Genomic DNA, 71,852 nt, shown 5'->3' with positions numbered 1-71,852 from the left:
GTTCAAGACCGTTCAGATTACGTGTCTAAACGCCCAATCACATGGTCAGATCGCTTACGCACGTCAGGTCGTACTTGTTATATGCTTAGGTCGAGCCCAGGTCGTGCTTGTTCAGGTCGAGCCCAGGTCAGCTCGTTATATGCTCAGGTCGAGCCTAAGTCGTACTCGTTTAGGTTGAACCCAGGTCGTGCTCGTTATGTGCTCAGGTCGAGCCCAGGTCGTGCTTGTTCAGGTCGAGCCCAAGTCATGCTCGTTATGTGCTCAGGTCGAGCCCAGGTCGTGCTCGTTTAGGTCGAGCCCAAGTCGTGCTCGTTATGTGTTCAGGTCAGCTCGTTTTGATATTGAGCTCGTTTTGCTTAGATTGAGCTGTTGCTTCAGATTGAGCTCGTTTTGTTCATTCAGGTCATTTTGACCTCTCAGATGAGGCTCATTTGCTCTCAAGTTGAGCTCGTTTTGCTTTTCAAGTTGAGCTCGTTTTATTTTCAGGTCGAGCTCCTAATAGATTTCAGGTCGTTTTCCTAACAGATTTCAGATTTCAGATCGAGTTCCTAACAGATCGCAATTAGCTCCTAGCTCTCAGCACTTGATCGCGCCAGATTTCAGTTCGAGCTCTTCAGTTCGAGACTGCAGCCATTCAAATCAAATACTGAGTTTCCGGAGCGCGATTACGTACTTCAAAAATGGGGGGCTTTTGTTATGTCTCAAAAGTCACGCTTTCAGTCTAATAAATGTGCTGTCAAGCCCATATCTCCTCAAAGATATTCAACAAATTATTTTTTTAAAGATGAATGGACGTGAGCCCTCCATGTGTCAAGGCAACTTGCAAAACACTATTACATTGAGTGCAAGGGTGTATAAATGGGCACTCCTCTTACCGAAGAAGGAGGGGGGGCTGAGATTTGAGCTTTATTTCATTTCTCTTCTGTAAACACTGTATTTCTTCATTTTGTATGCCTTACGGCAAAATCATAGAAATAGTCAAAGATCAATAAAATAACAGTGGATGTAGGAGTCGCTTGTTGAGCATCCGAACCACTATAAAAACCCCCTCTTGTCAATCTTTTATTTATATTTTCTGCAAAATATTAATCTCAACTCCATATTCAAATCTCATGGATCCATCATGTGTGTCTCCTAATCACGTCAGCGTTTCCCATGTGCGAGTCGTTAGCTTCCAAAATCAAGCGTCAACAGTTTTTATGCCCCAAAAGTCAAGCTTATGTCAGCCTAATAATGTGCTGCCAAGCTATATCTCCTCAAAGATATTCACCACCAACTTTATCTCATTTCAAATAGAGAATGGACGAGAGCCTTTCATGGTCAAGGCAACTTGCAAAACACTCATTACATTGAGCGCAAAGGTGTATAAATGGGCATCTCTTCCCGAAGCAGGAGGCGGGAGCTGAGATTTGAGCTTTATTTCATTCTCTCTCTGTTAAAACACTATATTCTTCATCTTTGTATGCCTTACGGGCAAAATCATAGAAATAGTAGAGATCAATAAAATAACAGTGGATGTAGGAGTGTGTGAGTATCTGAACCACTATAAAAACCCCCTCTTGCCCATACTTTTATTTATATTTTCTGCAAAATATATAATCTTAGCTCCATATCAAATATCATGGATTCATCACGTGTGTCTTCTGAGTCAGCTCAGCGTTTCCCACGTGCAAGTCGTTGGCGTCAAAATCAAGCGTCAATAGTTTGAACAGAATAATGATGAAGACAACGAGAGTTATCTGTATATGGTCCATGATGATGAAGAGGATGATGAGGATGAGATACTGTGTGCTCCTACCGGGTCTGTGACTGCTAACATGGGTCTATTATTGAACGTTCACTTCTTTGAGTCCGAGGACAAAGATGAAGGGTCTTCTGGCGTTCTTGCTCTGTCAGAGCATGTGCAACCCACTATACGACCTGGGAAGGAACAGGTGGTTCGGAGGTTAATTAATCAGCAGAGATTCTCATGTGAGACTCCGAGATGCCTGGGCTCAGGTTAAGGCAAGCTTTCTTAAGCACAGTTCTCGAGGCAATCATTGGGTGGGCACCTTACATTAGACCAACGGGGGATTCTCCTTTCTGCTAGTAGATTGCTCCGGGCTATAGTTGATGTTTTTAATTCACATAAACCTTGGTTGAGCCTTGCACCTTGCAATGGAAGGAGTCAAATGGTGACTCAAGGCATGTGGGAACGCGATTCCATGTTCTCTAGCTCCCGTATTTCACAAAAGATTTGGCGAAGAAATGCCAAGAGAATCCTGGAAAGAGCATAGAGACAGTGTTTGATTGGTGGAGATGGGGATGATGGGGGCGGTGAGCTCCTGCAGATGTCCGATTCACAGTTAACTGATATTGCAAGGTTTTGCATTGTTTCCCCAACGTAGACATGTCTTATGAGGTGCAGGATGGTGATAATGTAAGGGCTGGGGAAGAAATTACATTGCAAGTCACCCTGAGCGGGATGTGGAGGGGAGGACGAGATGGGACCTATTGATTTTCCAAGTATCCGAAAGCCAAAGAGGAAAGCTGGTGGCTTGTTGTTGGTGACACCAAGACTAACCAGTTGCTTGCCAGTAAGAGGGGGCACTCCAAAGAAAGTCAAGGGTCAAACTTGATTTGCTGCTCTGCAGATGGTGGGAAGAAATGTATACTCTCTATTTTTTGTCCGATTCATTTAGGCATGACAAACGATGTCGTTTCACCGTTGATGTCAAAAAAGTTGGCCACACATGCAAAATAAGAGGTGTACGGCCGTCTTTGTTTCCTATTCAAAACTTATCATATCAATCCCATCAAAAAAATATTATGTTTCAATATTTTCAAAATTCAATCTCTTCTATTCAATCCAAAATATTTAGATTTTTTAACCTCTAGGTTTGTAATTAACTAAACATTCCCAACAATAAAAGTTTATGAATTGACAAAAAACTCCACATCCACTCATAATTGTGATAACCGGCCACCACCATAGGAAGGTGGTCGAAATCTACCGTAATGACATATGACGACTGGATGTGCCAATCGGCGCGATCTGGCCTTTTTCGACTAGATCTTTGGTTGTAGATCTGTCTTTTCCAACTAGATTTGGCCGTCAACGACAGCCATATCTTGGCAGACATGGGGATAGCTTGTAAATAATAGGAAGACAGGGATGAAATACTCTTGAAAATATAGCTACTATTTGGTTAATTTGGTAAAAAATTTGTACATGTCAAGCAAAGGCAAACATGGGGCACTTCAAGAAGCAGCCAATAAAACATTGGAGGCAAAACTTAGGGGAAACGAAAACAAAATGAATTTTTTTCTTTTGGGGTAAAGGTAATTTTTAAATGGAACAAAAGGATTTTTTTTTTTTTTTAATAGATGAATGAAAGAATAAACGCTAAGAAAGGGGTTCCCTTAAACATCTAATTCGTTGGACCACATCCAGCAAAACAAATCACCACACAAATCATCAAAGAGAAGCAATGATATAAATTCCATAACAAAACCTAGCCCTCTGGGATTGTTAACAAAAAGAAGACCAGCAAATGAAAACAGATAACGTCTCGTGAAAACAAAAAAAAAAAAAAAAAAAAATGTTGATGTTGGTTATGTTAAAATTCGAAATTTAGGGTAATGAATTTTTTTTTTTTTTTATAAATTTTGGGAGGGAAATTTTTGGGAAAGTGATGTGGCAAAAGGTGACATGGCAGATGAAATGACACTACCATGTCGACTGCCATGTCAAAGGTAAAAAATGCTGTAAAAATATGTATAAATGTAGTATTCCTCTTTTTTAAATTAGGTCCAAGGGAAGAAACAAAATCTAGATAAAAACCTTGATACATGTTTTTTTTATATTGTTATAATGTTAATGTAAAAAAATCAGTCGTTCGACTTAAGCATTAATCATTTATTAAAATATCTTTTAAATTGTAAAAGTTTTTTTTTTCTATGTCACGGGACGTCCGGGATAGCTTGCATGCGCCTCAACTAATCTTCAAGACTTTGGAATATACGGTCGGGTAAGAGCTATAGTGGCCATCCTATTAGGGGTCGAGATGAATCGAACTCAGGACATCTTGAGTAAATAGCCTAAGAGTTCTAGTTGGCTACTCGACCACCCAATGGTGGTAATTGCTTATAAGTTTATATCATTAGATTTAATTAGTGGAACATCATTTGAGGATGAAAATTAATGCGTACAATCAGAGTGCGTTTGGTTAGGAATGTTTTATTGCTGAAAAGGTAAGATTACCATCGAGATAAATTGGCTTGAAGATTACAGGGGAATGTTATATCAATATGTTTGGTTAGATTAGTGGGTATAAACAATTAAGATGTTTGGTTGGGAAGAATAAAAAATTATCGACAATAGCTTTCACTGAATTGCCTTTCATTTTTAATATTATTATAATTATATTATTATTATTATTATTATTTAAATAAATTCTTTAACCCCTAATTTGAAAATTTAGCTAAAACACCTCCAACAACAAAGTTTAAATTTTAAGAAAATACCACCAAGACCACATGGCCCCGGCGTCAGTCACGAAACGGTGCACAATTAGCGAGATTAGGTTGGCTGTGTGCTGTTTGGCTATTTTCGACCAAATTGAAGGTCGAAAACAGCTAGATACTGTGGATCTGGCCGAAAGTAGCCAAAACCACAACGATCGCTGTTTCCAACCAAATCCACACTGTCTTGCTGTTTTCAGCCAGATTGAGGCCGAAAATAGCATATTCATGGATCTTATCAGAAACAGCCACAAACAGTCGATCTATTCTGGGTGTTTCTGGCCAAATTCACGACGATCTTGGTTTTTGGCTTTAATCTAGCTAGAAAAGCCAGATGATGCACGATCAACCAGATCCCGCTGGTCGTGGATCAATCTGGGACTATTGCTGGTGGCCAGCGGTGGTGGCTAGCGGCCAGCGTGTGGTCTTTGGTAGTTGGGGATATTTTGTTAAATTTTATATTTTTTGTGACTGGGATACTTTAGTTAAATTCTAAAATGTAAGGGGTAGGGTGATTGTTATTTGATAGACATTGAGAGCAATTGTGTCGAAATGGTATTAATTAAGAGCAAATTGTATAAAATTAAGATTACCTCGATAATCTTTAAATACCACCCTTGAAGAGGTAATCTGATTACCCTATTATTAACCCACAGTACTCACTATTGGTATTGAAAGATTACCGAATTTTTATTACTTGACAACCCAACAAGGGAATATCCGGAATTAAAGATAGATTATGAGAGTGTATTTTCCAGAGCTCTAACTAAACACACCCTCAGAGTGAGGATATTTTACACCCAAACTTTGGGGTGGCAATTCATAAACTCTTGTAAATATTAGGTTATAGATATTATTGGCTAGTTAAAATTTCTATGAGATCAGATTAAATTAATAAAAATCTCTTACCATTAAATATAAAAATAGATTATAAGAGGATGATAGAAAGTTTTTCATCGACTATAAAATTGTAAATTCGATGATTGGTGATGGTTTTACAAACAAAAATAGAAATTGGTTTTATTTAAAAATTTAGATGATTTTTGTGTATTAATCAGATCTTTAAGGAATTATTGTCATTTGACCCTTTCTTTATCGAGGTCACTTCCATCAAAGATTATTATAAACAGGTGCGATTAGTTCCGGAAATGTTAATATATGAGGGTGCGTTTGGTGCAGAGAATGTGTACTTATAAAGATAAATTACTAGGGAATCTTTAGAGAAAGTATTTGGTTGGTTGAATAAATTGATGGGTTGTTATAATAATATGTTTGGTTGGAAGGATAAATGATGATATGTGTATGTAAAATACTAAATTGCCCTCCTTTTTAAATAAATAAAAACATTATTTATTATCATTCTTCTTTTATTTTTAAATTTTTAGTTTAACCCCCTTTATTTGAAATTTTGCTAAAACACCTCAACATATAAAACTTTAATTGTAGCAAATCACCCCCACCACCCCCAAGCCATTGCCGGCAGAGCCACACCCGTCGACAGTCGCCGTATGGCCACGACCAGCTAGATAAGGCCTAATCCTGCCATAGATCTAACGGCCATAGATTGTGGCGTGAAATGGCAGCCATTTCACGGCTAGATCTATGGCGTTTCAAGGCCACATCTATGGCTTTCAGGCCACCACTGCGGCCAGATCTGTGTCGTTTCCGACCATGGATCAAATCCATGGTTCGAAAAGTTTCTTACCGACATACAATCGGCAAGATCCCACTGGTCTTCCCTCAATATGATGACTTTCCCCGGCAGCCAGCAGTGGTGGCTAACGGCAGGCGATGGTCTTGGGTGGCAAGGGGTATTGTTAACTTTTAAACTTTTGTGGCTCGGGTGTTTTAGCTATATTTTCAAATGCAGGGGGTCTGAGAATTGTTATTTGGAAGATATATAAGGGCAAATGTATCTAAAATGATGAAGATTAAAGGCACAAATAGGGTCAAAATTAAGTACCTGGTAATCTTATTTAACATCCCTTGGAAAGGCATCTGATTACCCCCAATATTACCAACAGTAAATACTATTTGCAATAATAGATTACACTAGGCTCCATTTGTTTCATTTTTGGGAATACTCTATTAGTACTCTAAAAAAAGTTTAAACAGTAAAATGTCATTATTTCCAAAATATATTCTATATTTTTCAATTTTTTAAACCTCTAAATTTGTTAATTTAACTACAACACCCCCAAATATTTTTTTTAGAAATGCAAAAAACACTCCGGCCAGCCCTCGGCGGTCGTGGCCGGTGTCTGATTTAATGGGTGGATTGGGGGGTGTTTTTGTTAACTTTTATATTTTATTATAGGGGTGTTAGTAAATAAAAACAAAATAAGGGATATGTTTGTTAATTTCAAATCCTACATCGTAATACCCGCCCAATTTAATTTTTTTCAAAAGATTATTCTAAAAACTATCAGAATAATGAAAACAAATGGAGCCGTAATATTTTATTACTTGACAACCAAATGAGGGAATCCTCAAAATTAAACAAAAATTACAGGATTAACTTACATGACCCCGAACCAAACGCAATGTGAATGTTATATTAATAGAAAGATAGATTAGTTGAAAGTTATAGGAATGTTTAGAGAAATGTGTTTGGTTATGTCATAATAATTTGTGGGTATGTATTTGATATATTTTGGTTAGGAAGAAATAAATTGGTGGATATGTATATATATTACTAAATTGTTCTCTTTAATTATTAATATATATTTTTTATTATTTTTTATCATTTCTTTTAAACCCATACATTTGAGATTTGCTAAACACACTTAGCCACATAAAAGTTTAATTTTCTATGAAATCAACCCCCACCCCATCCCAAGCCTGTTGGTCTCCGGCACCACTGTATGTGCAGCGACTAGCCGTAAGGCACAGACGAACGGTGGTGGCCAGATTCAGTCACCAGTCTTGGATAATTTTTTTCAAGTTCAAGGGTATTATGTCCTAAAATTTTGTAATAAGGATAGAATAATCGTGAATATTTTTGTAAATGGTTTCAAAACAAGGCATTATTGTCCAAAATTTAATAGTTAAGGATAAAATTATAACAAAGTTAAGATTACCAAGTAATCTTAAAATACTTAAGAAAATGGTAGTATCAGATCAATCTATAAAACCAATAGTAATTACAATGATTTTGAAAGATTACAAAAAATCTATATACTTGAAACACGAACGTGATAATTAAGTAAATTAAGATAATATTACCTCACTAATGGGGGATAATCCCAAATCAAATGCCTCACTATTCATAAATTCTCACCTATAGGAAAAAAAAAAAAAGACTAATAACAAAAAAAGTTTATAATTGACAAAAAACACCCACCCAACCATATATTGTCGGAGTTGGCCACCATCGCTGGAAGGTGGTCGAAATCTATCGAAATGGTGCACGGCCGACTGAATGTGGCCGGTCTGTGCCGATCTGGCCTTTTCTGGGGGAACTGGCCACATCCGGTCGTCAATGACGACCATATCCTTTGGCTTAGATTTGGCTGTTTTCGGCCAGATCCATGGTGGACCTGGCCAAAAAGGCTAAATCAGCGAACTACCAGCCAAATCTAACCGATCGTTTTCCATTCCGCAACTTTTCGCCACCATCCGTGTGGTGGTGGCTAGTTGTCGATATTTAATGGGTGGGTGGGGGTGTTTTTGTTATTTAAAAACTTTTATTGTAGGGGGTGTTTAGCTAAACTAACAAATAAAGGGGTTAAAAAACTATCTAAATATTCAGAAAGTTTTTCAAAACTTTACGGAACACATTTTCAAACTCAAATCCTATTTTCGTTAAAAAAACCCAACTCACTTTTTCAAAAATACTATTCTAAATGCTCAACAAACAGACCTATACTCTGGATAATTATGGTAATCTAGGTGCACAGAAAAGATGAAAACTCGATAATGTAATATACAAGATTTAGCAAATTGTTAGCAATATTGTATTGTTACTGTCTCTGAGATAAACAATGTTAAAGAGTCAAAAGAAAAAACATATACTCTGACAAAGAAAAAAAAGTTCACACTTGACCTTGTCTAAGCTTAGAAAATCATTACAATCCACCGCACTACTCACCTTTACATTCTCAATCTGGTGAGAAAATACCAAAGAACATATTTTGTCACAATCATAGCATTTCCCAAACCCTTGCTCTGCAATTCAGCGGTAAAGTTTTTCGTGGTTGCAAATATACACTCAGGGGCGATTGGATAGGGTTAACATTAGATAATTGGGGTAAATTTTTTAAATTGAGCAGATGACGATATTTGGTTGGTTTGTAAAAAATTATTCTTGGAATTTTTTATGACAAACAGTGGCATTTGGGTGTAAAAGTCAGGATATAATACTTTGGGGGGGGGGGGGCAAGTAATTATTTTGTTTCCCATAATGCCCTAAATAGTTGAGATTTGGTCCAAATTAGCTTATATTTGTTAAGATTTACAAAACACACCTTCACTATGCAGACCCTTTTGTCCTAATTTTAATTTTTGGACAACATTACCCTGTTATTATAATTATTACAAAAATGTCATTGTACCAGAAAAGCCACCACCGCCACCATCGTGGACCGCTACCAGAGGCTACCAAAAGTCGCTATAAGTGCGTACGACCGATCGGATATAGCCAACCATGCGCGGTGAGAAATTGGGGATGGAAAGCATGGGGTTATTGGAGAGGGCTCTTGATGAGTTGAATGGGGGGCTTGATGGTTGAATGGTATAGTTATAAAAATTGGTGAGTAGTTATATTGATATTTTTGTTAGAAGAATAAATTGGTAGATATTTAATATAGATTACTAATTATTCTCCTTTTAAATATTAATATAATATTATTTTTTGAAATTCTTTAAACTCATACATTTAAGATTTTGCTAAAACACTCTAACCATAAAAAGTTTAATTTCTAAGAAAAATACCCTCACCCATCCAAATCATGGTGGCTGCCGGCCACCATTGTCAGTTGCAACGACAGTGGGCGGAACGACAAATGACCAATAGTGACGTCAGATCTGGCCACCAGTCTTGGATAATTTTTTTCAAGTTCAAGGGTATTATGTCCTAAAAAAATTGTATATAAGGATAAAATAATCCCTGAATATTTTTGTAAATTATCTCAAAACAAGGCATTATGTCTAAAATTTTTAATATTAAAGGTAAAATTCAACAAAATTAAGATTACCAAACAATCTTAAAATACTTAAGAAATTATAGTATTCAGATTAACTGTATAACTAATAATAATTATAATTAGTTTATAAGATTATCAAAATTATATTATTTGACATTAAACGTGATAATCTAAATAATATAAGATAATATTACTACACTAACGGATAACCAACCAAATGACTCTTATACTTAGAAATTTTCACCTATCAGAAAAAAATAATAATAATAACCAAAACACGTCTTGTTTGCTTCTCAGACTTGGTAAAACGGGTCCAAACCCACGGGTCGACCTTAAACCCAAAAAAAATATAAGGTGCAGCCCACTGAAATGGACTCGTTTAGGTTCGATCTGTATCTGGACCATCCCATTTTCTCAGCAGGTGAGACAGGTGGCGGTCGCCAGCACCGTATTTTAAAAAAAAAAAAAAAAAAAAAAAAATAAATAAATAAAACAAAATCCTAAACGAAACAAACAAAACGCAATCCCTAAAAGAATCTTACAAAACATCTATAAATTTTCCTCAGATCTCGCCTTCTCTGTTCAACAAACAAACCATGCCCTGCTAGCCGTTGTTCCCCAATTCCGCTGTCGTTCCCCAATTCCGCTGTCGTTCCTCAGTTCAGCCAAAGTTGGGGTTTTGCTGTGGTTGTTCTTTCCTGTCGAGGTAAGTTTAATTCAATCTAAACCTCTTCTCTCTCGACCATCGACTGCGACGTTCGACACGTTCCACCAATACCATCTCAGATCTCTCTCCATCTGGCAATAGATCATCTCTTCTCTCTTCTCTCTTCGATCGACCCTTCCTCATTGTCCGTCGCCGCCGGCGTCGCTTGTTAGGTAAGACTCTGTCAAGGTAAATATGTATTGTTGTGTGTTCATTAGTTTCCCTTGAGTAGATTGAGAGCACACAAAAATTGATGTGATTCAGCCATAATGGTTTACACCCATTTCAATAAAACCTAATTCCCCATTCTCAATCCCAAATCTCCTTCTACGCAACGCCCTCAACACTCTGAAATCCAGGTTTTTTATTTGATCGAAGATAAAATTTGTTAGATTTGAGTTTGAGAGATTGTAGGATGGTTAGTGGTGTACATTCTAATTCGTACTTGGCAAATTGTGGCTACTGTTTATTTTCTCGTGATTGAATATGCTGCTTGGAATTTGATATGTCAGATAGTTTGCACAGGTATTTTGGGTTAGAACATGAACTTTAGGACAGAGAAGTTCTCTCTAGTGAGAATAAAAACACGCGTAACATAGACATAAAACGCCGCGTTTTATGATCTCCAAGTCGGTTTCCCTCGCAGGAAATCCAGAAGGAGAGAGGAACTGAATTGAATCTGACACAGCTCGACGCATCGCGATTAAGAGTGGTGTCTTCCGGTAGCGGCACCACGCGAACCGAGATTTTGGTTATATCGGTCGCTACTGCGTGGCGCGTGACTTCTGCGACTAAAACATTAGAGAGTACACGAAGCGCCGTACCATCGACGGCTTCCGCGAGAATCAGAACCTAACTGACGCCAACTCGATATTGTCGGCGTATCTGGAGGGGAAGAGTCAGTTGGCCGTTGCGCAAACGACAGTCTGTTGTGTACTCTCTGTACGCCCCCAAAGTTAAGAATCATGGAACTCAATCTCTACTATCTAGGTTTTACAACTTTATGGTAACTTGTTATTGTTTAGTTTATTAATTGTATGAACAGCGGAAAATTTTGAATTGGTTTCGCTTGAAAATTTAAACACTGTGTTTGATACAGTATTGGGCCTTCCAATTATGTTGGGTGTTTGAACCATAATAAAAAGGAGAACTGAGATGAGTTGTGGATAGGAAACCTTTAACTGTAAAATTTGTGATTGAATGTAAAATTGGAACAATCCTGAGCTGTAGCATAGAATTAGATGTGGGATATGGGAAGATGGGATTTTAAATTTTCACAACTATGATAAATAATATTGACATTCTAGAATGGGCATTGAGAAATTATTGTTGGAAGTGAAAGAATAAAGATTTTAAGTTGTTGCTTAATTGTGCATTGAGTACACTACAAGAGGGAATGCGTGGAAATGGAATATTAACTGCGAATCTTTGGTTCCTAGAATGGCAGAAAGTTTTTCCATTGCAGGAGGTCCGGAATCTTAGAGGGGGCTGACCAGGGTATTAATTAGATGCAGGAATGAAATTTCTTGTTTCCCCCTTTAGAATGGTGATAACATAGCTTGTGGATGATGTATCATGAATTTCTCTTTGATTTCTCAAGTCCTATCCTGGATAAAGGTTAAAAATTGTAAGGAGAAGAAATCATAGAATTGTTGGCATATTAAGTTCATCTCTGTATTTAGTTCTTCCTTTTGTACTTTCATTTCCCTTGTAGCGCTTTGTTGCTTTCTAAGAGTCGTTTTGAGGCTATAATGTAATAGAATTACCACCAAACTGCTGTAGTAGAGTATGATGTGATGAATTACTTAAAGAAAATTGTGAATTGTCTGTGTGCAGTGAAAATGGGTTGCTTGTGTGTCTTAATTCCTTCCAAGGTGAAGGCAATAAAGTTGTATTTGGGGAGATGGTATTACTGATGATAGTATCGGGGCCTTATAGCTTCACTGTGTCATATTGTTATCTTGACGAAATTAGTGCTTCGACCTGGCAATTGAATAAGGCGAGTTCTTTCTGATTGCTGTGTTAAAGAGAGAGAGAGATTTGACAATAGGGGATTTTGGCTCAATATTATCCATTCAGTAAAATATCGACAAGGTTAGGTTGTTGGACTGCTGATATCTCACTCAGATTCAGACATTTGTTTGTTGGATTGGGGTCAAGCTTAGATTCGATAAGCAGGCATTAAAAGATAAAGGTCCGGAACTGGGGGTCTCAGTTTGCAGTGCCGAAGAAAAGATAAAGATATGCGGAACTCTATACAAACATATCACAGAATAGTAAATTTAAAATGATTACTCAGTAATATTGTCGTAAATAAGAAAAAAATATTTAAAATGCAGACACTGAAATACAATCTGTATCTGGATTCATATAGGCAAGCGACGCGGGCAACAACCGTATCAGCAGATAAGCAAATTGAAGACTACTTTCCGAGTAAACGACGACCGCGTGCATTTGCCTGTCTCACACGGAAATTAACTCATAACGCACTGCACTAGACCCAGTTTTTGTTCTGATGCAAAACATCAGTTGAATTCATAATTAGATATAAGTTCAACAGACATATCATAATAATCTTTGTTCTGACCTGTTGCAAAAGAAATGGTCCAGATGATATCTACCATAATAAATTGACATGTCAAGTAGTATTGTTCCTCCAACAAAGATCCCATGAGAGGTAAGCAAGAGATGCAAAAAAGACTCAAAACATTACAAAGGAAAAGAAGAAATGAAGAATTGAGAATTCTTGTGAGCAAATCAACACCACTAACCATCAATTTCGACCCCCATATCAACAGCATATCTTTCAAATCCCAATATATTGCTTATCAGAAAGTGCATCATCCTGCTCACCTTTTCCACCTGTAGTAAATACAAAAAAATACAGTGATGATGAGATTGGAGTGAAAATGTTATAAATCAAATGCAAAATGGAAACTGTAAGATGAAAGCATCTTTTCAGTAAATGGAATGGATGATTTCATCTCATGCTGAGGTCTAATGCTTCAATAATGAAAACAAAACAAACCTCGACTTTCTGATAAGTATCTGTGGGTCAGGCAAAGGAGCTGTGCCTGCAACTGTCCCCTGGATGCATGATTTAGTCCAACTCTCTCCTGATCCAAGTGGTTACCCTTCTTTGGACTGGATCATCTGTACACTAAGCAAAATAACATGCTGTACACTGGAAAAGATAAATGAAAGAACAAATAAATAAAGAGAAATGAACACCAAATGAATTCCTGAAAGGACCTCGGTCTAGTAACCATGTACTACAATTTATTCTTAAAAAAATAAAATAATAAGTAGACGGGACTCTGAGTAGGAGAGAAAAACAAACCTTTGTTATGACAGAGCCATAATTGGGGGGGTTTTCTTCGGTTTCCAAGTCCTAGAGAACATGCCCCCGAGGCTTCCAAAAGCTTCTCACCTGATATCAGCATTGAACAATCATAAATTGTTTTTTTTAAATTATAAGATCAAAATTCAAGCATCCAGAAAACAGCATATAATCCGCAAGTAATGGTGCAACATTTCAAAACCAGGAAAAAAAGAAAAAAAGTATTTGTAGGTGACCAAACAAATTACAACTAGAAATGATTAGCTCAAATGGCATGTCCTAATGTTTAAACAGCAATTTAAGTTCATAACTTAAGAGTCTTCATTCCCTTCTTCTCAGGTCATGCAAATCAGTATAATGAGGTAACATACAGGACCTGCTAGCCAATCAGCTACAAGCATAACTGCTGATACTAATTCATAATTAGGACAAAAAATATAAGGCAACGGTAAATGAATTGTTTCAAATTTTGGTCTAAAGAACAAGATTTTTTCGTTTTGTTAATTGCTTTTTAACACACCATAAAGCCAAGGCCGGATTAAAGAGTAATTGCATATACAAGGGTAAAAATCAATGGGAGCATGTCCTTCATGAGTTTTTTACCCCTTGTAGTTTGTTTAACTTCATTAAAAAGAATCATACCGACTAAGATCGTGATCAATGTCAGCAGCAGTGGTGGGTCCTGGTAATTTGTTCACCCTGATGATGCAAGGGTGAGCAGTTTTTGTTAGCATCCTCTCTAATCTCTTCAGCAATCTTCAGGCAGGCGTTCACGACTTTGTGGTTCCTCAGCCTTGTAAACAGCTAGGCCTACAATTTGCACTGACTGGTTCTCTATCCACCTGAGTCATGGAAATCCATTCTTGTATCGTTTCTAGCAGCCCGCATTACGTGAAATGAGGATCCAGAAAGTGGTCTTTTATCTCATCATCATCAAAAGGATGGGTGCCCTACTTGAATAGTTAGGTTGGGTTCAGAAGAAGTCCTTTTTGAGTTTAAGAGTCTGCCTATTGTCCCACTCATCGTCAGAATTGAAGGGTTGGAGCAAGAAGAAGCTGATATCCAGGATCAGCTGAATTATGCTTACCAACCCTTATGGGAGATTCTTAAGCCAAACATTCTTAAGTAGATCCTAAATGATCTGTAAAGTAATCAATTAATGTCCTGGATAAAACAAGAAGAATTTACAGTGAGATATTACTATGTGACATAATAGTTACAATCAACACAGGTTGTTAAGGACTATAAAAAACACAAAACCTGGAAAATTCAACAAGAAAAACAACATCAACGGGAAATAATACCGAACAAGAAGTTTCTATAAGAAAAAGTATTTTAGAAAGAAACCAGAGAAAGAAAAGAAAAGAAAGTCTAAAATTATAACCCTGGAGCGGGAAAGGCAAAGAAAAAAAGGTTAAAAGTTTAAAAAAAGGAATCCAGAATACAATGGGAATACAACCAGGAAATATGAAAGGTTACTTACTGGCATTGATGCCTTCTTATTCAAATTCTTTATCCCTTTTATATAATAACAAGATAGAGAACATGGAATTCTATGAAAAAGAAACACAGAATATATCACAAGACAAACACAAACAAAATTATCAATCATATCCAAAAGAAAAAATGAAACACTTTAGAAATTACCAAAATCATAGGCTTCAATCTTTATTATTTTCAAAGAAAAAATAACAAAAAGGAAGAGAAGGGATCATATCCTTAATTGTTAACTATTAAATATAAAAAATCTAAAAATGAACATAATATGATCATCTGACTGAGTTAACTGGGGTTGTGTTTCTTACAAAAACATTTCAACAGAAACACGCAAAATTACAAATTTCTCAGAAACAAAGAAAGAAAATTAAGAGGCAAAACAACAAACCTACCAGAGTCAACTAAGTATTTGAACAACGGAAAAAAAAAAAAAAAAAAAAAAAGAAACCCACTAAGATAGATATAAAGGGTACCTGAAACATCAGAATAAGACAGAAATAACATAAATTGACAAATCAAGAAAAAGAAAACATGGGTTTTGTTTGGATAGAACCCAAGTTAGCGAAAGAGAAATTGACCGTTAGATATAAACAAGAAAGCACATGTAAACAAAACAACAAGACAAAAGAAAAGAAAATCAAACACAACCCACATAGGGTACAAGCAAAGTAAGCGCTAAACACGAAGCAGAATCAAAACAAAAGAATTAAAAGCAAAGATTGAAGTAAGATAAAAAGAGAATCTAAAATAACGTATGTACCTGAGAAAAAGATGGAGAAAAATCTTGCAAAAAATCAAGATCTAAGAAGAAGCACAAAATGGGAAGTAGGAACCAAGGCTGAAGAGAGGAAAGGCACGTATAAATCGCCAATCGCGTGAGAAAGACTTTGAAACTGGAAACCCTAAGAAAGTTGCTTTAGAGGGAAATGGACTTGGTAATTTTTTTTAATTTAATTAATTATTTTGGTTTTGCTATTATTCGAAGGAAAATCAATTTCATCTAATGTTTGATCTGAATAAATTTAGTCCAGGTATAATTTTTTAAATAAGCTTCTTTAGGTCCTGTCACTGTGTCAAATAGTGTCATTAGCAAAACTCACTGACACTGACAATGAGGGATGAAATGTTACTTAAACAAAAACTTAGGGACGATTATGATCAAAATTTAAGGGAGGAAAATGTTATTATCCCGTTTTTGATTGAAGGATTCAAATATGGAATGGACCGGATCTAATCAAATGAGGCGCCCCACTTTGAACAAACAACAAGGACACGCCTCATGAGTCATTGCAGGACCTTCTTTATGATGATAATTATATTTATTTGCAAATTAATTTTATATTTCTTATGTTATAAAGATGACTTTCAATAAAGGACTATTAAAATAGACACTTAAGACTATAACAGAAAAAAAAAAAAAAAAAAAATTGTAGTTGAAATTTAATTTAACATTTCAAAAATTAAAAGATGCAAAATATCTAAAACCAATAATCTAGGACAATAAAGTACATAAAAAAAAAAAAAAAAAGTATTGACTATTTTTCTAGTAATATATATATATATAATCATAGATACATGTTGATCCTCATTTAATTTTGGGTAGGTTATAATTAAATGTAAGTGAGGCGAAGATGAATCCACTTAAACCACAGTTGAGGAACATGGAATTATACTTTAGATGAGGTGAAGTTCTTAAACAATTATCTTATTTACAAATGGAATGGAAACTTCGTCTTTACGTTTTAAATATCATTATATACATCATTTGATTTGACTCTTGCCGGCCAATGAACTTGATAACAAGCAGATGATTTGGGTATACTCAATAAAAATTAGAAACAAGAAGGAAAATGGACAAAATGATCATGTAAAAGGGCAAAAAAAAAAACAAACAGTAAGGACTCGAACTTAAGAGTTTCAGCCCGTGGTGGTTAATAGATTAAATAGATGGGAAGGGAAGTTATTGGTAACGTTTTGATTGAGGGAAGGTGGGATATTAAACAGCTTTAACTTTAGTAAAAAAATAAAAAAAGGATCACAAATTTCCCTAAGACGTGTGTTATCAAAGAGCAAGAAGAGTCAATAGCATTAAATTAAGTCATTCATGACCTTGACAAATATTTTCCAGTATAGTAAAATAGACACTTAGGCAGCAATTGGGTTAGTTATTCAGAAACCTACCACTATCACCATGCCATCACTTTGATAAATAAGAGATAATCAAACTCTAAGGGAACAGAGACTTTTTGACACTTGATTAATTACCTGATTTTGCCTTGGTCTTCCTTCTACCAATTTGCATTCATCATGCTCAAATATCCTTCCATTTCCCCAGCTTTTAATTTTTTGTTCATGACTTGTGATGTTCTTCTATATTAGCTATGGTACAAACATTTGTTCGAGTTTGAATCTGCATTACCCAGCCGAACAGTTTTTTCAGCTTGAGGCTTTCTTTTCTGACCGTTGATGGATGTTGGTAGTCTTGCTTGGTTTTTCCTGCTTCTTAAAGAAAATTATTTGGCACTCAGAATTTGTCCTAGTAACCTGATTTTTTTGTCCATTTTCCTTTTAACTATTGGGACTTGTATGATGCATCTATTTTGGCTATGCTTCAAACACTTGTTCCAGTTTGATTATGTATTATGATGTAACCACTAATTTTTTTTCTGGTGTGTGCTACTGCATTTATATTATGCAACAAAATCTGCTTTATAAATTTCAGATGTCTATTGTGCTAGTTTTTTGTCTAATATTGTGTTGAATTCAGGGACGGTGTCAGTGAGTCACAGTTCAATCAAGTCTTGAACATTGAACTTGATCCCAGCATAGAGGTTTAAACCCAGTGCCTTTAAAATATATGTTTTACAAGTTTTAAACCTTATCGGTAATCTCCTTGGAACTGAAAAGACTAATAATTCCAGGCATGCAAGTTTTTGGGTGAGAAATGGTGCCTCAAGTTTGTGGTGATTGTTGCACAGAAAAATCACCATACTAAGTTCTTTCAATCTGGATCTCCTGATAATGTTCCACCTGGTATGCCTTTATAAACTCTTCACACTGGAACTCTTTTACAGCATTTGGTGTAACAATTAGTCAATTATTGCTGCCTCTGCAGGAACTGTTCTAGACAACAGAGTCTGTCATCCGAAGAATAACGATTTCTATCTTTGTGCACATGCTGGAATGATTGTAAGTATTTTTCAATTTTTGAACTTGAAGTAGTTCGACTTAGTGCAAATGACTTAAAACTAACCTAACAGAATAGAATTAAGAAAGGAAACTGGAACGGTGTATGCTGTGATTGGTTTGGATCTTTGAACTTAATATTATGATTTTAATATTACTCATACGTATATAAGATTAATCTGTTATGATCTGCCATCTGCAAATATTTCAGGTACCGGAGAAGCACTAGAACCATTTGGCGTGGGTAAGTTATTTTGTCATCATATTAACTAGTCAACGACTATTTTGGTTAAATTCAAGATGTGTTTCTTTAATAGTTTTGTATAAAAAGAATATAGGAAATTTTTTTGGTGGTTGTAAAAAGGAAAAAAATAAGAAGAATTGTAAATGCAATCTTTAGTTATTCATTTGTAATCTTTATTCTTTACTTTTGAAATTTTCAATGCAGATTATAATGTTAATTGCAAAGACAAGTAACAATTGTAAAAGAGTTAGAAGAAACTCCGACCTTGACCTTGTCTAAGCTTAGAAAACCACAGCACAGCACTAGTCATCCCTTACACTCTCAAGCTGGTGTAGAAGATACAAAGAACATATTTTGACACAATCAAACCCTTGCTCTGGCGATTCAGTGGTAATAGTTTGTCGTGGGTATAAAACACTTGTGGAGATTGAGATACTATATGCGCAGTTGCTTTGTCCTCCCCACTTTGATGGGTTAATTACCTTGGAACACACCTTGCCATCTTTGCCACGGAACAAAGCTTGATCACCTAAATCATACAGCTTCACCCATTCCATCCTTGACAAGTCTATTCTGTAAAGTTCAGGAGAATCAACTACAAATAACTGATCATTTGAAGCCGCCAACCTAACCTGCTTATCAAAAAAAAAAGGCCGATATGAGGTGCAAATTTCAGTTCCAAAAACCTCAAGTCACAACATCTCAGGTCGAATATCCCAATCTGAGAATCACTGTTTAGAACATATATCCTACCATCAAAAACAATTATATCCAATATATGCCAACCCTTGTTATCATAATGGTATTCTTTCCACTTTTTATCTCTACAAGTACATAACTGCAAGCTTGAGCCATACTCAGAAAGAATCATAATAAGAAAATCTTGACCTTGAGAAGCAAAGATGCCACGGTCATCACAATCATAATCCATAATACAACTACAAGGAGGCCGGGGCATGCAAGGGAATTGGATTTGATGTCCTGTAAAAGGATTTATAACCCATAAGCAACCTCTTGAAACATCTTCTGCCTTGAGACAGAACAAGATTAAGTACCCACTTTAAACAACAAGACAGAACTTGAAGTCCCAAATATATCGAGGCAGCTTTCTCTTGTATTCCATTCCCGTAGCTAGGTCAAAGAAATAACAATACTTGTTAACCCGGCCTGATGCATGAACAACAAGTGGTGAATGAGATGTCAAAAAACTCTGCTTAAATTCTGAATAAAACAATCTCCAGCTTCTGCAAACGCGACCAAGGTTTCGATAGTCTACTATATTCAGACTCTTAGAAACAATCTCAAGAAGTTCTTGCGGAAGATCAGCCCATGATGATGATCTCTTATAGCGGACCCTTCTTGCCTCATTGGATCTTCTATTATTATCTCTTTCCACCAACGTGCCTGCAATATTTGTCATAGCTGAAAATATTATTCAATGAAAACTTTATAAATTTTATTGATGATAAATATGAATAACTGAGAAATATAACAACCCCATTTATTTATAGTAGGCTAATCATAATTCTACTAGAAAAAGTAGTTAAAATAAAATAAGAAATCCTAATACTACTAAAACAATAAATCATAAAATCCTAATAATCATTTTTTTTTTTTTTTTTTTTGGGTAATGGAGCTTGTTTTGTAGTTTGGTTATTGTGAAGATAGAAGATTGCCAATGGTTGGTTGCTTGGGAAAGATTTGATAATCAGATTTGGGTTTTGTTATAAGAGTAAACGACATATTCTCACCGCGAATTCCTATGTTAATACCTCTGGTTTCATTTATTCCAAATAACCACCCTTAAATTAACACAATTAGTGACTGTTGGATTCTAATGGATGCTATTACCAAACTGCCCTTCACCCCCTTTCAGCCAACAAAACCACCATCATAGCCCATACCAAACCATCCCATCCCAAAGCACCATCACAACTGGCCAAACCACCACCACAGTCGGCCAAACCCGATAGCAACCACAAAAAATCACACAATGTCAATAAAAAAATAAAAAAAATAAAACAATATACAAAAGCAAAAGCAAAAAACAAAATAAAAACCCTAGGGAGGGGGGGCTTAAATCGGCGTTGAAAGGTGAGTGCGGCTAGGGGGTGATGGGGTTTTGATGAGGGTGGCGGGATGAAACCAGGGGTGTTAACTTGGGATTTCGTTAAACCTTGGGTGAGAATATGTCGTTTAGCCTTTTGATAATGGTTTCCATGGTGGTTGACATGGGTTCTACAGTAAAATTATGCTTTTGATAGATTGTGAATATTTTCTTTTGAGTGTTATAATATTCAACACTATTTATGTTGAGGAAATATAAATACAAATTAAAAGAGAATCGAAAGCAAAACCTTATCATTAAATAAAATTGTAAAAATTTAAGAAGAATACAAAATAGTGTAAAGTATTATGTGACAATTTAAATAAAATACACATAGACTTAACAATTTTGGATAAATTATATATTTTTATTTAGTTGAAGTTAAACAAATAAAAAAAAATAAAATCATTAATCCAGTGAATTGTTTTTCGTAAATGGAGTTTATATTTGTTGACATGCGAATATGAAATATTGATATTTTATTTACTATTGGTTTGATAATTAACGAGAGTTTAGATTGAGTTATATATTAAACATAAAATAATACAAAAACCAAACATGGTTAAAAATTAAAATATGAGTGGAGCTTAAGAGCAATACGTATTGTTTACCATTACCAAAAACTACAAGGAGCTAAATTGAAATAGATACTTAAAATGAATATACATGTGACATTGTATTATTTGACTAGAAAATATTACCTATTATTTCTTGAAATTCAAGAAATCAATTTTTTTTCTTTTTTCTTTAAAAAGAGAAATTTAGAGGCCTCGACATATGAGAGATCTCTTTGGTGACACGTTTCAAATCGTTGTCTCTTTTGTAATATTCTTGAACCAATGATCTTAAATTTTATCTAATTTGATTAAACAAATAACATAAAAATCTTTCGTTTGAACCATCAGATTTACACAAACAAACACAAAATGATAACTCAGAAGCCGTAGGATCAGTTTGTTCTTCATTGAGTAAGAATGAACTACTCTTCTATAGGTGGAGCTAGGGGCAGAACCATAAATTAATTTTCGGGAGGGCTGACAATAATTTTAAGCGTTTGATAGTGGCCTTCAGAACCATATTTTCTCATAACATTATGTGCACGATGGCCAAAATAGTCAGCCATCCATATCGTTATACTCAAGGCCAGAGCATTATCAGAATATGTATGTTGATCCAACGGCCCATTCATAATCTGTCAGAAACGTTCAAGGAATCAAGTTTTAAAGCCAAACCAAATAGATAATTATTAATTACTTCTTATCAGCCTATGCCATTTCCTCAGGCCAACATAGAAATGAACCACTTAGGTGTCAGCAAGAAGTAATCAAACTAATTGTGGTAGTTTCAAATACAATCAAATTGATTAACACTGAATAACAACAACAGTTTTTGCCTAGACTTGCAATTCATCTTCAAACCAGCGGCTCCACTTGTTTACTGAGGAGATTTCAGTTCAAGACGGCACTCTCACAAAGAGGATAGGTTAGAAGCTAACAAGCATCCAGAATTTCATCATTCATTCATTTTATTTCATCTAAATGTCCAAACAGCCTTTTCCAATTAGATGTGGCTTCTTTTGGCATCCGAAATGTACACATGTGGGGCTTCTCCTTCTCAAGAGCTTCCAGAATTTCCTGCAACCAAATGTTCTGTTTTTGTTACTTGGAGGGCACAGCCAAAAAAGAAAGGTAGCCAAATACATGACCAAAAGTCATCATTTGAGTCAAAGATATTTGTTAATGGTAAAATGGAACTAAAGCAGCTTGATTTGAAGATAATTTTTTGTTCACGCAAACACCATGTGAAAAACATGAATAATAGCAGCATTTTATCCAGGAAGGATTGAACCTCACAATTTTCCCATCCTGAAGAGGTTTGTAATAATTAATACACAATCCCTCAAACACCACAGTTCATCAACAAAGTAAAGATACATAATCCACCAACAGAAGACTGAAAATGCAAAATCTTTTACTCACAATAATACACCAATAAAGATGGATTTCAAAAATTGTTACAACTTTAGATCCTACGAGGAACACCCAAAAGAAAAGAAAAGAAAACTAATGGATGCTCAAGTTGAAAATTGAAGAAAATAAATTACAAGCAAGATACCATGTGAATTGGTAGTGAAAAAATTAAAGTCCAAAAAGTATATTGATTTGGAAGTAAGTTGTTTTCCTTGGAGATTGAATATAACTTAAAACAAGCAATGCGATAAGAATAGAGTAAAAGAAGAATGGATCCCAAAAACAAATGCAAAGTAAATAGCTTAATAGATAGAAGATGAACCAGGGCCATCAAAAGTATGTAGAAATTATTTAAAGTAAATGAAAATGGGGATGGAAAAGGAGAATAATTGATTACCTCAACGCAAGAAGAGGTTTTGGTTTTGAGATTTAAAAAGTCTACAAGAGTAGCGTCTGATCAACAGGTGAACAGCAGAACCCAAAAGCGTCGAAACAATTTATGCACGATAACCGTCGCCGAGGAGGAGGAGATGACAATTGTCATTATAATTGTGATTCTGAACTCATATTGCCCAATTACAAAAATCAATTTCTGATTCGATTCAGTAACTCCAAGGGGGAATGAAAGAGAAAAAGGGGTGCAGTTAAGGCAATGAGAAATAAAATATTTTCATCTAAATGTCAGAGATTTGCTATGAACGGTTTTACAGATTGGGTAGTAAGCATGTGGAAGAGAATTCAAAATTTGGGGTTTGTAATTTGGGTTTAGGGATGGATATTATTTGGGAGAGAACTCAAAATTTAGGTTTTGAAATTTGGGATTAAGGAAGGCAAAATTTCGTTTGCTAAAATGGGATTTTAAATTAATTAATTTTTTTTTTTGGGACTTATCTAACGTGGTAAATAACTGACGAACAGATGAGGTGGCATTGCCACCTCATCATAACACGTCAGATTATTAACTGGCCAGTGAGAACTAGTGGTATACAAATACATAGCATTACTCTGTATAAACCCACTTTTTCCACAAACGATCTCCATTTTCTCTTCGCTCACAAACAAAACAAAACAGGAATCAAAAGAGAGAAAACTGCATTGCATCCTCTCTAGAAGATTGATACTCTTTCTGTAAACTACACCACTGTCTTGATTTCTTTATTTCTAGGTACAGACCTTTTGCTATTGAAATCATTTGAACTACGTTTCTTGGTTCTTTAAAAAAAATTATTTCTTGAATTCATTTTACTTCCATACGTTTCTTGGTTCTTTCATTTTCAGTATAAGATTTTCTTATGGCACATCTGGCAGTATCGGCAAACCCGAGTCTCTCTGGGGTAAGATTGACCCCAGAAGCTTTGGTGACTGTGCTTACAGGAGCAGACCCCTTATTCGTCATCTTCGAGGGCCATACCAGCCCAAGATCGTTGAGAGCAAAGCTGCTTATGATTACATGCTCAACCTGATTCAACGACAGGTGAACGGTCCGCCTCTTAATATTGATGATAAGATTTTGAAGATAATGAAGAGGAACAATGTTCGTGATAAAAATGAGGATCTTGAGAAGTTTTTGAACCCTGTATCAAATAATCTCTTTCATGACCTTGTTGACCTTGCCAAGGTTATTGATTATGAGGATTCCAGGGCTAATGGCGATGATTACAATATGGGTGTGGCTTTTAAGTTTTGTTATGCCTCAAAAGTCATGCTTATGTCAGTCTAATAAATGTGCTGCCAAGCCCATATCTCCTCAAAGATATTCACACCAACTTTATCTCATTTCAAATAGATGAATGGACGAGAGCTTTCCATGTGTCAAGGCAACTTGCAAAACACTCATTACATTGAGTGTTTAGGTTTATAAATGGGCACTCCTCTTCCCGAAGAAGGAGGCGGGGGCTGAGATTTGAGCTTTATTTCATTCTCTCTCTATAAACACTGTATTTCTTCATCTTTGTATGCCTTACGGGCAAAATCATAGAAATAGTTAGAGATCAATAAAATAACAGTGGATGTAGGAGTCGCTTGTTGAGCATCTAAACCACTATAAAAACCCCTTCTTGCCAATCTTTTATTTATATTTTCTGCAAAATATATAATCTCAGCTCCATATTCAAATCTCATGGATCCATCACTGTGTCTCTTGAGTCAGCTCAGTGTTTCCCACGTGCGAGTTGTTGGCTTCCAAAATCAAGCGTCAACAGTTTGGTGGCCCATGCAGGTCCAATTTTCAAACCTGCGTCCAAGTTCTCCAATCGTGAGGACAGATCATAGATCACACGAGCCTGAGTTCTCCGATCATGTGGCCAGATCGTAGATCGCACGCATCAGCTCTCCAATCGCGTGGCCAGATCGCTAGTCGCACGCATTAGAGCTTCGATCGCGTGGCCAGATCGCAGATCACACGTGTCAGAGTTCTCCGATCGCGTGGCCAGATCGCAGATCGCACATGTCAGAATTCTCCAATTGCGTGGTTAGATCGCTGATCGCACGTTCAAGACCGTTCAGATTACGTGTTCAAATCGCCCAAATCACATGGTCAGATCGCTTATCGCACGCTCAGGTCGTACTTGTTATATGCTTAGGTCGAGCCCAGGTCGTGCTTGTTCAGGTCGAGCCCAGGTCAAGCTCGTTATATGCTCAGGTCGAGCCTAAGTCGTACTCGTTTAGGTTGAACCCAGGTCGTGCTCGTTATGTGCTCAGGTCGAGCCCAGGTCGTGCTTGTTCAGGTCGAGCCCAAGTCATGCTCGTTATGTGCTCAGGTCGAGCCCAGGTCGTGCTCGTTTAGGTCGAGCCCAAGTCGTGCTCGTTATGTGTTCAGGTCATGCTCGTTATATGCATATTGAGCTCGTTTTGCTTAGATTGAGCTCGTTTTGCTCTCAGATTGAGCTCGTTTTGTTCATTCAGGTCATTTTGACCTCTCAGATTGAGCTCATTTTGCTCTCAAGTTGAGCTCGTTTTGCTCTCAAGTTGAGCTCGTTTTATTTTCAGGTCGAGCTCCTAATAGATTTCAGGTCGTTTTCCTAACAGATTTCAGATTTCAGATCGAGTTCCTAACAGATCGCAATTAGCTCCTAGCTCTCAGCACTTGATCGCGCCAGATTTCAGTTCGAGCTCTTCAGTTCGAGACTGCAGCCATTCAAATCAAATACTTGAGTTTCCGAAGCGCGATTACGTACTTCAAAAATTGGGGGGCTTTTGTTATGTCTCAAAAGTCACGCTTATTTCAGTCTAATAAATGTGCTGTCAAGCCCATATCTCCTCAAAGATATTCACACCAAATTTATCTCATTTCAAAGAGATGAATGGACGTGAGCCTTCCATGTGTCAAGGCAACTTGCAAAACACTCATTACATTGAGTGCAAGGGTGTATAAATGGGCACTCCTCTTACCGAAGAAGGAGGCGGGGGCTGAGATTTGAGCTTTATTTCATTCTCTCTCTGTAAACACTGTATTTCTTCATCTTTGTATGCCTTACGGACAAAATCATAGAAATAGTCAAAGATCAATAAAATAACAGTGGATGTAGGAGTCGCTTGTTGAGCATCCGAACCACTATAAAAACCCCCTCTTGTCAATCTTTTATTTATATTTTCTGCAAAATATATAATCTCAACTCCATATTCAAATCTCATGGATCCATCATGTGTGTCTCCTAAGTCAGCTCAGCGTTTCCCATGTGCGAGTCGTTAGCTTCCAAAATCAAGCGTCAACAGTTTTTATGCCCCAAAAGTCACGCTTATGTCAGCCTAATAAATGTGCTGCCAAGCCTATATCTCCTCAAAGATATTCACACCAACTTTATCTCATTTCAAATAGATGAATGGACGAGAGCCTTTCATGTGTCAAGGCAACTTGCAAAACACTCATTACATTGAGCGCAAAGGTGTATAAATGGGCATTCCTCTTCCCGAAGCAGGAGGCGGGAGCTGAGATTTGAGCTTTATTTCATTCTCTCTCTGTAAACACTATATTTCTTCATCTTTGTATGCCTTACGGGCAAAATCATAGAAATAGTCAGAGATCAATAAAATAACAGTGGATGTAGGAGTCGCTTGTTGAGTATCTGAACCACTATAAAAACCCCCTCTTGCCAATCTTTTATTTATATTTTCTGCAAAATATATAATCTTAGCTCCATATTCAAATCTCATGGATCCATCACGTGTGTCTTCTGAGTCAGCTCAGCGTTTCCCACGTGCAAGTCGTTGGCGTCCAAAATCAAGCGTCAATAAGTTTGAACAGAATAATGATGAAGACAACGAGAGTTATCTGTATATGGTCCATGATGATGAAGAGGATGATGAGGATGAGATACTGTGTGCTCCTACCGGGTCTGTGACTGCTAACATGGGTCCTATTATTGAACGCTTCACTTCTTTGAGTCCGAGGACAAAGATGAAGGGTCTTCTGGCGATTCTTGCTTCATTGTCAGAGCATGTGCAACCACCTATACGACCTGGGAAGGAACAGGTGGTTCGGAGGTTAATTAATCAGCAGAGATTCTCATGTGAGACTCCGAGATGCACTGGTGCTCAGGTTAAGGCAAATGCTCTTCTTTAAGCACAGTTCTCGAGGCAATCATTGGGTGGGCACCTTACATTAGACCAACGGGAGATTCTCCTTTCTGCTAGTAGATTGCTCCGGGCTATAGTTGATGTTTTTAATTCACATAAACCTTGGTTGAGCCTTGCACTCCTTGCAATGGAAGCGAGTCAAATGGTGACTCAAGGCATGTGGGAACGCGATTCCATGCTTCTCTAGCTCCCGTATTTCACAAAAGATTTGGCGAAGAAATGCCAAGAGAATCCTGGAAAGAGCATAGAGACAGTGTTTGATTTGGTGGAGATGGAGGATGATGAGAGGCGTGAGCTCCTGCAGATGTCCGATTCACAGTTAACTGATATTGCAAGATTTTGCAATCGCTTCCCCAACATAGACATGTCTTACGAGGTGCAGGATGGTGATAATGTAAGGGCTGGGGAAGAAATTACATTGCAAGTCACCCTTGAGCGGGATGTGGAGGGGAGGACAGAGATGGGACCTATTGATTTTCCCAGATATCCGAAAGCCAAAGAGGAAAGCTGGTGGCTTGTTGTTGGTGACACCAAGACTAACCAGTTGCTTGCCAGTAAGAGGGTGTCACTCCAAAGAAAGTCAAGGGTCAAACTTGATTTTGCTGCTCCTGCAGATGTTGGGAAGAAATCGTATACTCTCTATTTTTTGTCCGATTCATATTTAGGCTATGACAAACGATGTCGTTTCACCGTTGATGTCAAAAAAGTTGGCCACAATGCAAAATAGTAGAGGTGTACGGCCGTCTTTGTTTCCCTATTCAAACTATATCATATCCAATCCCATCAAAATACATATTTGTTTCAATATTTTCAAAATTCAATCATCTTCTATTCAACTCAAAATATTTAGATTTTTTTTAACCTCTAGGTTTGTTAATTTAACTAAACATTCCCAACAATAAAAGTTTATGAATTGACAAAAACACTCCACATCCACTCATATATTGTTGATAACCGGCCACCACCATAGGAAGGTGGTCGAAATCTACCGTAATGACATATGACCGACTGGATGTGGCCAATCGTGCGTCGATCTGGCCTTTTTCGACTAGATCTTTGGTTGTAGATCTGGTCTTTTCCAACTAGATTTGGCCGTCAACGACAGCCATATCTTGGCAGACATGGGGATAGCTTGTAAATAATAGGAAGACAGGGATGAAATACTCTTGAAAATATAGCCTACTATTTGGTTAATTTGGTAAAAAATTTGTACATGTCTAAGCAAAGGCAAACATGGGGCCACTTCAAGAAGCAGCCAAATAAACATTGAAGGCAAAACTTAGGTGAAACGAAACAAAATGAATTTTTTCTTTTGGGGTAAAGGTAATTTTATAAATGGAACAAAAGGATTTTTTTTTTTTTTTTAATAGATGAATGAAAGAATAAACGCTAAGAAAGGGGTTCCCCTTAAACATCTAATTCGTTGGACAAATCCAGCAAACAAATCACCACAAAATCATCAAAGAGAAGCAATGATATACATTCCTAACAAATCAACAACCTAGCCCTCTGGGATTGCTTAACAAAAAGAAGACCAGCAAATGAAACAGAATACAAGTCTCGTGAAAACAAAAAAAAAAAAAAAATGTTGATGTTGGTTATGTTAAAATTCGAAATTTAGGGTAATGAATTTTTTTTTTTTTATAAATTTTGGGAGGGAAATTTTTGGGAAAGTGATGTGGCAACTAGGTGACATGGCAGATGAAATGACACTACCATGTCGACTGCCATGTCATAAGGTAAAAAATGCTGTAAAAATATGATATAAATGTAGTATTCCTCTTTTTTAAATTAGGTCCAAGGGAAGAAACAATATCTTAGATAAAACCTTGATACATGTATTTTTTTTATATTGTTATAATTTGTTAATGTAAAAAAATCAGTCGTTCGACTTAAGCCATTAATCATTTATTTAAAATATCTTTTAAATTGCTTAAAAGTTTTTTTTTTCTATGTCACGGGACGTCCGGGATAGCTTGCATGCGCCTCAACTAATCTTCCAAGACTTTGGAATTACCGGTCGGGTAAGAGCTATAGTGGCCACTCCTATTAGGGGTCGAGATGAATCGAACTCAGGACATCTTGAGTAATATGCCTAAGAGTTCTAGTTGGCTACTCGACCACCCAATGGTGGTTAATTGCTTATAAGTTATATCATTAGATTTAATTAGTGGAACCATCATTTGAGGATGAAAATTAATGCGTCACAATCAGAGTGCGTTTGGTTCAGGGAATGTTTTATTGCTGAAAAGGTAAGATTACCATCGAGATAAATTGCCTTGAAGATTACAGGGGAATGTTATATCAATATGTTTGGTTAGATTAGTGGGTATAAACAATTAAGATGTTTGGTTGGGAAGAATAAAATATTATCGACAATAGCTTTCACTGAATTGCCTTTCATTTTTAATATCATTATAATTATATTATTATTATTATTATTATTTAAATAAATTCTTTTAACCCCTATATTTGAAAATTTAGCTAAAACACCTCCAACAACAAAGTTTAAATTTTAAGAAAATACCACCAAGACCACCACTGGCCACCGGCGTCAGTCACGAAACGGTGCACAATTAGCGAGATTAGGTTGGCTGTGTGCTGTTTTGGCTATTTTCGACCAAATTGAAGGTCGAAAACAGCTAGATTACTGTGGATCTGGCCGAAAGTAGCCAAATCCACAACGATCTGCCTGTTTCCAACCAAATCCACACTGATCTTGCTGTTTTCAGCCAGATTGAAGGCCGAAAATAGCCAAATATTCATGGATCTTATCAGAAACAGCCACAAACAGTCGATCTATTCTGGCTGTTTCTGGCCAAATTCACGACGATCTTGCCGTTTTTGGCTTTCAATCTAGCTAGAAACAGCCAGATCGATGCACGATCAACCAGATCCCGCTGGTCGTGGATCAATCTGGTGACTATTGCTGGTGGCCAGCGGTGGTGGCTAGCGGCCAGCGGTGGTCTTTGGTAGTTGGGGATATTTTGTTAAATTTTATATTTTTTGTGACTGGGATACTTTAGTTAAATTCTAAAATGTAAGGGGTCTAGGGTGATTGTTATTTGATAGACATTTGAGAGCAATTGTGTCCGAAATGGTATTTAATTAAGAGCAAAATTTGTATAAAATTAAGATTACCTCGATAATCTTTAAATACCACCCCTTGAAGAGGTAATCTGATTACCCTATATTTAACCCACAGTACTCACTATTGGTATTGAAAGATTACCGAAATCTTTTATTACTTGACAACCCAACAAGGGAATATCCGGAATTAAAGATAGATTATGAGAGTTATCTTTCCAGAGCTCTAACTAAACACACCCTCAGAGTGAGGATATTTTACACCAAATCTTAGGGGTGGCAATTCATAAACTCTTGTAAATATTAGGTTATAGATATTATTGGCTAGTTAAAATTATCCTATGAGATCAGATTAAATTAATAAAAATCTCTTACCATTAAATATAAAAATAGATTATAAGAGGATGATTAGAAAGTTTTTCATCGACTCATAAAATTGTAAATTCGAATGATTTGGTGACTGTTTACAAACAAAATAGAAATTGTTATTATTTAAAAATCTTAGATGATTTTTGTGTTATATAATCAGATCTTTAAGGAAATTATTGTCATTTGACCCTTTCTTTATCGAGGTCACTTCCATCCAAAGATTATATAACAGGTGCGATTAGTTCAGGAAATGTTATATTATTATGAGGGTGCGTTTGGTGCAGAGAATGTTGTATTACTATAAAGATAAATTACTAGGGAATCTTTAGAGAAATGTATTTGGTTGGTTAGAATAAATTGATGGGTATGTTATAATAATATGTTTGGTTGGAAGGATAAATGATTGAATATGTTATGTAAATTACTAAATTGCCCTCCTTTTTAAATAATAATATAACATTATTTTTATTATCATTCTATTCTATTATTTTTTAAATTTTTAGTTTAACCCCCTTTATTTGAAATTTTGCTAAAACACCTCAACCATATAAAACTTTAATTTGTAGCAAAATCACCCCCACCCACCCCAAGCCATTGCCGGCAGCCAGCCACCACCGTCGACAGTCGCCGTAATGGCGCACGACCAGCTAGATAAGGCCTAATCCTGCCATAGATCTTAACGGCCATAGATTTGGCCGTGAAATGGCAGCCATTTCACGGCTAGATCTATGGCGTTTCACGGCCACATCTATGGCGTTTCACGGCCACATCTGCGGCCAGATCTGGTCGTTTCCGACCATGGATCACAAATCCATGGTTCGAAATGTCTTTACCGACATACAATCGGCAAGATCCCACTGGTCTTCCCTCAATATGATGACTTTCCCCGGCAGCCAGCAGTGGTGGCTAACGGCAGGCGATGGTCTTGGGTGGCAAGGGGTATTTTGTTAACTTTTAAACTTTTTTGTGGCTCGGGTGTTTTAGCTATATTTTCAAATGCAGGGGGTCTGAGTAATTGTTATTTGGAAGATATATAAGGGCAAATGTATCTAAAATGATGAAAGATTAAAGGCAAAATAGGGTCAAAATTAAGATTACCTTGGTAATCTTATATTAACATCCCTTGGAAAGGCAATCTGATTACCCCCAATATTACCAACAGTAAATACTATTTGCAATAATAGATTACATAGGCTCCATTTGTTTCATTTTTGGGAATACTCTTATTAGTACTCTAAAAAAAGTTAAACAGTAAAATGTCATTATTTCCAAAATATTATTCTATATTTTTCAATTTCTTTTAAACCTCCTAAATTTGTTAATTTAACTAAACACCCCCAAATATTTTTTTTAGAAATTGCAAAAACACTCCGGCCAGCCTCCGGCGGTCGTGGCCGGCTGTCTGTATTTAATGGGTGGATTGGGGGTGTTTTTGTTAACTTTTAATATTTTATTATAGGGGTGTTTAGTAAATAAACAAACATAAGGGATATGTTTGTTAATTTTCAAATCCTACATCGTAATACCCGCCCAATTTAATTTTTTTCAAAAGATTATTCTAAAAACTATCAGAATAATGAACCAAATGGAGCCGTAATATTTTATTACTTGACAACCAAATGAGGGAATCCTCAAAATTAAACAAAAATTACAGGATTAATCTTACATGACCCCGAACCAAACGCAATGTGAATGTTATATTAATAGAAAGATAGATTAGCTTGAAAGTTATTAGGAATGTTTAGAGAAATGTGTTTGGTTATGTCATAATAAATTTGTGGGTATGTTATATTGATATATTTGGTTAGGAAGAATAAATTGGTGGATATGTTATATATATTACTAAATTGTCCTTCTTTTAAATATTAATATAATATTATTTTTATTATTATTTTTTGAATCATTTCTTTTAAACCCATACATTTGAGATTTTGCTAAAACACTCTAGCCACATAAAAGTTTAATTTCTAATGAAATCAACCCCCACCCATCCCAAGCCATTGCTGGTCTCCGGTCACCACTGTTAGTTGCAGCGACAGTAGCCGTAACGGCACATGACGAACGGTGGTGGCCAGATTCAGTCACCAGTCTTGGATAATTTTTTTCAAGTTCAAGGGTATTTATGTCCTAAAATTTTTGTATATAAGGATAGAATAATCCGTGAATATTTTTGTAAATGGTTTCAAAACAAGGCATTATTGTCCAAAAATTTTAATAGTTAAGGATAAAATTATAACAAAGTTAAGATTACCAAGTAATCTTAAAATACTTAAGAAAATGGTAGTATTCAGATCAACTCCTATAAAACCAATAGTAATTACTAATGATTTTGAAAGATTACAAAAATCTTATATTACTTGACAACCGAACGTGATAATTTAAGTAAATATAAGATAATATTACCTCACTAATGGGGGATAATCCCAAATCAAATGCCTCCTATATTCATAAATTCTCACCTATTAGGAAAAAAAAAAAAAAGACTAATAACAATAAAAGTTTATAATTGACAAAAACACCCCCACCCACCCATATATTGTCGGTAGTTGGCCACCATCGCTGGAAGGTGGTCGAAATCTATCGAAATGGTGCACGGCCGACTGAATGTGGCCGGTCGTGTGCCGATCTGGCCTTTTCTGGGGAATCTGGCCACATCCGGTCGTCAATGACGACCATATCCTTTGGCTATAGATTTGGCTGTTTTCGGCCAGATCCATGGTGGACCTGGCCAAAAAAGGCTAAATCAGCGAACTACCAGCCAAATCTAACCGATCGTTTTCCATTTCAGCAACTTTCGCCCACCATCCGGTGGTGGTGGCTAGTTGTCGATATTTAATGGGTGGGTGGGGGTGTTTTTGTTAATTTAAAAACTTTTATTGTAGGGGGTGTTTAGCTAAACTAACAAATATAAGGGGTTAAAAAACTATCTAAATATTTTCAGAAAATGTTTTTCAAAACTTTACGGAACACATTTTCAAACTCAAATCCTATTTTCGTAAAAAAAACCCAACTCAACTTTTTCAAAAATACTATTCTAAATGCTCAAACAAACAGACCTATACTCTGGATAATTATGGTAATTCTAGGTGCACAGAAAAGATGAAAACTCGATAATGTAATATACAAGATTTAGCAAATTGTTAGCAATATTGTATTGTTACTGTCTCTGAGAATACTAACAATTGTTAAAGAGTCAAAAGAAACAACATATACTCTGACAAAGAAAAAAAAAAGTTCACACTTGACCTTGTCTAAGCTTAGAAAATCATTACAATCCACCGCACTACTCAACCTTTACATTCTCAATCTGGTGGAGAAAATACCAAAGAACATATTTTGTCACAATCATAGCATTTCCCAAACCCTTGCTCTTGCAATTCAGCGGTAATAGTTTTTCGTGGTTGCAAATATACACTCAGGGGCGATTTGGATAGGGTTAACATTAGATAATTGGGGTAATATTTTTTAAATTGAGCAGATGACGATATTTGGTTGGTTTGTAAAAACTTATTCTTGGAATATTTTATGACAAACAGTGGCATTTGGGGTGTAAATTGTCAGGAATCTTAATACTTTGGGGGGGGGGGGGCAAGTAATATATTTTGTTTCCCATATTGCCCCTAAATAGTTGAGCATTTGGTCCAAATTAGCCTTATATTTGTTAAGATTTACAAAACACACAATTCACTCATGCAGACCCTTTTGTCCTCAATTTTTAAATTTTTTGGACGACATTACCCTTGTTATTATAATTATTTACAAAAATGTCATTGTACCCAGAACTAGCCACCACCGCCAGCCATCGTGGACCGCTACCAGAGGCTACCAAAAGTCGCTATAATGGCGTACGACCGATCGTATATAGCCAACCATGCGCCGGTGAGAAATTGGGGATGGAAAGCATGGGGTTATTGGAGAGGGCTCTTTGATGAGTTGAATGGTGGGGCTTGATGAGTTGAATGGATAGGTTATAATAAATTGGTGAGTATGTTATATTGATATATTTTGTTAGAAGAAATAAATTGGTAGATATTTAATATAGATTACTAAATTATTCTCCTTTTAAATATTAATATAATATTATTTTTTGAAATTCTTTTAAACTCATACATTTAAGATTTTGCTAAAACACTCTAACCATAAAAAAGTTTAATTTCTAAGAAAATTACCCTCACCCATCCCAAGCCATTGTTGGCTGCCGGCCACCATTGTCAGTTGCAACGACAGTGGGCGGAACGACACATGACCAATAGTGACGTCAGATCTGGCCACCAGTCTTGGATAATTTTTTTCAAGTTCAAGGGTATTTATGTCCTAAAAAAATTGTATATAAGGATAAAATAATCCATGAATATTTTTGTAAATTATCTCAAAACAAGGCATTATTGTCTAAAATTTTTAATAATTAAAGGTAAAATTCTAACAAAATTAAGATTACCAAACAATCTTAAAATACTTAAGAAAATTATAGTATTCAGATTAACTACTGTATAACTAATAATAATTATAATTAGTTTTATAAGATTATCAAAATTTTATATTATTTGACAATTAAACGTGATAATCTAAATAAATATAAGATAATATTACTACACTAACGGATAACCCAACCAAATGACTCTTATACTTAGAAATTTTCACCTATCAGAAAAAAATAATAATAATAACAAAACACGTCTTGTTTGCTTCTCTCAGACTTGGTAAAACGGGTCCAAACCCACGGGTCGACCTTAAACCCAGGAAAAATATAAGGTGCAGCCCACTGAAATTGGACTCGTTTAGTTTCGATCTGTATCTGGACCATCCCATTTTCTCAGCAGGTGAGACAGGTGGCGGTCGCCAGCACCCGTATTTAAAAAAAAAAAAAAAAAAAAAAAAAAAAAAAAAAAAATAAATAAATAAACAAAATCCAAAACGAAACAAACAAAACGCATCCCTAAAAGAATCTTACAAAACATCTATAAATTTTCCTCAGATCTCGCCTTCTCTGTTCAACAAACTAAACCATGCCCTGCTAGCCGTTGTTCCCCAATTCCGCTGTCGTTCCCCAATTCCGCTGTCGTTCCTCAGTTCAGCCAAAAGTTGGCGTGTTTTTGCTGTGTTTGTTCTTTCTCTGTCGAGGTAAAGTTTAATTCAATCTAAACACCTCTTCTCTCTCGACCATCGACTGCGACGTTCGACACGTTCCTACCAATACCATCTCAGATCTCTCTCCATCTGCAATAGATCATCTCTTCTCTCTTCTCTCTTCGATCGACCCTTCCTCATTGTCCGTCGCCGCCGGCCGTCGCTTGTTAGGTAAGACTCTGTCAAGGTAAATATGTATTGTTGTGTGTTCATTAGTTTCCCTTGAGTAGATTGAGAGCACACAAAAATTGATGTGATTCAGCCATAATGGTTTACACCCATTTCAATAAAACCTAATTCCCCATTCTCAATCCCAAATCTCCTTCTACGCAACGCATCCTCAACACTCTGAAATCCAGGTTTTTTTATTTGATCGAAGATAAAATTTGTTTAGATTTGAGTTTGAGAGATTGTAGATGATGGCTTAGTGTGTTACATTCTCAATTCGTACTTGGCAAAATTGTGGCTACTGTTTATTTTTCTCGTGATTTGAATATTTCTGCTTGGAATTTGATATTGTCAGATAGTTTGCACAGGTTATTTTGGGTTAGAACATGAACTTTAGGACAGAGAAGTTCTCTCTAGTGAGAATAAAAACACGCGTAACATAGACATAAAACGCCGCGTTTTATTGATCTCCTAAGTCGGTTTCCCTCGCAGAGAAATCCAGAAGGAGAGAGGAACTGAAATTGAATTCGACACCAGCTCAGACGCATCGCGATTAGAGATGGTGTCTTCCGGCGTAGCGGCACCCACGCGAACCGAGATTTTAGGTTTATATCGGTCGCTACTTCGCGTGGCGCGTGACTTCTGCGACTACAACATTAGAGAGTACACGAAGCGCCGTACCATCGACAGCTTCCGCGAGAATCAGAACCTAACTGACGCCAACTCGATATTGTCGGCGTATCTGGAGGGGAAGAGTCAGTTGGCCGTTGCAAAACGACAGTCTGTTGTGTACTCTCTGTACGCCCCCAAAGTTAAGAGCGTCATGGAACTCAATACTCCTACTATCTAGGTTTTACAACTTTATGGTAACTTGTTATTTGTTTTAGTTTTTTTTAATTATTGTATGAACAGCGGAAAATTTTGAATTGGTTTCGCTTTGAAAATTTAAACACTGTGTTTTGATACAGTAATTGGCCTTCCAATTATTGTTTGGTTGTTTGAACCATAATAAAAAGGAGAACTTGAGATGAGTTGTGGATAGGAAACCTTTAACTGTAAAATTTGTGATATTGAATGTAAAAATTGGAACAATCCTGAGCTGTAGCATAGAATTAGATGTGGGATATGGGAAGATGGGATTTTTAAATTTTCACAACTATGATAAATAATATTGACATTCTAGAATGGGCATTGAGAAATTATTTGTTGGAAGTGAAAGAATAAAGATTTTAAGTTGTTGCTGTAATTGTTGCATTGAGTACACTACAAGAGGGAATGCGTGGAAATGAATATTAACTTGCGAATCTTTGGTTCCTAGAATGGCAGAAAGTTTTTCCATTGCAGGAGGTCCGGAATTCTTAGAGGTTCTGACCAGGGTATTAATTAGATGCAGGAATGAAATTTCTTGTTTCCCTCTTTAAGAATGGTTGATACCATAGCTTGTGGATGATTGCTATCATAAATTTCTCTTTGATTTCTCGAGTCCTATCCTGAATAAAGGTTAAAAATTGTAAAGGAGAAGAAATCATAGAATTGTTGGGCGTATTAAGTTCATCTCTTGTATTTTAGTTCTTTCCTTAGTACTTTCAGTTTCCCTTGTAGCGCTTTGTTGCTTTCTAAGAGTCCTTTTGAGGCTAATAATGCTACTAGAATTACCACAAAACTGCTGTAGAGTATGATTTGATGAATTACTTTAAAGAAAATTGTGAATTGTCTGTATTGCAGTGAAAATGGGTTGCTTGTGTGTCTTAATTCCTTCCAAGGTGAAAGGCAAATCACCAGTTGTATTTGGGGGAGATGGTATTACTGATGATAGTATTGGGGCCTTGTAGCTTCACTGTGTCATTATTGTTATCTTGACGAAATTTAGTGCTTCGACCTGGCAATTGAATAAGGCGAGTTCTTTCTGATTGCTGTGTTAAAGAGAGAGAGAGATTTGACAACTAGGGGATTTTGGCTCAAATATGTATCCATTCAGTAAAATATCGACCAAGGTTAGGTTGTTGGACTGCTTGATATCTCACTCAGATTCAGAAACATTTGTTTGTTGGATTTGGGTTCAAGCTTTAGATTCGATAAGCAGGCATTAAAAGATAAAGGTCCCGGAACTGGGGGCTCAGTTTGCAGTTGCCGAAGAAAAGATAAAGATATGCGGAACTCTATAACAACATATCCAAGAATATTAAATTTAAAATTGATTACTCAGTAATATTGTCGTAAATAAGAAAAAAAATTATTAAAAATGCAGACACATGAAATACAAATCTGTATCTGGATTCATATAGGCAAGCGACGCGGGCAACAACCGTATCAGCAGACTAAGCAAATCTGAAGACTACTTTCCGAGTAAACGACGACCGCGTGCATTTGCCTGTCTCACACGGAAATTTAACTCATCCACGTCATCTTGCACATGACCCAGTTTTTTGTTCTGACTGCAATAACATCAGTTGAATTCATAATTAGATATACGTTCAACAGCCATATCATAATAATCTTTGTTCTGACCTTGTATGCAAAAGAAATGGTCCAGACTGATAATCTACCATAATAAATTGACATGTCAAGTAGTATTGTTCCTCCAACAAAGCATCTCAACATGAGAGGTAAGCAAGAGATGCAAAAAAGACTTAAAACATTACAAAGGAAAAGAATGAAGAATTGAGAATTCTGTGTGAGCAAATCAACACCACTAACCCATCAATTTCAGACCCCATATCAACAGCCATATCTTTCAAATCTCCCAATATATTGCTTAATTCAGAAAGTGCATCATCCTGCTTCACCTTTTCCACCTGTAGTTAAATACAAAAAAATACAGTGATGATGAGATTGGAGTGAAAATGTTATAAAATCAAATGCAAAATGGAAACTGTAAGATGAAAGCATCTTTTCAGTAAATGGAATGGATGATTTCATCTCATGCTGAGGTCTAATTGCTTCAATAATGAAAACAACACAAACCTCGACTTTCTGATAAGTATCTGTGGGCTCAGGCAAAGGAGCTCGTGCCTGCAACTGTCCCCTGGATGCATGATTTAGTCCCAACTTCTCTCTCTGATCCAAGTGGTTACCCTTTCTTTGGACTGGATCATCTGTACAACTAAGCAAATTACACATGCTGTACACTAGGGAAAAGATAAATGAAAGAACAAATAAATAAATAGAGAATGAACACACAAATGAATTCCTGAAAGGACCTCCGGTCTAGTAACCAATGTACTACAATTTATTCTTTAAAAAAAATAAAATAATAAGTAGACGGGATCATGAGTAGAGAAGAAAAACAAACCTCTTGTTATGACAGGGCCCATAATTGGGCGGGTTTTCTTCGGTTTCCAAGTCCTAGAGAACATGCCCCCGAGGCTTCCCAAAAGCTTCTCACCCTGATATCAGCATTGAACAATCATAAATTGTTTTTTTTAAATATATAAGATCAATTCAAAGCATCCAGAAAACAGCAATATATCCGAAGTAATGGTGCAACATTTCAAAACCAGGAAAAAAAGAAAAAAGTACTTTTTAGGTCGACCAACAAATATACAACTAGAAATGATTAGCTCAAATGGCATGTCTAGATGTTTTAAACAGCAATTTAAGTTCATAACTTAAGAGTCTTCATTCCCTTCTTCTCAGGTCATGCAAATCAGTATAATGAGGGTAACATACAAGGACTTGCTAGCAATCAGCTACAAGCATAACATTGCTGATACTAATTACTAATTAGGACAAAAAATATAAGGCAACGGTAAATGAATTGTTTCAAATTTATGGCTAAAGGAACAAGATTTTTTCGTTTTCGTTAATTGCTTTTTAACACCACCATAAAGTCCAAGGCCAGGATTAAAAGAGATAATGTGCATATCACAGGGTAAAAAATCCAATGGGAGCATGTCCTTCATGAGTTTTTTACCCCTTGTAGTTAGTTGTTTAACTTAAAAACGAAATCCATACCCGACTAAGATCGTGATCAATGTCAGCAGCAGTGTGGTGGGTCCTGGTAATTTGTTCACCCTGATGATGCAAGGTGAGCAAAGTTTTTGTAGCATCCTCTCTAATCTCTTCAGCAATCTTCAGGCAGCCGTTCACCGACTTTGTGGTCTCCTCAGCCTTGTAAACAGCATAGTCCTCCAATTCTTGCACTGACTGGTTCTCTATTCCACCTGAGTCATGGAAATCATTCTTGTATCTGTTTCTAGCAGCCGCATTACGTGAATATGAGGATCCAGAAGTGGTCTCTTTTATCTCATCATCATCAAAAGGATTGGTGCCCATACTTGGAATAGTTAGGTTGGGTTCAGAAGAAGTCCTTTTTGATGGTTTAAGAGTCTGCCTATTGTCCCACTCATCGTCAGAATTGAAAGGGTTGGAGCAAGAAGAAGCCTGATATCCAGGATCAGCTGAATTATGCTTACCAACCCTTATGGGAGATTTCTTTAAGCCAAACATTCTTAAAGTAGAATCCTAACTGAATCTGTAAAGTAATCAATTAATGGTCCTGGATAAAACAAGAAAGAATTTACAGTGAGATTACTATGGTGACATAAATAGTTACAATCAACACAGGTTGTTAAGGACTATAAAAAACACAAAACCTGGAAAATTCAAACAAGAAATACAACATCAACGGGAAATAATACCAGAACAAGAAGTTTCTATAAGAAAAAGTACTTTAGAAGAAACCAGAAGAAAAGAAAGAAAGTCTAAAATTATAACCCTGGAGCGGGAAAGGCAGAAATAAAGGTAAAAGTTAAAAAAAGGAATCCATAATAGCAATTGGAATACAACCAGGATATTGAAATGTTACTTACTGGCATAGATCCTTCTTATTCAAATTTTCTTTTCTCCCTTTATATATAATTAACAAGATAAGAGAACATGGGAATTCTATGAAAAAGAAACACAGAATATATCAAAAGACCAAACACAAACAAAATTATCAATCATATCCAAAAGAAAAAATGAAACACTTTAGAAATTACCAAAATCATAGGCTTCAATCTTTATTATTTTCCAAAGAAAAATAACAAAAATAGGAAGAGAAAAGGGATCATAATCCTTAATTGTTAACTATCTAAATATAAAAAATCTAAAAATGAACATAATATGATCATCTGACTGAGTTAACTTGGGGTTGTGTTTCTTACATAAACCATTCAACAGAAACACGCAAAATTACAAATTTTCTCAGAAACAAGAAAGAAAATTAAGAGGCAAAACAACCATAACCTACCAGAGTCAACAAAGCATTTTGAACAACGGAAAAAAAAAAAAAAAAAAACAAAAGAACCCACTAAGATATCATATAAAGGGTACCTGAAACATCAAGAATAAGAACAGAAATAACATCAAATTGACAAATTCAAAGAAAAAGAAAACATGGGTTTTGTTTGGATAGAACCCAAGTTAGCGAAAGAGAAATTGACCGTTAGATATAAACAAGAAAGCACATGTAAACAAACAAAAAAGACAAAAGAAAATCAAAACAAACCCACATAGGGTACAAGCAAAGTAAAGCGATAAACACGAAGCAGAATCAAAACAAACGAATTAAAAGCAAAGATTGAAGTAAAGATAAAAAGAGAATCATAAAATAACGGTATGTACCTGAGAAAAGATGGAGAAAAATCTTGCAAAAAATCAAGAATCTAAGACGAAGCACAAAATGGGAAGTAGGAACAAAGGCTGAAGAGAGAAAGGCACGTATAAATCGCCAATCGCGTGAAGTAAAGACTTTTGAAACTGGAAACTCGTAAGAAAGTTGCTTTAGAGGGAAATGGACTTGGTAATTTTTTTGTAATTTTAATTATTATTTTGGTTTTGTTTATTTATTCCGAAGGAAAATCAATTTCATTCCTAATGTTTGATCTGAATAAATTTAGTCCAGTATAATTTTTTAAATAACGCTTTAGTCCCTGTCACTGTGTCACATAGTGTCATTAGCAAACTTCACTGACACTGACACTGAGGGATGAAATTGTTACTTAAACAAAAACTTAGGGACGATTATGATCAAATATTAAGGGAGGAAAATGTTATTATCCCGTTCTTTGATTTGAAGGATTCAAATATGGAATGGACCGGATCTAATCAAATGAGGCGCCCCACTTTGAAAACAACAAGACACGCCTCATGAGTCATTGCAGGACTTCTTTATGATGATAATTATATTATATTTGCAAATTAATTTTCTATTTCTTACATTTTATAAATAGACTTTAAATAAATGACTATAAAAATACACTAAAAGACTTTAACAGAAAAAAAAAAATTGTTAGTTGACATTAATTTAACATTAAAAATTAAAGATGTAAAATCATAGATACATGTTTGATCATCTTCATTAATGTTGGGTAGGTTTATATTTAAATGTAAGTGAGGGAAGAGAATCCATTTAAACCAAGTTGGGAACATGGAATATACTTTAAATGAGTGAGAGTTCTTAAACAATTATTTATTTACAAATGGAATGGAAAGTTCATTTCTTAAGTTTTAAATTATCACATCATTTGATTTGACTCTTGCCGGCCAATGAACTTGATACAAATCAGATGATTTGGGTGTACTCAATGGCCCTGCCCATGAAAATCAATAAAATTTAAAAAAAAATGGACAAAATTGATTTTGTAGAAGAGGGGGGGGGGGGGGGGGGGGGGGGGGGCATTTTGATTTGACTCTTGCCGGCCAATGAACTTGATACAAAATCAGATGATTTGGGTGTACTTCAATGGCCCTGCCCATGAAAACTCAATAAAAATTTAAAAAAAAATGGACAAAATTGATTATGTAGAAGAGGGGGGGGGGGGGGGGGGGGGGGGGGGGGGGGAACAAAATCAAGAATAGGGTGGAAGTTTTTTTTTTTTTTTTTTTTTTTTTTTTTTTTTTTTTTATCAAAGATATCTGAATCAGTTTGCGTACATCTCAATTAATTTTGAGACTTTAAAGTTAACGACTAGATAAACTCTTTAATGATCACTCTTATTAGGGCCTGTAAAGATTCAAACTTAAGAGCGTATGAATCTATTTTTGTTCTTTTAGGCTTTAGCATTGGTGGTTAATAAATGAATAAATGAGAAGTTATTGGTAACCGTTTTGATCGAGGAAGGTGGGATTAAACAGCTTTAACTTTAGTAAAAAAAAATAAAAAATGGATCACAAATTTCCCTGTACGTGTGTTTATCAAATGGAGCAAGAAGAGTCAATAGCATTAAATTAAGTCATTCATTGACCTTGACATATCTTTTCCAGTATAGGTAAAATAGACCTTAGACAGCAATTTGGGTTAGTTCAGCAACCCCACCACTATCACCATGCCATCACTTTGATAAATTAAGAGATTAATCAGAGATCTGTGGACCTCTGTTTTAAAAACCGGACCGGACCGGCCGGTCGGACCGGTTGGACCGTGAACCAGTAGCTTCTCCGGTCTGGTTTAGGTCTCAGGGGGGTTTTTGAAATATTTTAAAATTATGAGGGTTACTTTGTAATTTTATAGGGGTATTTTGAAGATATATCAAAAGTTTAGGGATTAATTGGTAATTTTATTAGGATATTTTTGGAATAAATAAAAATTTTAGGGACCAATTAAACTTTTTTAGGAGAATTTTTGTAATATATTAAGATTTAAGGGGTTAATATGTAATTTTTTAAAAATAAAATATTGCTGACGTCATCGGTCCAACCGGTTGGACCGATTGAACCGTGACCCGGACAGCAAAACGGTTTGCCCTCCGGTCCGGGTTTTAAAACAATGCTGTGGACACGTTTTTGATTCTACAAGAAAACACTTTCAATGTTTATTTTCATCACATGATTCTTTGCTTTAATGCAATGCTAAAGCTTCCGGCCAGGTTAATCCAAAATGTTACAATCACGCATTAAGAAAAAAAAAAACCCTACTTAACAATCACACCTCTAGGCGAAACTTCAAGGAAGCAGCACTTTAGAACCAAACAAAACTTAAAACTATTAAAAATATCTTCTCAGAAAACCAAATCAAATTATTTACAATCAAATTTCGTAGTGTTATCGCATCAATAATATAACAAATTCTATTAAGCTTTGGCAACTTATTGAGGAAAAAGCAAGAGACAGAATAGAATGTGATACAACTTGCTGCATCGTTATAGCGAAAATGAAATTTATACAAATGGTAGAAAACAATACAGAGGATCCAACTTTTCAAGCTATGTCACCATGAACAACAACAAAACCAATGACATAAACAAAAATACATACCCAGCAACTTGGCAAAACATAACAGTAATACAAACTGCATTTAAAACTAATGCTAATACAATTTTACTTGGTACATATACCTGTCCTAAAGACTGATGTGCGTCATCTGGTAAACCTAATGTGAAAGTAACAGCTTCTAAAGGCTCTTGGCTGAAAAATGATATATTAATTCTTCCTGAGATCAGGCAATCTGCACATTTGAACAGTGTTTTTAATGCACATAAAAATTTAACCCCTGCAAAATAATACAAGTTTTAGATATAGAATTTGGGAATGAATAGAATTTTGTTAGTTACTTTTAACAACCTCTAAACTAAGAGAGTTTGCTAGTTGTGGGCAAAAATTGACATTGATAGAATAATGAGAAAACTTGTATCATATATCCTTTTATAGAGCTGCTGGGATACTTAAGAATTGTTAAGCTCACTACATGGCTACTAACAACTTCAAATGGTGGAACTACCTTCAGGAAGTAATAATAACTTAAATAATAATATTAACAGCAGATTTCTTATGTTTCCTTGTTTCTCTTGGGTTATTCACCCATACATAAGCATCAATAGAATATATAAACCTCACTTCTAAACAGAAACATATTCTGGAATCTAATGAAGAAGTAGCAATTAATATAAATAAACAAGAAGAGGAAAGAACCTGTTAGCAGACACCTGAGTGTGTGGCCACCCACATTTAGCAAGAACCTATCCCCAGTTGCAATTAATCAGGCTGAATCATTGGCAATAAAAACCAAACTTAATATACTTGCATGCATGATGCCTAAATGGTTAATAAGTAAAAACTTGAGATGTTGTTCCTAAATAGAGAGCATATTGATCTCAAAAACATCTGACCACCAAATACAGACAAATTTAATAATGATAATGAGATAATATAGATCAGCTTAATGCTTTTGATCCTCTTGTCAGTATCATCTGATTAAGAAATGCACAGAAAAAACTGAAAAAAACACTTGCAAAAAGAGAGACAAACCTCCACAGCTCTTGGTAGAGCCACTTCCTATGCTTCACGGAGATGTCTGCCAACAGCTGAACATTCTCTCTGTTCTTTTTGAATCTGATCAGGAAGTCAAGATTATACTCCAAAATTTAAGAAAAAAGCCCTTCTTCAGTAACAAACAGAATGTTATCATAACAAAATTACCTGTGCTTCTAACTCAGCTATTCTCTGTAAAGATGCCTGTTCAATGTAAGCACGTCGCTTGCACTCTTCTTCGAGCAAATTGGTCATTTGGTACCTCAACTCAGCCATTTCTTGTGCCAGGTCCTCTGCTTCTTCCTTTGCCTTTAATTTTTCCTCTCTCAGTTCTTCCTAATAACCATATGCATGTTAATCCCGACCAATTTAGAACAAAATAAAATATAATCTCAAAACATGATTGATACAAGGATCTAGTAAAATAATTCATCAACTGATAACAACCCATACCTTGAGCTGCTTCACAAGAAGTTCATATTCACATATTTGAAGTGACATGTTCTTTATCTTCTCCTCCAAATCTGCATCTGGTGCCAGTTTTGAAAGAAAAGCACCAAAGACTTTTCTGCAAAAGCTTCAGATACATTATTAAAATATTACAAAGAATTAAATGGTCAATTCTTCAAAACTAGGTGCACTTCAGTGTATGATAAAGTGTCACTCTTCAACAGTGAGGAACCAAAACTTAGTAGGCTACATTCCTCTAAGCCAAACCTTATGTCATTACAATAAAATTAAGAAAAGCAAATTATCAGACATGATAACATTGTATCTTAACAAAAAATATAAATGAGGTTTGCAATCTGTAACTTACCCCATTTCTTTTGATATGGTGTGATTTCTCTCTAGTTCACTCACACAAGAGTGAGTATTGAGCTCTGTTCTATCCTCCTTTTCCATCCATTCCTCTATCTTTTGACAAAATACCCTAGCATTCATTTCAGAGGTGAGCAGCTTCTTCTTTAGCTCTTTATTTTCCTTTTCTAAGCATTGAATAATTTCCTCTGCATCTTGAATTCGAACTTCAAGTTCTTGAATTAATGAATTCATCCTAGCTTTTTCTTGAATGCTCTTTTTCTGAATTTTCTTAGCTTCAATACAAGTCCGCTCTAGGGCTACTATATCAAGCTTCAAACTCTCTATTTCACACTGAGACTCCAGCACTGAGGCTGAAATTGACTCCTCCAGTTTCTCTATGCACAAAGCTGACTTTTGGATTTCTTCTTCTTTCCTCTGTAGTTCTTCAAACAATAACAAGTGCTGTGAATCAGAGTTCTTCAATTCATCCTCTAACTGAGCTGCTTCATCTTGTAAATTTTCCATGCCTACTAATTTCAACTCAAGGCTGTGGATGTGCTCACTTAAACTGTGCACCTCTTCATTCCTGGCATTCAGTTGATCCTCAAGGTAATCTGTGAAGAATTTGTGATTGGGTTAAGGCCAAGGAGGCATTCACAGACATCAATTCGGAAATGAAGAGCAGCATGCTGCTAATCAGGACACATATTAAAGGAAATTTTCAATCAATCAAAAAGGATACCTCCTAGGTACTGCTCAGATGGTAAAAGGAAACTGAAAACAGTTTTTAAACTCCATACAAACATATTAATAAACATCACAGAGAATGTAACATCTATAGAAGTGATTTGACATCCCACCACTACTCCCCACAACGAGTAAAGGATAAAGAACCAAAAAAACATGCAATTTCTGCATTTATTACTCCTCACACGATGATGATAATCTAGTACAAACATATTCCAACTTATAAAAGTGACTATGTATCAGAAAACCCCCTTTTTTTTTTTTACAAATCTCCTGTAAACTCCAACTGAGCATCGATTTATCAAGGTAAGTTTAAGCAGTCAATGTAATCTACTATTAGGCACACTAGAGGCATTATGATAATGTTCACTATGGTTTGTCTAGCAATAAAAAAGAGCATGATGAACACTTAAAAATGTTTCCATAAATTTTTTTATTTCATGAAAGGGGCTTATGCAAGCCTGTATAATCACAATAAAGATGGTTACTGAGTGCGATGGCTGTATTATAGGATGACTGCAAAAGATGGAATTCCAACAAGCTGCTTCTGAATAAAAGGAAAACATATTCAACAGATGAAATATGAGCCAAAAATCAATTTACAACCTACACAAATGAGTATGAAAGTAACTGCACCTATCTCTTGAGAGCAGTTCATTAGCTCTCTTTCCAACTTCTGAATGTGTTTCTTGTCTTCATTACGAGCTTCTGATAAGGACTTCACATGGAGTTCTAGTCTCTAAACCAATATACATATAAAAGCAGATTATAATTAGCTGAAGCAAGAGAAATACAAGAGATGTAATAATGGCTAATTTATAAAGTAGAACTATAAAATTTCGGGAAACCACAACTTCTTGAAAGGAAAACACAAGTGAGAATTTGCTTTACTGAGCTTTAACTGGTTAATTTATCTCAAAACATTTTGGGAATTGAAAAGAAAACTTAAGCATATGAGACATAATAATGTTATGCATTATATATTCTTAACTGATATGGCAACCAATATAGAATAAAGTACTACCTTGATTAGGTCAAAACTCTGAGATTGAGATTCTCTCAACATATCCTTTTCTTTCCGTAGCTGCATCCAGAAATAAAATTAAATACAGTATCATTTAACTGCTTAACAATCATAAATCAACAAGATGAAATCTCCGATAACATGATGACAACAGCACAGTTAGAACTATAAAAATAAATAAGAGGGTTTCAGATAGTAAAAAAAAAATGAAGGTTTCTCAAGTCATGACATTACATTAGCATTACCCGATAACTAATATCACAAACAAAATAACCAACAAAAGTGAAAAAGCCAAAGTAGAAAACACACTATGTACCTGATTGGACTAAAGGCATACATTCATAAGCGAAGAAATGAAATGTTTCACTATAATCAAAGGAGCATACAAGATGATGTGATCACAAAAGCTCAAAATTCTACCTACAAAAGGACTCACAAAGCCTTAATAAAGGATTAGTAATAGAAAATGACCTGTGTTAAACTAAACCAAACCAGAACCCATAATTTCAGTCAACTCATGTTAAAAGTTTAAATTACATTTCGACACAAATATGCAAAATACAACCTCTAAAATCCAAAAAATAAAAAAATAAATTACAAGTCAACAAAAACTTAGAGCATCGAAAGCATGGCAGAGAAAAACAAAGCACCTCTTTGCATCTGGTCCCAAATTGCAAGAGCTCCTCAACATCAAAAACGCTTTCACTATCACTTTTGGAACTAGTCGACATTTTTACATAACAGAAAAAAAACAAATACCTAAACTAAAACAAAAAAGAAAAAAGAAACTTAAACCAGCTCAAATTGGGATATTTACATGAAAAAAAAAAAAAATTCAAAAAATGAAAAGAAAAATAAGATAAAAATCAGAATATGAATAATTGAATGAGAAGAAACGAATAAGCTATGTAACATGGCGGTGATTCGTGTGATGATGAGTTGAAAAAGGTCTTACCTTTGTACCGAAGGAATCAGGGATTGAATTTGTGATTGACGGAAAACTTTGATTTAAACGTTATTATCGTCTCGATTAGTGTGAATGATTGGGCTACTGGAGCGGACTTCATATTTTGAATGTGAAGGAAAATGGTTATTGCCGGTAATGATTGGGTCGGGTCGGACCGAAAAGATGGCCATTGGCCAACAATGTCTTCTTTTTTTTAATTTAAAAAAATCATTTAGATAATGTATTCTACAAATTTGAAAATGATATATTTTGGTTATGCTAAACTAATTTTCCCAATTTAATATAGAAACTCTAATGATATTAAAAAGTATAAATAATATACAAATTCAAGCATCACAAAATAAGTGGACGAGTGTATATAAAAAATTAACTTAATAATATATTAATTAAAAAGTATATATAGTTTACATATTTAATTAATAAATACTTACACGTTCAGTTTATAAAGATAAAGGATGTTATAAATTATAATAGAATAATACGATAAATAGTATACAACAATAAATGGTAAATTACTTAAAATAAAAAACACATAATTAATAACTAATAAAATCGTTAATTGAGTTCAATAAATTTTTGCGTTACAACAAGTATGTTACAATTATAATAAATAATAGATCTATTAAAATGTATATAATATATATGAGTTATACAAGCATTTCAACTAATCTTTCGAAACCCTAGATCCCATAAAAACTTCAATGATTATCATTATTAGCAACCGATGAGAGATTTGAATTCAAGACCTTTTACACTCAAAAGTCCCTATCAAACCACTCAACTACCCAAAAATAGTTATTTTATATCACTTTCAACTGCTTCACAATTGTTGATTGTTAAAAAAAAAAAAACAATATTTAAAAAATTAAATCAAATATTTAAGATTAATAACTGAACCTGATGATATAATTATGATATTTAATCCAATAGATTCATTAGTTATTCCATATTATAAATCATCAATGAATAATTTATATATTCATTAAGTCACCTCATATTTCTCAAAAAATTTCTAAACAATTTGCCCAATACAACATTACATATCCAATAAGATATCAGAAACACATGGCTCTGCCAACTCTTTAAGGGGATCATGATCATGATCATGTTATAACATTCTATACACAAAGCAATTTTCTTCTCTTTTCTTTTCTTTCCTTTTCTTTTAGGTCATAGACATAAAGCCATAACCATGACAATTCAGCACATTCAACATTCTAAGAAACATAATCCAGAAAAGAAAAATGAAAATGGAATTCACAATACTGGATAACTTCCAGTGATAAATCTCTAGCTTGCACAAACCATTTGAGGAGCAGTGCTTTCTGCCTATTTCTTCAGCATGGCAGCATGCTTCTGGCCAGCGAGATGATAACTGTAAACTGTCTGGCTATTGCATACGACATTACATATAGTACATACTCGGACAGCATTTGCTGCTGCTCCGCCTTCCACAACCTTCTGTTTCTTTGTCTCGAGATCATCTTTTGTTGACTGTGATTCAGCTGATCTCTTCGGTAAATTTTGTGTATCAACACTCTTGCTCTTATCAGCCTCCAGCTTTTCTACTGGGCCAATTATTGGATTGGTTGCAGCTGTTGGGGCAATTGAAGTAGGGGCACTGGTACCATTCTTAGATTTTTCCAAATTTTCCAAATTCTTCTGGTGTTTTTTCCCCTGTAAGTGCTTGACGTACACATCATTGCTATTACAGTTGATTTTGCAAACTTGGCACCATGCAGATTGAACAACCTTGGTCTTTTTTGGGACTTTATTCCAAAAGCTATTATTCTGAGCCTTAATTTCTGCGAAATATTGCCCAACCCCATTTAAAGACATTAAGCCAGCCTACATGGAAAGAAGAAGTTAAGAAAATTAAGTAATCACTAACATTATAGCACCATGGTACCAATAGGCGATAATCAATATCAAGAGGTAATTATGACATCAGCTTTTCTCTTTTACATGTGATGCAGACAGATCACAAGGGCAGTACTGCCAGAGATGTTAAATATACTAATAAGGAATATAAAAAGAATAAGAAAAAACAGAAGAGCAGCAACTATATGGATTCATTTAATCACCTGAGCAGCATGCTTTTTCCCATATAGATGTTTCTTGAACATTTCCTCGCCATTGCAAGCAATATTGCATACTGTACAGACCATCACAGAATCGATAGCTGCCCCACCATTCAGAAGCTTCTGCTTCTTTTTCTCCAACCCCTGAGCAGCAGCCACACCTGAGGCCCCAAATGTCATTTGCCCATTGGTACTGTAAGAATTTTTTAATGTTGCAGCAGTGGGATTAAGTTGGTTTTGCATATTTCTCTGGTGTTTCTTTCCAGATACGTGTTTCTCATAAACATCTTTGCTATTACAATCAATCTTGCAAACCTCACACCGCAAGGGTTGAATGCTCTTGCTAGGGTTTGGTATGCTCTTTGTGACATCACTCACCAAAGATTGATTTGTCCAACCACTGTTCCCTGATTTATTCAAAGTCGTGGACGCTAACGACCCCTGAAAACCACAAATGATGGGTCTGAATAACTAAAGAAGGTCAAAATAAAAGGCATTTGACAAACTAAATATTGCATGTCTATGTTGCAATATAAATGAAGTAATAGAAAAAGAAAAGGAATAAAGCAGAGTATACGAGATTAATATACATACAAATGGCCAGTTGAACAAGCATTACAGTTGAATCTAAAGATAAGAAGTTCATGAGCATGAAATGCACACCCATGTACATGCAGTATCCACTGATATATTAACAAATTCAAAACAAAAAACTGACTTAATCTCAATAGGTAGTATTCATCCTAATAAAAATAAAATCCAAACGAGAATGATTTGATCACTAGGATTCACATTACGCTTGAAAGCACTAAAACTGATTAAGCAATCTAGTTACCTAGTGACACAAATCAGCATAATTATTGAAGAGCATACATAAAGGTCATAAACTAATGCCAACAGGGATAGAATCATAGACTTGCAAGAAGCCAAACTGCCAAAGACACTCAACCCAAATTTCAGGATTTAATCTCCCAAATTCCCAAAGCATAAAACATACAAACTACCGTTCGATGAACAGTACAAAATCACAAAATCTCTACATGTATACATCAAATTTCATAATCTCACCAAACAAACCAAAATTCACCTCAAACACTCATAAAATTCTCAACGTCCCACACATCAAAATTCAGAATCCATCACACAAACCAACATAAACATCATAAAACATTCACATCAATCCCTCAAAACTCTCCAAAATTACACAAATTTTACACCTAAATTATATGTTAAAAAAAAAAAAAAAAAAAGTTGAAAAAGCACCGAAATCTTACAGAATCATATCTCACGGGACCAGCCTGCCTAGTGACCCAGCCGAAGAACCCACATTTGGGTCCTCATAATATTGGCTTTGACCCTCAATCCAACGTGGATTAACGAATACGGACCCGGATCGATTCCGCGGGGTGAACTGTTAGGTCCGGAAACGAAGCGCTGACTGAGAATGGAGTAATAAGATAGGTTAGAGTTAGGGTCCGGATTATGATTTGTGGGGTGATGAGACAAGTATGTGAAAGTTGGTGGCTGTTGCAACTCGTGTCTATTATTGTACATGGGGGTGTATTGTTGCTGTAATAATTAAACTAGGATTAGGGTTTCAGATTTAATGTTAAAAGGAGAAATCTTGAGGTTTAGCATTTCTTGAGTAGTGCAGAATGAAACGAGCACGGGAAGACGAGTATTTTTTTTTTTTTTTTTTTTTTTTTTAATTTATATTTTAAGGAATGAAAGTTTAGTATGATTCGGGTGGGCTAAGTTGGATTGAGTTTTACTGGGTTGGGCTTGGATCGGTCCAATGAGATGGGCTAAGGTCGGCCTCATACTTTAACATGGTTTTCATCTTTACACGTGTGTGAAGTCCAAACTGCAAAATCCAAAGACTCTATGCATCTGAGAGTGAGGCAATAAGTTCTGTTGTCACCCTTCAATTCTTGCGGTAACTTTTAAGACCAAACACCTCGAACTGCACAAAACAAACTTCTTTAATCCTTTATCGACGGGGTTTTCAATGTACAAGCAGACAATGCAGCACCACAAACTGCCAGCTACTAGAGCCAGTGAAGCAACTAAGCTCTGGATTTCCCTAACTAACCTGTTTTGTTGTTAAGAGCAAAAACTATTTTATTGCTTTCACAAATTTTAAACTTCAATAATATAGTGTTTTTTTTTTTTTTTCTTTTTTAATGACGAGGTGTGTGAGTCTGCTTATGTGCATTTCAACTATCGGTCGATAGACTCTAATGACTACCTCTATTAGCAACCGAGAGGAATTCGAACATAAATCTCTTGAATAATACTCGAAGTCCTTATCAAATCACTCAACTACCGAAAGAGTTAATCGATTTTTTTTATGTCTATTTCGAACTAAACTACCAAGTATTAATATTAAAGTTGTGAAAATACGAGAGAGAATTGTTACATAAATCAATTAAACAAAATTACATTTATTGTATAATAAAGGAGAGGGAAAAATGTTTGAGCTTGATTTAATAAGCTAGGGTGTGAAAAAAAAAAAAAAAAAAAAAAAGGAACATGAAAATCCAAATAGAATGTAGCGGTTTGATTTGAGTTTTAAGATCAAAAATACAAAGAACATAACCAAATATAATTTAAATGGATTCATTTGGGTTACTCTTCAACCTGAAAACCCTGAACCAAACCATATGATATGTTTATTATATAATATGAAAAAAAAAAAAAACATTTAAAATAAAATTATCATGAATAAACCTATTATATATGCTTATTATGTAATCCTTGAAGGAAAGAACCCAATCACTAGGATTACAATCAAAACTCTGAAATTTTAATTTAGATTATTGTAATATAAGTATGAAAAAGAAAAAGAAGTAATTTTACATAAATTTAAACCGATTAACTCAAACCTAACCCCACCCATTTAAATTGATTTGAGTTTACAATAATATGAATTGGTTGGGCTTATTTTTTAACACTCAGAAAAATATTTGGTTCCATTTGAGTTTGGGAAAACTCTGAACTAAACTATTACTGATGATTGAGTGTATCAACTAGACGTTTGAATGTATTATTCAAAAGATTCTGGGTTCTATTTACCTTGACCCCTAAAATGTGTCACTGGAGCTCTTACCAGACCAGTAGTTTCAAGTTTCGGAATAGTTGAGGTGCACCAAACTGATTAGACACTCTCGTCATTAAAAAAAAAAAAAACTTTGAACTGAATTCGACTAGTAAGACTGATGTTTCAAACTCTGAGAGATTAATTGAGGTGCATGTAACTGATACAGACACTCTTGATCATATAAAAAAAACCTCTGAACTGAACCGACCACACATGCCCCTAATATAAGCTGTATCGATCTTCATTAATGATGAATAGCAATGTGTCCCTTTTCTTAGCTCAAGTCAAATTAAATGGGGCATCAATTATGCCCAAGACTTTTACAATTTGTCTGTTCATTAACTTTTGATTATTTTTATTTTAAATAATTTACTTTAAACAAAAAGTATAGAAAACATTTAACTTTTAATTGTTTTGTAATCTTATAAAACGTTTTAATCTTACGATTTGACAATTTCAATGGTATTAAAAAGAAAGTGGTAACAAATAAATAGTATTAAATTTTTAACCCACTCCTAATTAAACCTAACCTAATGGTCCCAAATCCCAATCATATCATCTTCTGGCTATTGTTTTGTCTAGATTGATTTTTTTTTTGGCATTATTACTATTTTATGATTTGGTTGGATACAAAGATTGTTAATCAATTCGCTTGGTGAACCAACTCAACCCAAATGCCCACATTTTAAAAGTATCCAACCTTAACCCAAAGGATTAAACTGACGTCAAGAAGTTTACTCATTTCCTTGAGTTTTGGTTCACTTTGGGATCATCTACCATAATAATATTGTAATTTACTTGATCTTTTGGGTTTGTAAGGTGTTCAATAGACCCCGAGGTCGCACAAACTATAGCTTGGCACTTTGTTTAAAAAAAAAAAAAAAAAAAAGAGGTGATTCAATCTCTAAGGCATAATAATAACCATGATTATTTTTAATCAAATTTGAGATTAGTCTTTGCTCAAAAGAGAAATTAACACCACTACTAAATTTTTGTGAAAGTAAAGGAGAGAGTGTGATGGGTTGTCAAAGTTTTATGGTAGGTGACTAAACAACCACCTTCACCTCACATGCCCATCCTTGTGCACATTATAAAATTTGCTTTTTCTTTTTCATGACTTCATTCACCTATCCTATTTTCAACACCTTCACTCATTTCTCTTTGTTCTCAAGATAAAATTATTACTTTTTTAATTCATATTCAATTTAGATCTTTTCTTCATCTTAATCTTTTCGATCTTTTAAAGTATTCGTGACGCGTGGTAGGTTCTTTTTTTTTCCGTAGAATTACTAATTATAAATTTATATTTACTTCAACGGCAATACTACATTTATAATCCAATCTTATAAATTTTTTCTTATAAATGAGTCATTCGTCTTTATCGGGATTGTAAGAGAAATTTTATAAGACTGAATTGTAAACTTTAAATACATAAACATCGGATCCACGACTTTTGAGCAAATGCGGACAAACATGACAGCAGGTTTAATATGCTGAAGTTTTGCAGGAATAGAGATTTTATTGTAATGAGCAAAGTGTAAAGAGAAAGAAGACAGAAAACGAAGTGACAAAGAGAAACTTACAAGTGTTGCATAGTGTTTTGTAGAAAGTCCTAATGGTTTAAAGGACCTTGGAGTAATCTTGAATGTGTAAAAGAATAAATGAAATAATAAGCAGAAAACTTGTCTGTACACTCTTGAATTTTATTTAAAAATTTGATTAAACCATGGCCAGGGGACCAAGAAGGTCAGTTAGAGATTAAGCCAACAAGTGCTTCATGCTTGTGACTGCTAGCTATCCACCATGGCTTGAACCCGGCCAGATGACCATTGCTGCTCTCTTCTTCAACAGGAGCAGGCAGATTAAGATCAAGAAAGCTTCGGATTTCGGGTGTCGGTTTCTCAATTACAATGGTTGGATTGTTCCTAGCATCATTGCCATTGATTAAATGGGATCTCTTGTGACCTCCCAATGCTTGGCCTGATGAGAAAACCTTAAGGCATATTGGGCACTCATGCCTTTTCTTTATTGCCCCATAACTTGTGTCAGCTCTCTCATCACAATCTGCAATTGAGTGAACAGTTGCATTCTCATTGTTAATGGATTTAATGATCTTACTATCTGGTGTTGGGTCAGGGGAGAGTTCTTTTTCAATACTAGTCTCACTGCTATCGATTTTCGAAGCGAAACAACCTTTGATCTTTTTATGGCTAGCTCTATGACCACCAAGAGCTTGGTATGAATGGAAGATCTTGTTGCAAGTAGTACACTCAAATTTGCTTCTCTTTTGAGAATCCTTGTGGAATTCAGTATCCAAAACATCAGTTGTTGATTTTTTCATGGAACCTGACCCCAATTCCGGATCAAATGAATCGTGAAGCTTTTTCTTGCTTGAATTGAACTTATTATTGGAACCCAAATGAGCTTGATCTGATCTAGTTTCCTTCACTGAATTTCTCCCCAATTCAACTTCAGAATTCTCATCTCCAAATTGATAATGCAACTGAGACTTCTTTGTTCCATCTTTCTTGACAAATCCATCAGTAGAAGCGTCAGTTTTGGATCCCCTTCTTGAAATCCCACAAGCAGAATACTCAGAGTGTCTCCCTTCAAATTGGATATTATCAGAATCCACAAAACCAGATTTCAACTTCTTCTCTTTCAGCCTTTTCAACTTCACAACCTCATCACCACTACAAACTGAATTCTTAACCTCAATTTTAGCTTCAAAATACACAGAATTATTATCAGAAGATTCAGCGACAGAATTCAACCCACCTCTAGGACCTACATCCCTCGAAAGCATCATCAAACACATAGCAACCTCTTCTTGTTCTTGCTCAATCTCCGACACAGAAGAGGAGCCACTATTATGATTATGAGTATTATTATTAGCAACTGACAAAGCACAAGAATTTGCAGTGGCCATGTACCTTGTTCTTCGTTTCGACCGCCTTCTTCGATTTGGAGCTGCAGTTTCATTGTCAGATTGGCTATCCATCACCAGCTTCTCATTACCACTAGTCCAAGAGTCTTGATCCTCAAAGCTAGTGTCTTTCTCTGATTGAGTAGAGTTCATGTTACCAACAGATGCTTTCCAAGAAAGAAACCCTTTTTCACTACTCTCTTTGCAGAACTTGTCATAGATTGAAGTTTCTTCTCTTGAATCTGCAAGTCTCCTAGACTTCTTGGGGTTCTCTCTGAGACCATAACCAGGGGTTTCAGAATTCCAGTAGGAGCCAATATGGTTATTAACAGACGATGAGAGCATCTTCTTCTTCTTCTTCTTCTTACTGAACTTATCAAAATCTGTTGTTTCAGCTGAATTGTTGTTGATCATATGAGACCTCATGTGACCACCTAAGGATCTACCACAAGGGAAGCTTTTGCTGCAAAACTTGCATACATGCTTAAATTCTCGATCTTCTTCCATTGACGTTATGTAGAATAAAAAATTCAAAGAAAGACTTGAAAGCACAGAGATCAGAGAATTTGACACAATGCTAACAAAACAGAGTTCCCAATGAAAAAGAAAAGTACACCCAGATCAGAAAGAAGGTGAATTTGAGTGAGGGAATTGTATAAGAACAAGATCTGTTTGTGTTTAAACAAGAAAAGTAGAAAGGGTAAGTGAGTAGTAAATATTAGTAGTAGAGGCAGCTAGCTTTTCTCTCACACACTAGCTTTTCTTGTGGTAGCAATGAAAGTTGAAGAAAAAATCAAATATGAAGAGGTTAAACACCTTTGTTGCTAATGATGGCGATGAACAAGCCAAAGAAGAACAAATTAAAGGAGGACAACGAGAGAAAGACTAAGTGGAGTGAGCGTTTCTCTCTCTCTCTCTCTCTCCCTCTCTATACATCTCACACAAATTCACTATTTTTAGGAGGAGAAATCCATGCATGGAAGCAAAGATTAAAAAAAAAAAAAAAAAAAAGAGGTGTAAAGAAGAGAAAAGATAGCAGCACGTGTACTCAACTGAGAATCCTACGCCACTTCAAATCCAACGACTTACATTTCTCCATTTAAAACTAAACTATTCCTTCCTTTGTCTTGCTATACACACTCAAACTCAAACCCCTTTTTTCTAATATCTCACCGTGACAATCTAGTGTTATCGACTTTTGATAATCGTACCGAAACAGATATTAAACGGTCCAATAATATAACTAATCTCGACCCTTTAACAGGTGTTAAAAGAGTTGGTAATACAGCAAGTAGGTTTGGTTTGGTCCCATAAGTGACACTTGTTTTATCTGTTAAATTCATCTGGTGGGGCTGATTTAGTAAGTGAGGCTTTAGCAGACCAAATTTAGCATGTTATAATTTGGTTGTGACATTTTTAAGAGAAGGTGTACTTTGTGAAGATCTCTTTTTTTCCTGTAAATACATTTAAAGGAGTCTGATAATATATACACATTGTGGCTTTTTACTGGTGCAGCTATTATGCTGCCAATTAACATTTTCATATTTCCCCAGTCCAGTGCATGCTTATTGTACATCTTTTCATATCACCAAAATTTGCTTTTAACTTTTGTTTTTTTAATTTTTGAGAAGAACCCATTTGCTTTAAAAACTTACAGAATTCTTAATAGGGGAGATGAAAAATCTTTCAAGTTAAAAGATGTAGGTGGGTAGTCTTAATAAATAGAAAGCATAGAAAGAACATGGGAACCTTCAAGAAAAAGAGGTTTCATTCTGGTGATAATCCACATGCCTTGGAGAATTCTAATAAGAAAGCCAATGAATTTAATCTTCTTTACGAAATTTCACATCTTCCCAGGTTGTTAACTGCAAGAAAGATATCTAGCTAGCTCTTTAGGTTTTCTACAATCTTTTATCAAGTCAATGTACTGTATATATTGTTATCCAAGTAAGTAGGCATTAAGTTTATTGGCCAATTTTTTACTTGGGAATAAGCACTTTTGAAAAAAGATAAAAGATACTAGTTAAATAATCAAATCAATTGAAGGGTTTCATCATTTAGAGATGACTAAACGACTTTTTCCCACCCAAGGTTTGCCTTAATGACACTTTCCCACCCAAAGTTCATATTCCGTTTACTACCCAGAATACACTTTCCGATTTGATGGCCAATGGAGAGCAAACTTGATCCAGGATGTTGAGGCTTTTGAAGAGGTGATACCGGTGAGTCTCTTCGTGGTCAGAATTGGTTGGAATCTGACTTAGGATAGGCGGCTGCACATTTCATAAATTGCAAGATTGCCGACGATTGGTGGGGTCGATGGGAGCAAGGTTTGACAGGTTTTGGTGAGTGGTGTTTGGGGAAGAGAATGGTGGTAGTGTGGGGTCACAAAGATGTTGGAATCGGCCGGCGATTGGTCGGAACATAAACTTTAGGTAGGAAAGTGGTATTTTGAAATTTTTTGGATTGAAAAGTGTCATTAAGAAAAGGCAAACCTTGGGTGGGAAAAAGTCGTTTACTCTTTAGAGATCAATGAAACAAGTCCCCATGATAAACGCTGTATAATTAATTAGTAGAAGCTGTCTGGGTTTTTGGGTGCTTAGTGATTTAATTAACAAGATTAAGATTTGGATGTTAGCTCATGTTCAGTATAGCATTGTCAAGTGTCAAACTAAACCAACCGGCCTTTGTGTTAATCATGATTAAGCCGGCTTTTTGTTGCGCTAATCCTAATGTTGATGTCTTATTAGCAAACTACTAATCACCTCTTGTTTGTGCTGAATCCCTCCTTTTGTGCCCTCTTTGCCGGCACTCTAGTACAAAGTTTAGCTGTAAGTTTATTATATAAATCTACCTTCTTTGTTATCTCCATGAGATGGATGATAATAAAAAGGTGTCAATATACAGGTGATTAGAGAGACATTAATAGCAGAATATTAGCTACCTTTTAACATAATAATAAATTTTTTATATAAAGATCATGTGCATACACATTATTATGTATTCCAATGCTTGCTGGCAAGTGACTTTTTAGTTTTTACTATAAGGTGAGAGCCAATTGTCCCATTGCTTTTGCCTTTCCTTTTCTTGGCGATTGTATGATATCAACAGCTTCAAATACAGTATTATTGTAATATCCTAAGTTGTTAGCGAATGAATCTAGGATTCAATTTACAAGATTTAGGTTCGTCTAAGTAAATGTGTTTTGGGTTCAAAAGAAAACCCGTATGGGTTTTGGGTTCAAAACGAACTGTATTTACTTGATTGGATCCGAGATTCTACAATTATGGTAATCTTTAATTTGGGTTTTAATTGATTAACTTGGTGATTCATATATAATTGTGGCATGTTAACAGTGGCAACAAGGTACAGAGACAAAGACAATAGAGAAAACTTGAGGGGTAAGATGAGTTTTGGTTTGGTCCTGAAAAAGTGATGCTCAAACTGACAAGTAGACACCTTAAAATGAAAGAATTGGCCATCCTTTAATTTGTCTTCTGCAACGGCCAACAGGCCTCGTAATGTATATGATATATCAATACACTAAGATAAGATGCCTTATTTTGACTTTATGCTTTGGCCATTGCTACCTGCCTCTTCCTCTCTTATCTCCATATTCATCACCATCCTTAACCTAATCTTAAGCCACCATTGGTGGGTCACATGATCACTTGCTCTTTTAACTGTTGCTTCACTAAAGTACATACCATATCCACTGCTCGTCCAACTTCTAAATATCCAAAATTATTCCACAAGATTACTCCAGCATTTTCCCTTGTCATTACTAAGACCAATACAACTTTATCATCTTGGTCAATAGGAGTTTCATACTTCCATTGTGGAAGAAAATAAAAAGTAGAATCATAATGTCAATCTCTCTCTCTCTCTCTCTCTCTCTCTCTCTCTCTCTCTATATATATATATATATATATATATATATATAAAAAGAGAACATTATAAAATAATGTACACTTGATTAGTATATATAGGAATATGCCACCAGTTAATTTCTACATTTTAATGACTTTAATGAAGCTGATAATTAAATGCAAAAAGTTTAGTTAGTTGCATAAGTAAAGATACAAGTTATTGGCATGTGGCTTCCTTCTCCAGTAAACGATTTTTTTTCCCACCCAAGGTTTGCCTTAATGACACTTTCCCACCCAAAATTTCACAATACCACTTTTCCATCCTAAGTTAATATTCTGTTATTACCCAAAGCCGATTCGGTAGTGAAAATTCTCTTCATCACCATCATTTAAATTTTAGGTCTCCTCTCTACAAACCCATCTTATCCGACAATTGATTTTTCTTTGATTAACCCCCATTGCAAAGTAAGAGTTTTCTGTTCTTAGCTGATTTCGGTGACAAGTATTCAATCGATCATCACCATTCGATCCACCAGTCTTCACTCTATAAAACCTCTCTTAAGCCTAACTCTTGGTAAGTCGCTGAACACCAGCTGAGAAAGTGAAGTGTATTTTGGGTATTAATCAAACATAAACTTTGGGAAAGAAAGTGGTATTTCGAAACTTTTTGGGTGAGAGAGTGTCATTAAGGCAAACCTTGGGTGGGAAAAAGTCGTTTACTCCTTCCTTGTGTAAATGAAGCAAGTGTTTGATTCTGGGTTTCCAAATTTCTTCTTTGGTCAGCTAATAAAAGTGCATTTAATTAGGCCGACACCCATTACATTAGTGATTAATTAAAGATATGAAGTCAAAAATAAGCATTTATATCTGTAAACCTTTCAATCAAATCATAAACCAACTCTGTTAACTAGTTAGCTTCACAAAGACATCATGAAAGATTAGTAATTCAAATTAATTAAGAGGAAGATATATCTTTTTCAACTATCAAAGTAAATATGTTAATATTTACAAATATTTGGTAAGAGTAAGAGAGGAGGCAGAAGATAGATGAATAGTTTAAAAATATATATATATATATAAGGGGGGCTAATGATAAAGGTGCATGTGTTGCTTGCATATAGGTAATAATGTTGCATGTGTATATCGATTAAGATCTCACCAGAAATGCTTTGGGAATACTCCAGAAAAAAGAGTCTGTGAAATTCAAGAATGGTGGGAGAACCCAATAATGTATATTATAAGGGACCCATTTGGTACTCAGTCAATTCTTTGAATTGAATGGAAGAGGGAAGAAGCTGACTTGGGTTAGCAGAAAAGCATTTGTTAATTTGGTGGTTTTAGGTAACACAAGCAAAGAACTTATACATTTTCTCTTATCCCATTACCCATGTGGTTTTTGAATCAAATATTGTTCATATAAAGACATGTATGATTGATTCATTTCTATATATCCCAACTCCCTTCAATTTCCTTTTTTTTTTTTTTTTTTTTTTTTTTTTTTTTTTTTTTTTTTGGTATTTGAGGGTGTTCGGCCAACTTGTGCCCACCTCAACTAGTTCTTTGGGTCCCTGACTTACTATTATAAACCCTCTAATAGCTACCCAACCTTATTACTAATCGTGGGAATTCGAATTCAGGACCTCTCCTAAGTAAACTGTCAAGCTACCTAGAGGAAGTTAACTCCTTTCAATTTCCATTCCACCAAACCTCAAGAAATTGAGTTTGTATTTCCAACCATGGTAGTTAATTAAGGAAGAATTTGCTACAAAAATTCCACTTATTAAAGAGCAAGGATTAGGAAGCAAGGTTTGTGTAGTAGTAGTATACATTCGCAGTCAACAATTGAGATTTGAGAATTTGAATAACATAGTGCCATCTTATCATCATGAAGACTGCTCCTTTTTCTTGAAGAATTGGGTAAGAAATTCTGTGTAGATTCACTGTAGAGTGAGGTATATTATGTCAAGTTGTTGAGAAATGTAGTTAGTTTGAGTGGGAAAAGCATCTCTTTATAGCTTAATGGGTCAATAAAGAAATGTGGAGAAATTTAGAATAATGTAACGCTAATAAATATTTAATTTTTAATTTTAAAAATATAATAGGTAATATAGAAAAGGAACAAATTATTCTTTTGCCTTGTCTTGTTTGGGCTTCTTATCTGTTATTTGCATGGCCCACCCCATCGGCTTGAGCAGATAATTTCCCACCAATCCATCATGAATAATGTGAAAATATGGAGGATAATCTTTATCGGAAAAGTGGGTCGGCCTGTTGACTTCTCAGACTGGAAGGGCAGTTCATTAGTTGTTGGATCGGAGGAGTTTTTCTATTGACGCAGGGAAGTTTTAGTTCCAAACAAATTACGACAATTAGGTTCTGTCATTAAATCAGCAACAGTTTGGTCTTGAATCCTTAGGCCAACCATTTCTTTGGGTTGTTTGATCGGACCTTGTATCCAACAATATCGTTTATATTAAATTATTAATTACTCTAGATATCTTTTGTTACACTATTCTCTATCATTATTCTCTTATCATATTAGTATTAAAAAAATAGGATATGTGTTTATTTACTTATTGGGCCAATTCATTCCAATCTAAAAATTAATCCACCTAAGACCACCTTTGCCTACTAGCAACCACTGTCGGTCGTGTGCCGATCTGGCCATTGACGATGGCTTAGATTTTGGTCGTAGATATGGTTGTTTCTAGCCAGATCTACAGTGGATCTGGTCGAAAACGACCATATTGGTGCACGAACAGCTAGATCCAGTCAGTCGTGTGCTGTTCCAACAATTACCAACTACTGTATAGCGGTGGTGGCCAATTGTTTTCTTGGGTGACTGAAGTGCTTTAGTTAATTTTTAAACTTTTATTGTAGAGTATTTAGCTAAATTAACAAATGCAGTGGATTATAAAAACAATCTAGATATTTTTAGAAAATGTACCAAACAACTATTCTGTCTTAAAAACATTTTTAAAAATATGTAGCAAACAACTGTTCTGTTTTTTAAAAAAATGGTACCAAACAACCATTCGGTATTTTATCAAACTCTGATATGCTTTTTCAGATATTTTACCAAACACATTTTCAATCCAATTCGATTTAATCAACTCAACTCAACTTAAAACACTTTTTCAAAATAATATTTTTCAAATACTCCATCAACAAGNACCGGAAGGGCAGTTCATTAGTTGTTGGATCGGAGGAGTTTTTCCATTGACGCAGGCAAGCTTTAGTTCCACAACAATTAGGTTCTTATCATATTAGTATTAAAAAATATGATATGTGTTTGTTTACTTATTGAATCAATCCATTCTGAAAATTAATCCAACTCAAAAAAAAAAAAAAAAAGATTTTTTGTTTAAAAATGAAAAGAGGTTGGGACTTGTTTTCAGATTATCCAACTCTATTAAGCTAAAAACATTTACCTTTTTCTCATTCCAATCTAAAAATTAATCTACTTAAGACTATCATTGCCTACTAGCAACCACAGTCGGTCGTGTGTCGATCTGGCCGTTGACGATGGCCTAGATTTTGGTCGTAGATATGGTCGTTTCTGGTCAGATCCACAATAGATCTGGTTGCAAACGACCATATTGGCGCACGACCGGCTAGATCCAGTCGGTCGTGCGTCGTTCTAGCGACTATCGACTGATGTACGATGGTGGTGACCTGCTGTTTTCTTGGGTGACTGAAGTGCTTTAGTTAATTTTTAAACTTTTATTGTGGAGTGTTTAACTAAATTAACAAATATAATGGATTAAAAAACAATCTAGATATTTTCAGAAAATGTACCAAACAATTATCCTGTCTTAAAAACCTTTTTAAAAAAATGTACCAAATAACTATTCAGTCTTTTAAAAAGTGGTACCAACCAACTATTCGGCATTTTATCAAACTCTGATATGTTTTTTCAGATATTTTACCAAACACATTTTCAAAATTTGATCCAATTCGATTTAATCCAACTCAACTCAACTTAAAACACTTTTTCGAAATAATATTTTTCAAACAATCTATCAAACAAGCCCATATATATTGAATTGTGTGAGAAAAAAATAAAAAATTTATATATTTGATAACCCTAGTCACTATATTACTTCTATCTAGGCCTGGCCTCTGTTTTCCATGAATGGAATTGAATGTAATCAATCTTATCCTTCAAAATTCCAGTTCCACTTTAAGTATTACAATCATTGTATCAATGGAATTTCTCCAAGGATATGAATTAATTACGTAGCCGCCATTGATATATTATTGAAATGAAGCTAATAATGTATGGAAACAAAGAATTAATTACAAGAAATAATTAATAACCATCATTAGGAACTTAATTTTCTGGGATATTGTTAATTGGGATAAATTTTTTACGATAGGCCAGAAGCATGGACGGAACCAAAAATTTCTGTTAAAATGGTCAAAATCCAAAAATTATACATATTAATATTTTTTTTTAAAATTTGAGGGTGGGCCATAGAGCAGCATCCGTGTTAGATTTAACTTCTATAAAGGTAAAGATGAATTAAACAAATTCAAATTATTCTTTTTGCAAAATAAAAATCAAAATTAAAAATTAAAAACACTTAAAATTAAAAAGAACTAAAAAAATTATAAAATTAAAATTAAAAACAATAAAATTAAACCAATTTAAAAACTAAACTGAAAAAAGAATATTATTTTCATTAATTTTTTTTTTAATTTTCATCTACTTTTTCTTTTAGTTTAGTTTGTCAGTTTTTTTTTTAATATTTCATTTAAAAAAAATAGGTTCTAATCTATTTTTAGTATTTTAACATTTTTTAATCTAAATTTAAAGAACTAAATTAACTTCAAAAAAATAAAAAATAAATAAAAAATCAAGGACATTAAATCATTTTGTAATTTCCCTTAAAGGACAAATATAGTAAGATGTTCCTTAATTAAACAATTTGTAACTTTGTCCACTCATTTAAAAAGTCTGAAAACTTTATAACTTGATTGATAATATCCATTTATTTTCATCAACCATTAATCTATGTTCTTACACAAGAATAACCGTCAAATTATCTAAAACCTAAAACTCAAAAAAAAAAAAAAAAAAAAAGAAATTAGACAATGAGGATACAATCATGGTAATTACATCTCTTGATACTTGATTTTGATAACAACAACAACTTTGTACGTGCAAAATACTACTGATTATGTGAGTATGAGGTACTATGAGTATAGTAGAATGCAAATACGTAAATGTAGGGTTGACAAGATGTTTTTTTATAGTAGTTCAGATGTTTAAACAAATTCTACATCCATTGGGATTACAAGTATATCTTTTTGTAATGTATCTTTGCTATTTTTGTTGGATGTGTGAATGGCTAACTTCCATTTTAGAGGGGGAGTTGCCTATTTATACCCGCTTAGCTCAAAGATGATCATTTTGCAAGTAGCCTGGTATCGTGTAGATCTCTCATGCCTTCACATTCGTTGAGAACTCAAAGCATATCCTTAAATTAAATGAGGTTTGAACAAGTGTGAGACCAAATTCACCAGGCACAAATTCTTGAGTCGGTGGGTTTGTAACGGTATATTCTTTTTGCCTGGGACGTATTATGTTCTGGATGGTAGAATATTTTCTTGGATTCTGATTAGTGCTTGATGATATCAGCATATCTCCGTCCTTATTTTAGGCATCACAACATCCATGATCAATGGTAAGAAAAACCGCCAACAAGACTTATCTCCAACCACTCGACAATACAATATTGATGATAAACATGGCCATAAGGCATCCGCACAATATGATTATTGATTAACATTATTATTATGCCGAATGGTACAATCCTTCGTTGCATTGCAGGTGAAGGATTCAAAACCTTGCTTTTTGCAACTTCTAAATAGCTTCCTAACATCTAGCATTGATTCTTAAGTGTTTCAGAGACTGTTGTGATAGGAGAAACAACTTGGATTAATGTAGAAATTCCAGACTAATGGTTTCTTCTCCACCTCTCTCGCAATGTCTGTAATTCTCGATTCAACACTTTAGGCCTCTTCATCCAAAATGATGAGTGAACAAAAAGTTTGGGTTAACTCTTGATGGAGAATCATTATGTAAATTTTTGATTTCGAAATCACATAATGGAATATGAAAAATAAATGTAATCAAACAATGTTCTAATAACCGGATCAGACTAGCCGGTCAAACCGGTGCTTGGTGCCTCTTCGGTTCGGTTTACTATTTCAACTGTTCACCAAATCCCTATTTGATCACTGTCGAACGAGGGGCTATCAAGTGCCAAAGTTAGAGGGATTTTGTAGAGTCAAGGCCAGTGGTTCAAGAGGGGTGGTCAGATTGAATTTTGGACATTGGAATCAACCGAAATTTGATCAAAAAATCAACCCAATACGTGAGTCACGACTGGCAAACGAGGAGCTACCAAGTGTTGAAGATAGAAGGGTTTTGTAGAGTGGAGGCGGTGAATCAATGGTGTGTTGGATTGAATTTTGGCCATCGGAATCAGCCAAAATGTGGCCAAAAAAATCAAAACCTTAACTGTTGTAAGGGTGTTTGCAATATTTCAAACCTGCAGGGACTGATATATTTCGGAGTGTTTTTACAAAATTCAAACTTTTTGGATCACAAAAGACCACCGGTTTAAACAGTTGGACCGGTCAACCCAAGACCCAACCCCTTTGGCCGGGTGGCACCCAGGTCAAGTTTCAAAACATTGTAATAAAATGAAACCTGAATCTATTTCATTTCGAAATTTATTGCAATTAAATAATTTTAAAAATACATTATAGGAACAATGTTTGCATCAGTATCGTCTTATAACAATCTTTTCCCCTCCCCTTTAAAGAAACTCCATCTGGGCTTGTGAAAGGTTAGTCCAATGTAATTTGTATTGTCAAATAAACAATTATTCGGAACAGAGCTCAAAAAACATGAAAACCATCACTTCTTAATAACTATTTTACAGTGAAGGGAGGGCTTCTCATCATAGATTTTGTACAAAAGGAAAATTGAACTCTTTCTTCTCATTCATAAGAAAATTGGACTCTCTCTATACTTCTTCCTACAAGAAAATTCTTCCTAATTATTCACCACTGAGTACCTAACATTCCACATCTCAATGCAAAAAATCACTCAAGCTTCCCATCTCTCACCTTGAAATTCCATGACCCATCTCCAAAAACCTCCTCAATCATACTGCAAGTGGGTAATAAATCAACTTATTTTGATGGCAACTTGTATAACATCCCAAACTTAGCATCACAAGACTCCAAGACATATTCATGGCCACCCACGTTGCTCATCTCATAAAGCTACCAGGCCAGTAGCCATCCTTGTCCGACTTAACCCGGGGTCCTGTGCGGCTGCTGCAGTATCAGAAGATGTGCATGAGTCATCTTGGACTTCTCGATCTCCCTTTTCACCCCTGGAATATTAATTTGGAACTTAGATGGGGTGTGGAATCACAAGCATTTGATAACTTTCCAGGATAGCTTCTGAATTTTGGTAATGCCATCACAAACAGAATCTGTATTCTCATCACTTTACGTGTAATATAGTAAACTTCAGCATCCTTTCATAAATACGCAAGTCATCTTCATGGCTCTGATAACGCATATCAGGATGGTGCGGGTGACTCAATACAGAGTCATCATCATCATCATCAGCTGACATCCCAGTTTCATTGCCACCATAATCATCATACCCTGCCACTCATCATTATCACTACTGATATCAACGGGTAACATCTGTTCTGCTCAGCCCGCTTTTGAAGCATAAAGACATTAAAGTAGAAACTGACAATTTCACTTTTTCTTCTGGAAGGGAAGACAGCAGAAAGAATGCTCCAGAAATTCCTACCCAATGAAGCTGGATTAGAATAGACAATCTTGTGAAACATTTGTTCCTCCCCATTGCTCCAGTTATTAGCCACTACCTCACCCATGTCATGGAACCCAAGCTCTACCAATTTTTCTTTCCCAAGGTATATTTCTAGTTCCTGCCTTGCTTCTATGATGTGCTGCTTGACACATCTGATAGAGCCCAAATCCTCACAATGACAGTCACTTCTACCAATTCCAGCTCGGCCATAAAAATAGGAGGTGATGAATCAGTATCGGAATGATACAAGTTCCCATCCGTACTGTTTCATCTTCAACCTCAGCATACTGTGAGCCCCATGCTGGAATTCAGCTTGATGATTTTGTCCAATAGGAACAGATTTTCGTGGAGGATGATTCATGAGAAAGGAATAGACATCCTAGGATGATCCCCTGTCAAAAGTGCACGTTCAGGATTAAAATATTCGAGAACCGGTACAAAAACTAGTGCCCTGGGTGGGAATCCTCTTCGCTGGTACCACTGGTTGGCCCGAAGAGATGGAGGTGCAGCCAGGACCACTGCTTTCAACATCCTCAGCACTTGCTTGACGTTCAGTTAGTATCACTTGCTAGCTTTTCATCAGCTTGAGTATTATTTGAATAATCCACCCTCACCTTTTACATAACACATTACAACTCAGTAAGACTGATAGTGAAACACTACAATGGTGGATACAATGATCAGGAGGTGTTCCATCATAAAACATCAGTTTTCATATTAAAAATAAAAAATAAAGCTTTCAAATACACCATACACACTCCTCAGAACCCATTTCGCACATTCATCTAACAAGGTAAAATTAAGGATACGTATAGCGAAATAATTCATGCCATTTTATTAAGTGTAGCTCAAATTTATGCCAGGAACAAGAATTGGAGTTGGGAGATAAATAAAACATCAGTACATAAAACATAAAACAAACAGAGACTTGTGCTAATGGTAAAACAGGCTAATGTGTAATTCAATCATGCATGGTGACTAATTACTCCTATCCAAATGCTCCTACAATACGCGCATCTGCTTTAGAATATCCTTGCAACTTGCACGGAGTTCAAAGCAATTGGAAGATTAAAAATAGGGTACACAAGTACATCGCTGAAATGGTACCCTCATCACAATGCTGAGATGCCTGATATAAAAGCGTAAGACATGACTAAAACCCAAATTTGCATTAAACGTACTTGTGGAGACCACCCCCTCACCTAAAGTGAGTTGTCTCCTACAAACTTCAGAAAAAAATATTCCAAGGATGAAAATAGTCGCTCACCATGTTCCACTTGCTTTGGATGCTTGGAAGAAACCCCCAATGTTTCCTCATCTTCAAAGGCTCTTTTGTACCATGTTTGTCTGCCATAAAGATGAAATTCAATTAAAATTATACATTTTATACAACTAATAGACCATATGATTCTAATTGATTGTTAAAGTTCAAAAAAAAAAAAAAAAAAAAAAAAAAAAAAAAAAAAGGAAGAAGAAGCAAGCTTGAAAGTACTAACACACTTGTTGAAACAAGTATCTTATTAGTATCTAGTTCTAGCAATTGTGCGGCCATGAAAGAGATTCCATTTTGTCAGCTTAAATGCATGCATTGAAGCAAAATAAACGTTATGTCAATATCTCAAGTATCATTTATCAATTCTTACAATAAATTTTATTGCCATTGTCGTTGCGGTTGATACTACAGATGGTGGGGCCAGTCCAACTACACATTGGGCATAGGGCAGTTTTGTAAAAACGTAAAAATAAAATGTACTCTTTTATGATTAATTAAAAATATAATATAATAGATCGAATATGACATCATAATTGAGAGACAAGTAATGATTTTTTTTACCTTAATTATAATGTCTTCAATGTTCAAACACTACAACGATCCCTAATTCGAAACTTGTAGCTCAATCGACAACAGGTGCAGGCCGAAACGTAATTAATGGATAAATTAGGCTTCCCCTGAGCTCAATTGACAACTAATTAGAAAAGCCCCAAATTATTGAAACCCTGACCCCAGATCTTCCGATTATCTACGAAATTCACACAATTTGATCTGACCCACGAACAGAAATAGAATAATTTTTACATAAGAGCACCCGAAACTAACAGATCTATGCATCGAAAAGTCCGTCAAAATCAAAACCTAGAAACCGAGAGAAATCAAATATTTACATAAAACGAACGAGCGTGAGAGAAAAACAAAACCCATGAGAAAAAATGCTTAATCTACAAGAGGATTTCACAGATCTGGAAATTATCGAAACCCTAACCCTAGAAATTGATTCGAGCCACGGCCAGAGCCCATAATCAATCGACAGATGTAAGAAGGAAAAATCAAATCGGAGATCGATTCGAAGAATGGAAGAAGAAAACCGATCGAATTAAGGGAGGAAAGACGGAGATCGGGAAGGGAAAAGTTATTGACGAAAAAGGGCACGACTAGGGTTAGGTTTTCTGAGAACGAAATTGTAGTAGAAAAGGGGTGAAATGACTAGAAAGGACAGATGAATTTGGTATAATTACAGAGAGTGCCCTCAGAAATGACGAGGATGGATAAGATAAGAAGAGGTGGAGGGGGAGATTCTGAGAGGAGGGTATAAGCATGTTCTATTTATGGGTATTTGGTGTTGGTGATTATGATTGGATTACGCGAGGGTGAGCGACACGTGGCATCTCATGGAGGGAAATTAGCGTTTTATTAAATTTTGGCTCTAAATTTTCAAAATTTTTATGCCAATTTTTTTATTTTAATTGCAAACGTGATTTTATTGGTGGAGACTAGAGGAGAGGAATGTAATTTGCTTACTGAAAAGTACTTTTTATCATCATTTTTAATATAAATTTAAAATTAAAATGATCTTTTTCAGCATTTTTTTAATAATTTTTTCTTTCTTATTCAATTATTATGTTGAAATTTCAATTTCTTATTGGCCTATTTGATTTGTGATTTGAAAAGTAATTTTCAAAAACTAAAATATGATTTGAATTTTTGAATTGTAATATTTGAAAATATGCTTGATATAATATTTAAGAATTTAGAAAATGACTTTCATTCGTTTTCTAATTTTACACTAATTTTAATTTTATTCGAAAACTATTTCTAAAAACAATTCAACTCTTAATATTAAAAGCATCTTTATAAGATTTGTTATATATTTTGTTTAAAATAAAATAGTGTTTAAATTTTATATCAAATGGGAGTTGGTCTTGGAATTTCAATAG

At 35.2% G+C, this 71,852-nt stretch overlaps 5 protein-coding genes, 1 long non-coding RNA gene and 1 pseudogene across 8 annotated transcripts; 2 read left to right on the top strand and 5 right to left on the bottom strand.

The window, feature by feature from the left end:
- The window catches only part of LOC116116573, a 39,563-nt pseudogene extending 11,564 nt beyond the window's left edge, over window positions 1-27,999 (top strand).
- Window positions 18,142-18,711, top strand: LOC116116901. The gene is made up of 3 exons (XR_004125890.1): window positions 18,142-18,223; window positions 18,306-18,379; window positions 18,588-18,711. It is a non-coding gene; the product is annotated as an uncharacterized LOC116116901 (long non-coding RNA).
- Window positions 28,000-38,234: 10,235 nt separating the features above from the next.
- Window positions 38,235-41,806, bottom strand: LOC116116656 (SNAP25 homologous protein SNAP33). Its single transcript, XM_031402710.1, has 6 exons — window positions 41,631-41,806; window positions 39,978-40,521; window positions 39,316-39,409; window positions 38,988-39,118; window positions 38,721-38,818; window positions 38,235-38,458 (listed from the first exon to the last, which is right to left on the bottom strand). The coding sequence occupies exons 2-6, from the start codon at window positions 40,470-40,472 to the stop codon at window positions 38,359-38,361; spliced, it is 918 nt and encodes a 305-aa protein (XP_031258570.1). The 5' UTR covers window positions 40,473-40,521; window positions 41,631-41,806; the 3' UTR covers window positions 38,235-38,358.
- A 3,051-nt stretch (window positions 41,807-44,857) lies between these two features.
- Window positions 44,858-48,934, bottom strand: LOC116117052 (MAR-binding filament-like protein 1). 3 transcript variants are annotated; one of them, XM_031403099.1, is made up of 8 exons: window positions 48,782-48,934; window positions 47,827-47,886; window positions 47,409-47,541; window positions 46,072-46,669; window positions 45,708-45,822; window positions 45,423-45,590; window positions 45,252-45,335; window positions 44,858-44,987 (listed from the first exon to the last, which is right to left on the bottom strand). In XM_031403099.1, the coding sequence occupies exons 2-7, from the start codon at window positions 47,866-47,868 to the stop codon at window positions 45,279-45,281; spliced, it is 1,113 nt and encodes a 370-aa protein (XP_031258959.1). In that variant the 5' UTR covers window positions 47,869-47,886; window positions 48,782-48,934; the 3' UTR covers window positions 44,858-44,987; window positions 45,252-45,278. The 3 variants fall into 3 exon arrangements, with proteins under 3 accessions (XP_031258959.1, XP_031258943.1, XP_031258952.1); XM_031403083.1 differs by lacking the exon at window positions 48,782-48,934 and adding an exon at window positions 48,477-48,572; XM_031403092.1 differs by lacking the exon at window positions 48,782-48,934 and adding an exon at window positions 48,477-48,572 and having other exon boundaries at window positions 47,439-47,541.
- Window positions 48,935-50,122: 1,188 nt separating this feature from the next.
- On the bottom strand, window positions 50,123-51,541 carry LOC116116565 (zinc finger protein 346-like). The gene is made up of 3 exons (XM_031402630.1): window positions 51,494-51,541; window positions 50,878-51,315; window positions 50,123-50,641 (listed from the first exon to the last, which is right to left on the bottom strand). The coding sequence occupies exons 1-3, from the start codon at window positions 51,539-51,541 to the stop codon at window positions 50,123-50,125; spliced, it is 1,005 nt and encodes a 334-aa protein (XP_031258490.1).
- A 4,074-nt stretch (window positions 51,542-55,615) lies between these two features.
- Window positions 55,616-57,850, bottom strand: LOC116117330. Its single transcript, XM_031403377.1, has one exon. The coding sequence runs from the start codon at window positions 57,405-57,407 to the stop codon at window positions 55,722-55,724; it is 1,686 nt and encodes a 561-aa protein (XP_031259237.1). The 5' UTR covers window positions 57,408-57,850; the 3' UTR covers window positions 55,616-55,721.
- Window positions 57,851-67,888: 10,038 nt separating this feature from the next.
- Window positions 67,889-69,000, bottom strand: LOC116116555. Its single transcript, XM_031402622.1, has 5 exons — window positions 68,903-69,000; window positions 68,568-68,791; window positions 68,323-68,464; window positions 68,107-68,184; window positions 67,889-67,955 (listed from the first exon to the last, which is right to left on the bottom strand). The coding sequence occupies exons 1-5, from the start codon at window positions 68,998-69,000 to the stop codon at window positions 67,889-67,891; spliced, it is 609 nt and encodes a 202-aa protein (XP_031258482.1).
- Window positions 69,001-71,852: the final 2,852 nt, after the last annotated feature.

This window comes from Pistacia vera, unplaced genomic scaffold, assembly GCF_008641045.1.
Source record: "Pistacia vera cultivar Batoury unplaced genomic scaffold, PisVer_v2 Contig123, whole genome shotgun sequence".
Lineage (NCBI taxonomy): Eukaryota > Viridiplantae > Streptophyta > Magnoliopsida > Sapindales > Anacardiaceae > Pistacia > Pistacia vera.
Note: the sequence above shows the minus strand (reverse complement) of the source record. Positions and strands in the feature narration are given on the sequence as shown.

What these genes read in the sequence shown, in the direction of transcription:
- LOC116116565 (XM_031402630.1), bottom strand. Translation starts at nt 51,541, where the DNA reads ATGGGTGTGCATTTCATGCTCATGAACTTCTTATCTTTAGATTCAACT. An exon ending in TCTTATCTTTAGATTCAACT is followed by an intron (nt 51,316 to 51,493) that starts GTAATGCTTGTT and finishes TGTGGTTTTCAG; the next exon opens with GGGTCGTTAGCGTCCACGAC. An exon ending in GGAAAAAGCATGCTGCTCAG is followed by an intron (nt 50,642 to 50,877) that starts GTGATTAAATGA and finishes CTTTCCATGTAG; the next exon opens with GCTGGCTTAATGTCTTTAAA.
- LOC116117052 (XM_031403083.1), bottom strand. Translation starts at nt 48,557, where the DNA reads ATGTCGACTAGTTCCAAAAGTGATAGTGAAAGCGTTTTTGATGTTGAG. An exon ending in TTTCATACTCATTTGTGTAG is followed by an intron (nt 46,670 to 47,408) that starts GTTGTAAATTGA and finishes AATTCTTCACAG; the next exon opens with ATTACCTTGAGGATCAACTG. An exon ending in TAGCTGAGTTAGAAGCACAG is followed by an intron (nt 45,336 to 45,422) that starts GTAATTTTGTTA and finishes CTTCCTGATCAG; the next exon opens with ATTCAAAAAGAACAGAGAGA.
- LOC116116555 (XM_031402622.1), bottom strand. Translation starts at nt 69,000, where the DNA reads ATGAATCATCCTCCACGAAAATCTGTTCCTATTGGACAAAATCATCAA. An exon ending in CTGAGGTTGAAGATGAAACA is followed by an intron (nt 68,792 to 68,902) that starts GTACGGATGGGA and finishes GGGCTCTATCAG; the next exon opens with ATGTGTCAAGCAGCACATCA. An exon ending in ATTTATGAAAGGATGCTGAA is followed by an intron (nt 68,185 to 68,322) that starts GTTTACTATATT and finishes TTAATATTCCAG; the next exon opens with GGGTGAAAAGGGAGATCGAG.
- LOC116117330 (XM_031403377.1), bottom strand. Translation starts at nt 57,407, where the DNA reads ATGGAAGAAGATCGAGAATTTAAGCATGTATGCAAGTTTTGCAGCAAA.
- LOC116116656 (XM_031402710.1), bottom strand. Translation starts at nt 40,472, where the DNA reads ATGTTTGGCTTAAAGAAATCTCCCATAAGGGTTGGTAAGCATAATTCA. An exon ending in TTGATCACGATCTTAGTCGG is followed by an intron (nt 39,410 to 39,977) that starts GTATGGATTTCG and finishes TGCTGATATCAG; the next exon opens with GGTGAGAAGCTTTTGGGAAG. An exon ending in ATACTTATCAGAAAGTCGAG is followed by an intron (nt 38,819 to 38,987) that starts GTTTGTGTTGTT and finishes ATTTAACTACAG; the next exon opens with GTGGAAAAGGTGAAGCAGGA.